The 69,699-nt window shown below is 45.2% G+C and overlaps 3 protein-coding genes and 4 long non-coding RNA genes across 37 annotated transcripts; 2 read left to right on the top strand and 5 right to left on the bottom strand.

Annotated features, from left to right (window-relative positions):
• Positions 1–4,684: 4,684 nt before the first annotated feature.
• Positions 4,685–7,331, bottom strand: rplp1 (ribosomal protein lateral stalk subunit P1). Its single transcript, XM_078955243.1, has 4 exons — positions 7,085–7,331; positions 5,908–5,982; positions 4,898–5,009; positions 4,685–4,816 (listed from the first exon to the last, which is right to left on the bottom strand). Exons 1-4 carry the CDS (start codon positions 7,154–7,156, stop codon positions 4,734–4,736), a joined length of 342 nt encoding a protein of 113 aa, XP_078811369.1. The 5' UTR covers positions 7,157–7,331; the 3' UTR covers positions 4,685–4,733.
• A 10,913-nt stretch (positions 7,332–18,244) lies between these two features.
• Positions 18,245–26,565, bottom strand: clptm1l (CLPTM1 like). 2 transcript variants are annotated; one of them, XM_078955241.1, is made up of 18 exons: positions 26,337–26,565; positions 24,521–24,741; positions 24,325–24,419; positions 24,032–24,221; positions 23,631–23,812; positions 23,446–23,524; positions 23,200–23,317; positions 23,036–23,130; positions 22,402–22,486; positions 22,148–22,251; positions 21,864–21,929; positions 21,466–21,516; positions 21,292–21,374; positions 21,180–21,214; positions 21,052–21,107; positions 20,608–20,652; positions 20,348–20,463; positions 18,245–20,268 (listed from the first exon to the last, which is right to left on the bottom strand). In XM_078955241.1, exons 2-18 carry the CDS (start codon positions 24,683–24,685, stop codon positions 20,184–20,186), a joined length of 1,650 nt encoding a protein of 549 aa, XP_078811367.1. In that variant the 5' UTR covers positions 24,686–24,741; positions 26,337–26,565; the 3' UTR covers positions 18,245–20,183. The 2 variants fall into 2 exon arrangements, with proteins under 2 accessions (XP_078811367.1, XP_078811368.1); XM_078955242.1 differs by lacking the exon at positions 26,337–26,565 and adding an exon at positions 25,589–25,731.
• A 1,858-nt stretch (positions 26,566–28,423) lies between these two features.
• Positions 28,424–28,677, bottom strand: LOC144995099 (uncharacterized). The gene is made up of 2 exons (XR_013658737.1): positions 28,579–28,677; positions 28,424–28,473 (listed from the first exon to the last, which is right to left on the bottom strand). It is a non-coding gene; the product is annotated as an uncharacterized LOC144995099 (long non-coding RNA).
• Positions 28,678–31,089: 2,412 nt separating this feature from the next.
• LOC144995100 (uncharacterized) lies at positions 31,090–31,373 on the bottom strand. Its single transcript, XR_013658738.1, has 2 exons — positions 31,245–31,373; positions 31,090–31,139 (listed from the first exon to the last, which is right to left on the bottom strand). It is a non-coding gene; the product is annotated as an uncharacterized LOC144995100 (long non-coding RNA).
• Positions 31,374–38,865: 7,492 nt separating this feature from the next.
• On the top strand, positions 38,866–40,850 carry LOC144995491 (uncharacterized). Its single transcript, XM_078955245.1, has 4 exons — positions 38,866–39,443; positions 39,686–39,752; positions 39,942–40,041; positions 40,126–40,850. The coding sequence occupies exons 1-4, from the start codon at positions 39,380–39,382 to the stop codon at positions 40,285–40,287; spliced, it is 393 nt and encodes a 130-aa protein (XP_078811371.1). The 5' UTR covers positions 38,866–39,379; the 3' UTR covers positions 40,288–40,850.
• A 124-nt stretch (positions 40,851–40,974) lies between these two features.
• Positions 40,975–50,815, bottom strand: LOC144995492 (uncharacterized). 20 transcript variants are annotated; one of them, XR_013659022.1, is made up of 13 exons: positions 50,537–50,815; positions 49,630–50,212; positions 49,346–49,532; positions 48,355–49,154; positions 48,146–48,250; positions 47,753–47,893; positions 47,376–47,665; positions 43,476–47,075; positions 43,214–43,394; positions 42,772–42,963; positions 42,485–42,665; positions 41,886–42,408; positions 40,975–41,810 (listed from the first exon to the last, which is right to left on the bottom strand). It is a non-coding gene; the product is annotated as an uncharacterized LOC144995492 (long non-coding RNA). The 20 variants fall into 20 exon arrangements; XR_013659018.1 differs by having other exon boundaries at positions 48,355–49,181; XR_013659020.1 differs by lacking the exon at positions 50,537–50,815 and having other exon boundaries at positions 49,346–49,401; positions 49,475–49,532; positions 49,630–50,286.
• A 674-nt stretch (positions 50,816–51,489) lies between these two features.
• On the top strand, positions 51,490–58,632 carry LOC144995495 (uncharacterized). 11 transcript variants are annotated; one of them, XR_013659042.1, is made up of 12 exons: positions 51,490–51,772; positions 51,885–52,017; positions 52,188–52,273; positions 52,357–52,731; positions 52,830–53,819; positions 54,312–54,506; positions 54,590–54,964; positions 55,063–55,302; positions 55,421–55,515; positions 55,973–56,738; positions 56,822–57,196; positions 57,295–58,632. It is a non-coding gene; the product is annotated as an uncharacterized LOC144995495 (long non-coding RNA). The 11 variants fall into 11 exon arrangements; XR_013659038.1 differs by having other exon boundaries at positions 52,830–53,069; positions 53,188–53,282; positions 53,740–53,819; positions 55,063–56,738; positions 57,295–58,631; XR_013659041.1 differs by having other exon boundaries at positions 51,492–51,772; positions 55,063–55,515; positions 55,973–56,052; positions 56,544–56,738; positions 57,295–58,631.
• Positions 58,633–69,699: the final 11,067 nt, after the last annotated feature.

A 69,699-nucleotide genomic window follows, 5' to 3' on the forward strand; every position in this document is an offset into this window, starting at 1 on the left:
GGAAAGCCGTTGTGGTGGATGTGGCAGTGCCAAGCGATGGGAACATCAGGAAGAAGGAACATGAGAAACTGGAGAAATACCAGGGACTCAGAGAAGAACTGGAGAAAGCCTGGAAAGTGAAGGTGACAGTGGTGCCTGTGGTAATTGGAGCACTGGGGGCAGTAACCCCCAAGCTGGAGGAGTGGCTACAACAGATACCTGGAAAGACCTCAGACCTCTCAGTCCAGAAAAGAACAGGAACAGCTAAGATACTGCAGGACCCTCAAGCTCCCAGGCCTCTGGTAGAGGACCCCAGCTTGGAGGAGGAACCACCCGTGAGAGGGTGAGAGGGGCGTTTTATATATATATAGTTATATCTATATAGATATACATATATATCTATGTATATATATCTATGTATATATAGATAGATAGATAGATAGATAGATAGATAGATAGATAGATAGATAGATAGATAGATAGATAGATAGATAGATAGATAGATAGATAGATAGATAGATAGATAGGTATAACTTATCCAATTTTCCCAACTTAAATGAATTGCATATATTGGTAACAAGTAATTGAGTTAAATTTATTCAACCTAATTTCTTACGTCTATAAAACTCAATTATTGTTAATACAACTCAAATTTACATATTTATCTAACTGTCATATTAGTCCAATTCAAGTAATCTTTTTTTCCATCGTAATGAATTAAAATTCTTGAACTCTCATATGTCTAAGTTTGAGCCGGTAGATCCACATTTTTATAACAATAAAAATAACAAAAGAGTATGTGCTTAGTGCGTTCATTCAATTAGGAATTTTCCAACATTGTCAATATACATGTTGACCGTAGTGGTGCTATATAAACTCATCATCCTCTCACTCATGGTGCAGAGACTTGAGCAAAGTAGGACAAAATAACTCGGCAAAACACAGTAAAACAGCTACACAACTAAACACATTTTGTCAAAAACCCACACTTAAACCCAAATCCGTCCAGACAGGCAAAGGGAATGATCCCACAATCCCTTGCGGTGCCGATCTAAAAGCAGCACCAAAGTTACACCTACTTCATTTAATTATTTGAATGAAGGGTGAGGGGACATCACTGTGAGTAATCAGGAGATGTCCCCTTAGTGCCCTACTCGCCAATTTTAACTGCACCCCCCTTAGTACACACACCCCTCCCCCTTCAATATATACATTCAAACATAAACACACACACATGCACACATACACTCTCTCAAGCACCCATACACGCACACACATTTTACAAGGAGGGTGGGACCTGGGTCCATCTGTCCCCTACCCCTTCCCTGGTGGGGGGTGTGGGCCCCTTGGCGATGGCGGCCGTGTCCCTTGGGTGCCGGCTCCCTGGGCCCGGCGGTGCTCTCTCCGCGCGGTGGGGGGGTTCGTGTCCCTGGGGGGTGGGTCCTGGTCCTTGCCCCTGGGCGCTGGGCCCCGCCAAACTTCCAACATGGCCGAGCCTGGTCGGGCCATATTTATAACACCCCTTGTGGGCCGCCCTTTTTTCCCCGGGGTTCCCCCCTCCTGGGCAGGGGCGGCGGGCCCCTGCCTTGCTCCTACCTGGACCAACCGTGGGCCGGGTGGGTGGCTGCCTGGAGTGCGGAGCGGGTCTCCCTTGGGGGGTCCTGGCTCGTACCTGGGGTTGGGGCGGGGGGATGCCCGGAACTCCTGGTTGGTGGTGGGGTGCTCGTCTGGGGCTGTGGGCGTCCCTCTCCGGTGGGGCCCTGCGTTGGGCTCTTCCGGCGCGGCGGGGGGCTGCTTTCCTGGCTGGGCTGGGGCGGCGCTCTCTTTCCCTCTGCGCCTCCCTGCTCTCTGGCTCTGGGGGCCTCGCGGCGGTCCTGCTGGCCCTGGCCTGGGTGGCGGTCTTGGTCGCCCGGGGGGCGGTTGTTCCCTGCCTGTTCCCGTGTGGCGTTGGGGGGATTCCGGCTGCCGCTGCCGCTGCGGCGGGGGTATGGGTGTGGGGGTGGCTGGGCGCTCCTCCTCCTTCTTTTCACATTCCACCATCCATTTTAGAAGAAAATAAACACTCACCTGAGCACAGGTGTTAGCTCACCTTTGCACTAATAGTTTGCATGATTGAATGAATGAAAGATCTCACACTAGTTGGTTTAAAGGCATAGGTATGCGTTCGTGAACACTATCTGTTTTGTGTGCATGTTGACATGTGGACATTTTTGCGGCTAGCAGGTGTGTTGATAATATTTGAGTGTGTGTGAACAGGCCCCGCCCTTTTTGTACTACATTTGAACCGTACCGTAACGATAAACAACCAGGAAACCTGTCTGCTCTATGCTGCTTCATGGTCTTACCCCCTTCCCCTCCTATTATCACCCTCCTACCCCCCCCCTCTCTCTAACGTCCCTCTCTCTTCTTCCCCTCTTTCCTTTTCCGTCCGGTCCAACACCAAAGATTTTCAAACATGATTGAAATTAATAAATTTTGGCCTCAATTACAAAAGGGGTTTATTCAGACATACCTTTGGTTTGTCTGAAGATGAATAACCCCTCTTGTTAAAATAAAATATGTCCAACACAAGAGGCCCTCAGCTCTCATCTGTTTGCCCAGCTGTTGGACAGGACAAGTTAAAAAAAAAAAAAAAAAAAAAAAAAGTATAAAGTTTCTCTTTCCAACATCCATATGTGGTCTTATCACCCTCTCACGGTGGTAAAAGTATTATCTGAGCTTCTTCATCCACTAAATCATCTTCAAATGGACACGCCATGCTGCTTCACCTCTCTGAAAACAAACTAACCTTCAACTAAACCTGCTCCAGACCAGGTTATGTTCAGAGCATGAGTTGCTATGGCAACTTGACCTACCCTGAAATATACCTCTGTTTTTGGAACCCAAAGCTGAGGTTATCAACTTCCTTAGCCTCAAACTTACCGTGGGAGCTAGCAGAACCTGCTTTCTGGAATACCCCCCTGCGATCTACCGTCATGTCCTCGAAGATCGATGTAATGAGCAGCCCTGAAGACTGATGTACCAGAGAATCGGGCAATTTTTCAAAATAAAACATTTCAGATTCCGAAATAAATAAAACTGAAGTAATGCGTTATTCTGTGCGGCCCGGTACCAAATGACCCACCGGTACCGGACGGTGGGTTGGGGACCACTGGTGCACATCACTGAAAGGTCCCATCTGCGCTTTTCTCTTCTTTCCTTCCTTTATAACCCTTGTGCTATCTTAGATGACCCCCCCCCCTTCCATTGAGGTGTTCTCCCTACCATGACAAAGGTGGATAAAGGTGGAAAGATTTCATGTAATCCATGGACACCAGTGAAGATCACAAATCATTGAAGAAAAAAGGTTCAGAGCTCTGTCTAGTGGGTCTAGATGACCCAACTCCCAATGGTAAAGTGCCTAGGATAGAACAAGGGTTAATCAATTTTCAAATTTATTTTCTTTTAAAGTAAATTTTACGTTGATTATTTCTATCATGTATTGTGATTTTAATGCATTTTTCTGTTTTGTGAAGCACCTTGAATTACTTTGTGTACGAATTGTGCTATACTGATAAACCTGCCTTGCCTCCTCTGATGAAAATCGTTTATTAAATTCTGTACTTAAAAAAAAAAATCCTTTTTTGCATTTCTCTTTTTGGAAACAGGCTTCAGATTAACATGATCCAAGTCTTTTGAAGACATTTAAACTGTAGGACTTTAACAGTTCATAAGTCAAACCCCACTGGGGACATCTAGGTTACTAAAATGGTCATTTCAGATCTTTAAATGGACCGTACCATCTAGGCCAGTGTTTGAGCGTGTGTGAGTGTGCCGTGGGAAATCACCCTCTTTCACTGATCTAAAAACATTTTCCATCTCCAGGATTTCAGCTCTTTGTTCATCCAAACAGGCCCTGATAAAACACTGAGTAGTAAGGAATATAAAAGATCTTAAAATTACTTTTTCTTTGTGTTTATTTAATTCTATAAAAGACATTTTGATAAGAATGACGTTACCGCGATTTACCTGCAGCTATGACAGTTTGCGGAAAAGTCCCGCCCCTTTAACTGTCTCCACCAATCATTCTTGGAGGCTTAATCACATGTCATCAGTCTGACCAATCAGAAGTGGTTAAAGTCTTCACTTCCTTGTTCTGATTCTGCTCATAAAGTCTCTCAGTTCCAACAGAAATACCAGCTAAAGCTCGTCTTTAGCGGTGTAGCTTTCCACAGAATCCGGTATCAGACCGTGGAACAAGTGAACAAAACAATGAAGCTCAGAGAAAGGAGTCTTTCTGCAATTTTTCGGCAGTTTTCACACTACATCTCCCATGATGCATTGGCTTAAAGGGCCAGTGTCCCAGCGCACAATGAGTTGTCCTTGTGAAACGTCTTGAAACCACAGTTTAATTTTCTGATTTAACTTTCATTTCATCTCTTAGAAAAAAACAGCCGCAACTTCCTGCTTTTCCGGCCACAATTATCACCAAAATGCACGTGAGATTGCAGGCGGGGGGGGGGGGGGGGGGGGCTGTCGATCAATGCAGACCATGAATTTCTGCTTTTTTTTTGGATACTGGTGTGCCGTGGCTCAAAAAAGGTTGAAAAACACTGGTCTAGGCTACCACAGCTTATTGAACACTGGCAAAGGAAACTAAATGTGCACCTACTAATGCATCTTAATATTTCATATACATTTTCCTGCCAAACAAATCAACCCAAACTCATTTTTTAAAACTTTATTGTGTTTTTTTTCTTGAAAAAGAAACCACATTAGTCAAAGAGCCCAAATCCCATGTCATCATCAGACTCCTCAGATTCTTCCTTCTTTTCTTCTTTCTTTTCTTCCTCTTTAGCTGTTGGGTTGAAAACAAGAAAGGTTTAATTTTGGCGTTCTTCTGGACCACAGCTCGCCATGGTAACGTCTGAGGCCTTACCTGGGGCGTCTGCAGCAGCAGCAGCAGCTCCAGCAGCAGGAGCTCCAGCTGGAGCTGCACCTCCAGCTCCAACGTTGCAGATCAGACTGCCGATGTCGATGCTGGACAGAGCCTGCAAGGAACAAGTCAACCCTGAGACCCTCACCAAAATAACCAGCAGCAGCATGAAGACAAACATCCACTGTCCCTGGGGGGGTGATCAGTCTTAAGGCCCGTTCACACCGGGACGAATTTCGCCGGCAATTTTCACCGACGTTTAACGCCTCGTGACTAAACAAAGGGCACCAATGAGAGTGTGCACACCGACGCGAAAAAACGCCACATGTCAAAGCGTCAAAAAAAAAAAACGCCTCAGGTTTGTTTTGTTTTTTTGACGCGTCGCGTCGAAATCTATTCGACCAATGAGAACGGCGCTTTTGCACACGTGTGTGGAGCTTCTGAAGTTACAGTAAAACACAACTTGGGGGCGCTCAAACACAAAACTGCCTTGCTGAGCACACATACCAGCGAAGAAGATAGACGCCAAGTAGCGTCTACACTGCCGCGAAGAAATAATGACGGACATTCTAAAATATCCCCGAACCAAGCACCAGTTGGAGCTACTGGTGCTTGAAATATTCATGTTTTCTTTGTTTGATTCTGACAAGCGTGTAAATACCTGCTCTCTTCTTCTGAGTGAAAAGCGACTTTAAGAAGCGTAAAGTTGCACAGCGCCACCTTGGGTACAGGAGTATTTCTGTTTACATTAAGCGCCATCTAATGTCAGGGAATTTGATTTGATTTGAAATGGTTTATTTCAAGCAATCAAATAGAAATAATACACAAAAACAATATAATCATCAGTTATAAGCAGCTATGCTACCACTATAATGGAAATGAAATTGCATGTTCGCTCGGCTCATCGTCAGCGAAAATCGCCTGGGTGTGAACACAAAAAACGTGGCGAATAACGCCTGGCGAATATTCGTCCCGGTGTGTACGGGCCTTTATAGCGTGTTGAATTATCTCACCTTGGCAAACAGTGTCGGCCAGAAAGGCTCCACTGTGACTCCAGCTGCCTTGATCAGAGCGTTCAGCTTGTCAGCCTAAAAATGTAGAACATCGTTAGTTAAGACAAAGTTTGCATTCAAGTTTATTTTTAATTCTGCATAGAAGGCCGGGGGTCACAACAGTGTAGCCTAATCCAACATGAAGATTCACTTCACTGATTGTGTGAGTGTACTTAATACTACACAGCATTTTTCATAATTGTAACTGATGTCTTTACACCCATTTGACATTTCATTTATCTTCCAAACAGATTGTTCCCCTTTGCGGTCACAGGGCTGCTGGAGCCTATCCCCACCACTTGTGGGTGAGGGTTGGGGACGTCCTGGACAGGTAACCAGTCACAATCTCAGCTAGGGACAATATAGAGTAACCACCAATTAAGCTATGAAGCATGTTTTTGGACAGTGGAGGAAGCCAGTTTGCCCATAGAAAACCCACAAATGCAGGGAGACAGGAACACAGAACGGTGTTCTGGTTCGGGGTCCCCCAGCCGGGACTTGAACCAGGGACCTTCTTGCTTTGAGGCACTGCATAAAATAATTTTTACTGCACACACAGGTCATACAACTATGCCTCATTCCTATTAGAGAGAGATGACAGATCACGTGATCATAATGTAAATGGACAGAAAGAGTTAAGTGTAATTAAGACTACCATAATGTCCTAAAAGTAGAGGCCGACATTTGACACACTTCGATTGTAAATACAGTGAGTGTAGCAGGCATCCTCAGACTGTCGTTTCTTCGTAGGATTTTACCGGATTGTTGTGAAGAACACGTGAAACCTAAAGAACAATTACATCCATTTGACCCAAAAGACACTACAGACGCGGGTTTGGATGTATAGTAGCCGTTTCTTGCTTCCGGGTCTCAGGATAAACCATTTGAGCGGTAAAGCCGGCTAGCATAAAATCATAGTTAGCATAAGAAGGGAAATCATGGCATAGCATCTATGCTAATGCTAACTATGATCTTATGCTAGCCGGCTTTACGCGGGAGCAGCGCCTCACTTTACGGTTTTGGACGTAAATGTGCGCATTTCATGTTCAGGTGGTGAGTCCGGGTTTATGCTGATGACAGTTTAATCCAACTAAAAGAGTCTCGTGAAAACAGGCTTGGTATCGGCGTCAACACTTACGGTCACAGTCACTTCGTCATCGTGGAGGATGAGAGCGGAGTAAATACAGGCCAGCTCGGACACGGACGCCATTGTAGATGAGAGTTTGAATCTCGCTGCGATCGGATGCCTAAATTTGACGGTGCTAGTCGCCGGATTGGGGCCTTAGCTTCGGATGAAGGACCAAACACCTTAGGCACGCAGGATTCCTACAGCGGAAGAGGAAGGATGGAGGCGGAACTTCCTTTATATAGTGTACGTAAAGGGGTGCGTGACGTCATTACGCACTGACTTCAAACCAGCTCTGCGGAGTTTGTAAAGAGTAAAATGTGATTTTGACGATAGAAAACGTCTTATTAAACTTTCTACTGCGGTGACGGAGAACTCTACGTATCATCACCAATTTTCTTTTAATTTGGCAGGAGTACCCAAGTCACGTTGTTTCCCACATGCTTACACCACGAGAAATAGCAAAGTTCTCGTGGGAATAGTAGTTCTCCCCACCCCCCTTTTATGCATCAACTCAAAAGTATCAACTCTGGACCGGGGGGGTATGCTAGCTCCCACGGTAAATTTGAGGCTAAGGAAGTTGATAACCTCAGCTTTCGGTTCCAGAAATGGAGGTATGTTTCAGATGAAGGAATAAAGAAGGACATTATTTTATTATTATCATCGTTTATATGTATTTGTCTAGAAAGAATGTTTAAATGGTAACACAGATTGACCATTTTTAAATTTTTAGAGCGTTGTGTCTGTTCATCTGCTTCTCTCATCCACAGCAAGGATGAGTGGGTTTTACAACACTGTCCTGGGGTGATAAGGAATACTGGTGGAGTTAGAATCCACCAAATGGGTTTTGTCTTTTTCTTGAATTTGTGTCCCTCATTTGTGTTCTTCATAAAACAGCACGAGGGGAAGCAGACCTTGGAGAAGAGAAACGTGGTGGACCTTTTCCATCATATTTGCTCTTCACCTGCGCATAAATTGATTCTTGTCTCATTGTCTTTTGTGTTTTGTTACTGTTTTTTATTTTTTTTTAAGTTCCTGACCCTAACACTAATCAGTATTTAGACCCACAGGAGAATCATCTTGGCAGAACAGTATCTATACGTGGACACCCCAAGTTCTTTTGCAGACATTCTTTTTTTTTTTTTTTTTTTTTTTTTTTTTTAACTTGTCCTGTCCAACAGCTGGGCAGACAGAGCTGAGGGCCTCTTGTGTTGGACATATTTTACTTTAACAAGAGGGGTTATTAATCTTCAGACAAACCAGAGGTATGTCTGAATAAACCCCTTTTGTAATTGAGGCCAAACTTTATTAATTTCAATCATGTCTGAAAATCTTTGGTGTTGGACCGGACGGAAAAGGAAAGAAGGGAAGAGAGAGGGACGTTAGAGAGAGGGGGGGGTAGGAGGGTGATAATAGGAGGGGAAGGGGGTAAGACCATGAAGCAGCATAAAGCAACAAGTTTACTGGTTGTTAATCATTATGGTAAGGTTCAAATGTAGTAAAAAAAAAAAAAAAAAAAAAAAAAAAGGGGGCGGAGCCTGTCCACACACACACTCAAATGTATTGAACACACCTGCTAGCTGCAAAAATGTCCACCTGTCGACATGTACACAAAACAGATAGTGTTTACACGCATACTTATGCCTTAAAACCAACTAGTGTGAAATCTTTCAGTCATTCAATCATGCAAACTGTTAGTGCAAAGGTGAGCTAACACCAGTGCTCAGGTGAGTGTTTATGTTCTTCTAAAATGGGTGGTGGAATGTGAAAAGAAGGAGGGAGAGCGCCCAGCCATCCCCACCCCAAGACCCCCACCGCAGCAGCAGCGGCAGCCGGAATCCCCCCAACGCCACACGGGAACCGGCAGGGAACAACCGCCGCCCGGGCGACCAAGCCCGCCACCCAGGCCAGGGCCAGCAGGGCCGCCGCAAGGCCCCCAGAGCCAGAGGCCAGGGAGGCACGGAGGGAAAGAGAGCGCCGCCCCAGCCCAACCAGGAAAGCAGCCCCCCCGCCGCGCCGGGAGAACCCAACGCAGGGCCTCACCGGATAAGGACGCCCACAGCCCCAAGCGAGCACCCCACCACCACCCAGGAGTTCCGGGCATCCCCCCGCCCCAACCCCAGATATGAGCCAGGACCCCCCAAGGGAGACCCGCTCCGCACTCCAGGCAGCCATCCGCCCGGCCCACGGTTGGTCCAGGGAGGAGCGAGGCAGGGGCCCGCCGCCCCCGCCCAGGAGGGGGGAACCCCAGGGAAAAAAGAGGGCCCACAAGGGGTGTTGTAAATATGGCCCGACCAGGCTCGGCCACAGTTGGAAATTTGGCGGGGCCCAGCACTCAGGAGCGAGGACCAGAACCCACCCCCCAGGGACCAGACACCCCCGGCTCAGATGTAATGTGAACCCCCCCACCGTGCGGAGAGAGCACCGCCGGGCCCAGGAAGCCGGCACCCCGGGGACACGGCCGCCGTTGCAAAGGGGCCCGTACCCACCACCAGGGAAGAGGCAGGGGACAGACGGTCCTAGGTCCCACCTTCCTTGCAAAATGTGTGTGCGTGTATGTGTGTTTGAGAGGGTGTGTGTGTGCATGTGTGTGTGTTTATGTTGGGATGTATATATTGAGGGGGGAGGGGTGTGTGTACTAAGGGGGGTGCAGTTAAAATTGGCGGGTAGGGCACTAAGGGGACATCTCCTGATTACTAACAGTGACGTCCCCTCACCCTCCCCACCAAGGGGCCCTAAATGTCTAAAGTGTGGTTAAAATTGGCGGGTAGGGGGCTAGGAGGACATCCGCTGCTTGCTGGCAGTGATGTCCAAGCACCCCCCCTACCAAGGGCCCTACATGTCTAAGGTGCAAATAAAACCGAAAGAGGGGGGGCCCACTCCATACGGCAACCATAGGAGGGGGGCCACTGCCTAGTAAACCCCCCCCCCCCCAAGGCTCATCGCAGGCTAAGCCCCCCACCCCCTCACCCTATTATGAGGTTATATGAGGAAGGGGGTAAGTTGGGGACAGCTGGTAGACTGTCCCCCGGTGGTCAAACAGCTGCCCCCCCCCCCCCCCCCCCAGCAAGGGGGCCAGGCCCACCCAGCCCAGGGGCCCCACCCCCGGAGGCGCCGACACCCCAGGCCCAGCACCACCCCTCCCACACAGAGAGAGAGGAGCCAGAAAGCGTTGCCCCCCCCCCGGAGCAAGCCCAGGCCCCCACCCCCAAACGCCGGCCCTAGAAGAGCTCTGGTCAGGCCTCGACGGGACCGAGGCAGCCGACCGGCCGGGGAAACCGCCGATGGCCTCAGCGGAGACCCCGACCCGTCAACCCCCCCTGCCCCGTACCAATAGTGCCCCCCCCTCCCCCAGAATGCCCCCCCACAAGGCAGGTCCGACAAGACCCCCCCCCCCCACTTTTCTTTACCTAAATACCGCTAGCCTTAGCTTAGAACCTAGCATGGCCACCACTCCTTCCGCCTCTCCTCCTCTCTCCTGCCCCATGTGCCATATGTTTAGTGATGATCCTGCCTCCTTTAGTGAAAATAGCGGTAGGTGTGTTAAGTTTAGTCTTGTGTTAGACTTGGAGGCCAGGCTGAAGCAGTTAGAAGCGCGGCTCCGCATAGTGGAAGCTAAGCCGGCTAGCCAGGTCGTTACTCGTAGCGCGGGCCGCTCTACCAGCACCCCAGCGACCTCCCGACAGCCGGGAAACAGAGGGGTTTGTACCGGTTGGGAGGAAACATACTGCTAAACGCAAAAACTTAGAGCACCCGAGACTCCACGTTAATAATAAGTTCTCCCCCCATGCATTTCAAAGTTGTTGATGATCCATTTATGAGTTTGCCTTCAAGTCGGGCCCATGTCCAGCTGCTGCTGGGGGTGGGTCCCCTGGGTGGGTCACTGATGTCTGACAGGATACCCGCCTTTTTTCCTGTCCCGGCCTCCGATACCTGAACATTGCTGCAGGTCCTGAGGGTATTTAAACTCATCATGTTATTTGCTTAGTTTTAATTTGTAACACCTTTATTATCCCGAGTGGATTTTTCAGTTGTTCAACTTCTCCCTATGCCCTGTAATGTGCTCTGCAGTGATGAATCAGATGCATGTTAAAATCGACTCTTATCACCTGCCAGACGCTCCACTGCATTCTTCATGTGTAAATTCATGCCTTCAATTGAGTAGGAGCTGACCTGAGGGTCAGTCATTCCTGACTCAGCCCCCTCCTGTGAAGGTAGTGAGCTGCGGAGGATGGTAAACTACTGCGCCTTTTGTCACTCACCCACGAAGCAGGGAGGGGTTTGAAGCAGCGGGATTTTTTCTGTGTAAAGATTTATGAGGTCTGCCTTCTGCTTGGAAAGAGATTTAGAAATTTATTAGTCATGTTCAGTCTTCACCGTCTCCAACACCGTAAGTTGATCAGTTATGAAAGCCAGCAAAGGGAAAAATCCTTAAAATTTTCTTTGTCCGAAATGAAGGACCTGGAGCAAAATCTTTGAAAAATATATTGTATTACATGCATTCTGGCAGCTTTTCATTCACTTTTAATCAAGAAACAAAGACAAATTGTTTTTACTTACCATTAAGGACTTGCTGCCCTACAAAAGAATTTGGAGAAGTGCTAAAAGCAACAAAATCCCACAATTTAAGCTTTTCCTTATTTAACCAAAAACACAATTCACACTCTAAAATACAGACAATAACTTTTAACCATTTTTGCAAAAGACATAACACAACAAATTAGGTACCTTACACAAACAAAAATAAACCATTTCACTGAAATGAATCGTTCATAACTAGCGTTTTAACATTCATGTTCCCTCTTGTCCTGTTCTACCAGACCCTGCTCCTCCTTACCACACCTGTCCATGTCCACAGACCCTCAATAATTTCACTTACAATGCCTTTCATTTCTCCTGCTTTTCACCTTACATTTCTTGTCTCTACATTGCCACATCCTTCCAAATCCTCAAAAACCATGTTTCCCTTTTTCTTTACCTCGTCCTTTTCCCTATTCTGATAACAATTTTCAAATACTATTGATTATGATTCAAACAAACAAATCTCATTCAAACAGCAGTGCACAAGATTAAAACAAACAGAAAACGGAATTAAACAAATTAAAAATGTCAATAATACTTCTTCGAACAAAGCTGAACTTAATCGCGGTTATTAGGACATACAAACAAATTAGAGACATGTATTCACAATAAGAAAACCGAAATAATTACAAAATTATTTTACCCCAAATGTATTAGACCGATACTACCTTACCATGTTTTTTGAAAAGCTTTGGGGAACCTCCCGAGAAAGTTGTTTTTGTTCGAACAGAGACGGGTTGCAGCAGTCATGCATGCAGCCATCTCACCGTTGCGGCAGAGGCTCCCGTCGGAGGCGCTGCGCTACATAAAAACCTTTTTCGGTGAACCGAAAACTCACTGAAATTTGTTTTTAAACCACAACCGAAGTCATTACCACGCTCGATAACGACTATCCCCACCATGATTTTACCGCAAATTACATCCCAAACTCTTGAAATTTTCATCGTGAAAAAGTTCAGCACGTTCCGTCATATTTGGTCGTCAGGGACGCGTCTCGCCGACCACATGGTACAAACAAAGCCAATCACAGTCGACGACGCCATTTTGGCTAGGACTCCGTCATGTTGTAAAATATAATCTGTCGCTTTGAGATTACTTTCCTTGTTGCATGTTCAATAAAGTCGAGAAGGAGAAAACCACGGGATTCGGCCGGATTAAGTTTAACAAATTTATTCCCTAACAATATTTCTAAAAAGTAAAAGATAATCTTACAGAATAAAACAGAATAAAACAGATCGATCTGGGTGTCCAAAATCAAGGCCTGCAATACGCAAGAGGTTACATTCCGAATTCACATGCAGCTTGTCTGGAGACATAGGAAAGTTCCTTGAGTTCAGACTTTTAAGCATGTGGTCAGAACATCCTCCCCCGGGAGCAAGATGGCCGCCGAATCTCCGCCTCTGGTCGCTAGAGATTGGCTGACAGAGGAGCCCGCCTACTTCCTTCAGCCCATCCTTAGAATCACGCATCTGGTCTCTGGGGGGAAACCTCACAGATAGACACGGTACGGAATCCCCATGGGTGGCAGGAACTGTCACCGCAGGAAGTCGATCCTAGAGCTTTGTTCTTCACACGTGAACGGACGCCTGGAGTGGTTCCCACAGCTGGCGTGTCAGAGATAGTTAATTTATGGCCCATGTCAGACCTACAACCAAATGGCCTTAGAAGATCAAAGACTGTTTTCTCCTGAAGGGATGAGTTCGAAACTCCAGCGTCACAACCTCTTTACATATGCAATGTTCAGGAAGCTCACACAGTAAACCTGAAGGAAACCTTCAATGAAATAAAGATAAGATAAAAGCCTAGGAGAAATGAGAACCACAAAAAATAAATTCCTTCACCCCTCAGCAACACACCCGCTGAACCCTCAACTCTGGTTATAGGCTCTTCTGAAGTTAGAAACGTGGAGCTCCCAGCGGCTACAGTCAGGTGTTATCCGGGGGCCAGAGTTGGTGACATCGAGGGGAACCTTAGGATGTTAGCTCAGAGTAAGTCCAGGTTCCGTCGAGTCGTGATTCACGCAGGCGTTAATGATGCCCGACGGAGACAATCGGAGGTGGTTAAGTTAAACGTAGCTTCGGTGTGTAAACTGGCTAAGACGATGTCCGACACTGTAATTTTCTCTGGTCCCCTGCCGAACTTAGTCAGTGATGAAATGTACAGCCGCTTTTCATCATTTAACCCCTGGCTTTCTAGATGGTGCCCAGAAAACGGCGTTGGTTTTGTGGATAACTGGAGCGCGTTTTGGGGGAAGCCCGGTCTCATGCGGAGAGACGGCGTCCATCCCACTCGGGACGGTGCCGCTCTTCTTTCTAGAAACATTTCTGCTAGCCTTAGTCTGTTAACCTGACAATCCAGAGACGAGACCCGGGCGCAGAGCAGCAGTGTAAAACGCTCCTCTGAGCCTCCCTTAGGGTTAGTGCCGGTGCAAAACCCATGCAGGGAAAGTCAAGCAGGTCCTAGCTTTAGCTTATGTGCTGAAAGACAAATCAAAGGAGTGCGTCATAGAAACCTTAAAGTGACAGACAGCAGTACTCACAAGCAGAATTATGATGTAATTAAATGCGGTTTATTAAACATTCGATCCATTTCCTCCAAGTCCCTCTTAGTCAATGAGTTAATCATTGATAACAACCTCAGTCTTTTAGCCTTAACAGAAACTTGGCTCCATCAGGATGACTATGTTAGATTGAATGAAGCAACCCCCCCCCCCACTTATGCTAACTATCAGAAATCCAGGATTTCAGGGAAAGGAGGGGGTTTGGCAGTAATATCACAGTCTAGCTTACTTCTCAGCCCTAAAGTTAAAAATGCTTAGAATTCATTTGAAAACATCATATTGTCTTTAAGTCACCCAAACAGGAAAACTCCAAAACCTGTTTTACTCATAATTATTTATCGCCCCCCCGGCCCATATTCAGAATTTCTAACTGAGTTTTCCGACTTCCTATCGACTATTGTCTTAGATTCTGATCAAACTATAATATTAGGGGATTTTAATATTCATGTTGATGACCCCAGTGACTGTCTAGGAAAGGCTTTTGCAGCTTTATTAGATGATGTTGGTTTCACCCAAAGTGTGAATGAACCCACTCACTGTCATAAGCACACCCTGGACCTTGTTCTAACCCATGGGATAGAGATCAGCATTATAAAAAAGCTCTGCGTAGAGCTAGAAGCCAGTACTATTCAACCTTAATATCAGAGAATGGAAACAATCCAAGATTTCTTTTTAGCACTATTGCTAGATTAACTCGCGGTCAGAGCTCAGTAGAACCACATGTTCCTGTTTCTCTCAACTCTGATGATTTTCTTACATTTTTCGATAATAAAATCTCAAATATTAGACATAAGTTAAATCAAGTTATTCCTACTATCAGCCCAGAACAGGCTGAAGCGGTAGAAATGGAGGCATCCATAGAAACCTCTGTAACAGACTGCTTCACTGCTGTGGATCAAGCGGAAATAACATCAATTATTACGTCCTCCAAATCCTCAACGTGTCTGTTAGACCCAATTCCCACTAGACTTTTTAAAGAAACTTTTCCCCTAATTAATGATCCCATATTAACAATGATAAATGCCTCTCTGGAAACGGGTTACGTGCCACAGTCTTTTAAATATGCAGTTGTTAAACCTCTTCTGAAAAAGCCCAGTTTGGATCCTAGCATCTTGGCCAACTATAGACCGATATCAAACCTGCCCTTTATTTCTAAAATCCTAGAAAGAGTTGTAGTTAAGCAGCTTTACTGCCACCTACAGGACAACAGCCACTTTGAAGACTTTCAGTCGGGGTTTAGACCTCACCACAGTACGGAAACTGCACTAGTTAGAGTCTCTAATGACTTGTTATTGGCCTCAGAAAAGGGACTACTTTCTATTCTGGTCCTGTTGGACCTCAGTGCAGCCTTTGACACTATCGACCACGGTATTTTACTCCATAGATTAGAGCAGGACACAGGGATCAGAGGATCTGCTCTCCAGTGGTTTAAATCCTATCTGTCCGATAGGTATCAGTTCGTTAATGTAAATGGCCATTCCTCTCAGTGCACTCGAGTCAACTATGGAGTCCCACAGGGCTCAGTCTTGGGACCGATCCTGTTTACGCTTTATATGCTACCCCTAGGAAACATAATCAGGAACCACAGCATTAATTTTCATTGTTATGCCGACGATACGCAGTTGTATTTATCCATGAAGCCTGACCAGAATGACCAGATAGAGAAACTGAACGCCTGCATCAGAGACATCAAGACCTGGATGACAATTAATTACCTCCTCTTGAACCCAGAAAAAACTGAGGTCATTATACTTGGTCCTAAAAACCTCAGAGATGCTCTGTCTGCTCAGATAGTCTCCCTGGATGGTATAAGTATAGCCCCTAATTCCACAGTTAGAAACCTTGGGGTTTTACTTGACCAGGATTTATCATTTAAGGCTCACATATCTCAGGCGTGCAGAACTGCCTTTTTTCACCTGTGGAATATTGCTAAGATCAGAAATATACTTTCTAAGAGTGATGCTGAAAAACTCATCCATGCATTTGTTACGTCGAGGCTGGATTACTGTAACTCCTTGTTAGCAGCGTGTCCTAAGAGTTCCTTAAGAAGTCTCCAGCTTGTTCAGAACGCAGCAGCTAGATTGTTAGCAGGAACTAGCAGAAGAGATCACATCACTCCTGTGTTGGTTTCACTTCACTGGATCCCAGTTGATTCTAGAATCCAGTTCAAGATCCTCCTGTTAACCTATAAGGCCTTACATGGAATGGCCCCGTCCTATATTAAGGACCTCATAGTCCCTTACCATCCAATCAGAACACTTCACTCACTAAATGCAGGACTGCTTGTGGTTCCTAGAATTAGTCAAAGTACGGTTGGAGGTAGAGCGTTTAGCCACCAAGCCCCTGTCTTATGGAATAAACTCCCAGCTCATGGAAGAGAGGCCGACTCAGTTTCTACATTCAAAGTTAGACTGAAAACATTCCTCTGTGGACAGGATTATTGTCAGACTAGTTAGTATTCAGAGATTATTTAACTTAATGTTAATTTGTTTAAATTAAACTTAATAACTATTTCTTTTAAAAGGCTGCTAGAAGTTGAAGCTGGGGTAACTATGGTGCTCTGGGGTTCTGTCCTCTTTCCTGTTTTTACTTCTACCTTTCCTCTCCTCTATTCTTGATCATTATTCATCATTTAGTTCTCCATGCCTCTGTTTGGTGCAGTGATTCATGTATTGTCCCTCTTTCCCCTCCTGGGGAGTGGGAGTGCTTCCAGACTCCAGTTTGCTCATCCGTGCTCCAGTTCCTGACCGTTTACCTCGTCTCTGCTCCTGCTCCTACACCTGGCTGTGGTTCCTGTCTCCGGCTCGACTCGCGCCTCTGACTGTCCCCCCAACCACGGCTGGATGAAGCTCGTCTGCTGGACTTTTATATAAGTAGTCGTAGATTTAGTGATAAGTTCATGTGGGCACCCCTGAGGTTTCCACGTTTTTTCCGGAATCCGTTTTTTTTAGGAGTTTTTCCTTATAAAAAGGGGGGTCTAAGGGCAGGGATGCCAGTATATCTTAGTCAGTTTGTTAATTCATTTTAGTATTTTCCTATTGAACTCTTTGTATTCATGATCCTTTTGAGTTCATGTTTTACTTCGAAGCCCATCGAGACGACTGTTGTTGTGATTTGGGCTATACAAATAAAATTGAATTGAATCCTAGGCACTTTAACATTGGGAGTTGGGTCATCTAGACCCACTAGACAGTGCTCTGAACCTTTTTTCTTCAATGATTTGTGATCTTCACTGGTGTCCATGGATTACATGAAATCTTTCCACCTTTATCCACCTTTGTCATGGTGGGGGGGACACCTCAATGGAAGGGGGGTCATCTAAGATAGCACAAGGGTTAAACACGCTTCCTAGATTCCCCCCCAGGTGTGGGGATGTTAGGACACGCACACAGACAGACAAGTTTTACACAGCTAAAACAGCCTGGGTCAAATTGACCCAGAGGAACAGTGATGTATGTAATATGTGTTTAGCACATTGAAAAGAATATCACGATAATTTATGCTTAATCAGTTGGCCCCATCAAGTTAGCAAAAGTCATGAAATATGAAGTAAAAAAGAAAAAGGTTAAGTATTATTTTTTGAATGACAAACATTGAATTGGGGTCAACTAGACCCCAGGGATAATAGGAGGGTTAACTGCCTGTCTACCAGTGGGATGTGGGTTCAAAGTCCAGGCCCATCAGTTTTTGTCTATGTGCAACATAGTTGTAGCTGCCATTATGAGTTCACGGGATAAGTAGAGACGTCACATGTGGACCTGTCACCCGTTTTAGCTGGGGTGTTCGGTTCAGAGGGTGCACAGGCCCGGTGTCTTTTTTTTGTATTTGTTTTGAAGGAAATCTCTGCCTTTGATCGTTTGCATCTTATGTGTCATTGAGGAAGAACAATAAACCAAAACACAGCCAGTGGACTTTTTTTCGTCATGTTTTTTTTGTCGCAGCTTCTCTAGCAGCTCATGAGCCAGCATCCGCTGCTATATTTTATTATTTAACTCCATTTTATCATCCAGATAGAGAAAACGGTCAATTGCTTTAAATAAGGATACCAGTTTAATCTTAAACATTACTCAATGCCAATGTAGACAGACAGAATTCAATTTAACCCTAACCACAGTAAATTCCAGAGCTCTGTCTATAAGAAGCAGCTAAACACTTCCATGAACCTGGTAACAATAGATTTTCTGAGGGTTACATAACAATTTTACCAGCTTTGCTAGCAGAAAAGTGAATGGAAAGGATGACTACTGTTGACAGATTTGAACCTGAACAAAAAATAATCTCCACTTTGGGAAGAATGTAAAGCATGTGCATGAACAGCTGAGCAAAGTTTGTCAAGTCACTGCTAAAATTAATCTTATATATATCTACAAAAAAGAATGAATGCAAATATTTTACTATCAATTTCATCTGGTCTAAAAAAAAACCAATTAATAAAGAAAACAAAATTCTGGGTAATCTCAAATTACTTTGCAACTAACAAGACTTGAAAAGACATTTAACATTTGTGGAAACATTTTTGATATCTAAACAATAGGTAAGTTAAAGCATTTTTAAGTAAATAGAGAAAAAAAAAAACCTAAATGTGACTCTAATACTTTCCTTCAATTGCAAATCACTTAAAAAACCATTTTCATGTAAAACAATCTGTGGACCTTTGATGCAAATGCAATCAAAACAAAAACTAGTCACATTTGGCACTACAGGGTTTTCTTGGCCATATTGGAAAATACTTAATGGGAGAAGAGAAACAAAACACACACAAACAAAAGAAAAACTCACAATATGCCTTTGCTTGTGAAAAGTATAGCACAGTTTAAGTCATTGAAGGAATAAAAAAAACAAACCAAATTTACAGGATTCTGAACTTTTCACAAATTTTCAGAAATTTTTTCAAGACATTTTCAAAAGTTTATAAAAAAAAACACCTCAACATTTGTCATCCTCCACCTACAAAGAACTTGATATTAATCAACTTCAGATTACTGACATATTTTATCTAAAAAAAAAAACTCGTGGATTGATTTTAGCTGAATTTCTTTTGGAAAATCTGATGAGATTTTATCATTTGTTTGAGTTCTTACACAATAATGGAAACTTTGATGACACCTTCACAGTTTTCACTAAGACTTAGTACCACATTTGATGAGATGTTTTTCAATAGCCTAATATTGGTAAAAATGTATTCATTTAAGTGAGGCTGCCATCCATATACGTGGCCTTAATACATCGATCTCAGTTTGGTGGCAAAGACTTGTGTTTGCTGAAGTCTCATCATCTATGAATAAATCCAAAAACGTCTGAACGGCATTAATTAAACTGTTGCTATGCTCAGCAAATGAAGCTTCTTCCCAACATCATTAGATGTCAAGAAAACTTTAAATATTTGCTTATTGGAAAGTGTAAATACAGTTCACATTCATATAAAAGAAAAGAATTTTTTTTTACAAAATGGAATTGCAGCTCTTTTAACTTAAGAAGATGAAATCGTAAAGTCACATGGGAATTGAGCAGTAATCACTTTAAGTCATGAGCAGAACGGAGAACTGATGTCAAAAAGGGTGTCACCCCCCCATTGTTTCCATTTCATAAAGACCTTGATCATAAAGACCTTTGAAAACCTCTAGGCAGGTGAGGAAGTCAGACATTTTCATGATGGTTTTGGCAGCTAACTTGGTCAAATCAAACCTTTACAGGATTCACTTCTGCTGATACGACAGGTTTTGTGCTACACTTTAAAGGAGAATTTGATGTGTTTGCTCTTTACCCTCAAAACCTCGTTTTACTGCATTAAAATGTTTCCCGTCTAGACTGGACAAAGTCAAACTGGAATGTTCTATTCTTCTCATTAAATGCTGTGATGGAGGTTGGTCAACACTGAGAAATGGAGGATGTTCAGCTGGTTGCAAAGTGCGATTCTGCCTTCAGATGTCCTGATCCTTTGACTTCCTCATGAGAAGATGAACACTTCTACTAGTCCTTATGAGTCTTCCCTTTGGGTTTTTCATCGTATGAAACTCCGTATTCATTTACTCTGGTTTTGTCCACTGGGTAGAGCCTGGAAAAAAATAGAAAAAAGTTTTTTTTTTTAATCAATTAAGATGTATGTGCTGAATGATGTGAGTCTGAGTGAGTACCATCGTTGGTAGAGGTAAATCAGAAAGACCACGTCGTCCCTAAAACAGGCCAGTCTGTGTGACGTCGGCATAGTGATGATGAAGGCGAACACATCATCAATGAAGGTGTTGAACGCCTGGGAAAAATCAGACACAACCTTGACTCTCAATATATGCAAAAAATATTCCTAACCAAAAAGAAGACAGCAATTCTAATGAAATACCCATAAACAGAGAAGCATTCATGTTCCAGGCGTGTAAATCACAGGTTCAGCTCTCACCTTATACATGAAAGCCTTCCAAGGTAAATGAGCCACAGATTTAAGCTGTTCAGGGAAAGAAGAGCAGATGATTTCGATCAAAGAACATCCAGTCGTTTCATGTCAAGTTTCTTTAGCAGGAGTTTGAGAAATTCAAGCCCCCGTCTCTGCTTCTAAAAGTAGCAACTTCCCTCCAATGTTAATTTGTCCAAATTTGAATGAAAAATAATTTTTATGACAGCATTTTTCATGTTTACCATTTTGTTCCGTTTTGTGACAAATACTATTTAGATATTGTTTAGGCTGAAATTGCTGCAGAATTGGGTCATTTTTGATTGGCAGGTGGGTGGACTCAGTAAAGCTCTCACTTTTCCCAATAATGGATTTGAGCAGAACAAACTCTGGTCTGTAAGATCAGACACCTTCATTTTTGGGTAACGAATGAACGTCTATGAAGAAGCTGACCTTATAGTTGACGAACAGCTGGGGAAGCATGAAGAGAAATCCAAAGGCATAAACACCTGAAAGGATGACAGTTCATGAAGGAAAGAACCAGGAGGCTGATTTGTTATCAGAATAGAAAAACTGCTTACCATTCACCAAGCTGTTGATCAACCAGGAGTACCAGCTAAAAGGGAGACGCACACTTTAACATTACTACCACATGACTGCTGACAAACCAACCACAGTTTTTGTTTCTGCTACCTTTTATATCTAAGAAATATCAAAGCATAGATTGCCCCTCCAATACACAGCGGGTACAACAGGTATGAGAGATATTTCATGGCCTGTGAAGAGGAGGAAATAAAAAAGTACAAAAGGTTCAAACAGTACAATAGTACCTAAATAAATGCATAAAAATGTCAAAATGAAACTGACCAGAGTATCATATTCTTCAGTTCTTCTCTCCGATTCATCCAATTTTCCAAACTGTAATAAAAAATATAAAGGAATTTCACAAAACAACCATTCTGTAAACAAAATAAAGGTTCCGAATAAAAAATGCCTTCCTTGATTCTGATCAGATTTATTGACGAGCACTATGGTCCAATGCCAATGTGCCTCTGATCTTTGTAGATTTTCATCCTAATTTTATTGCATTACATTTTGGAACCTGCTGTAAAAGACGGCTTCAAAGTTTGGAAGCATAGAACTGTGACAGTCAAATTATGGGCTGTAGTTTGTTTCCCTTGTACTGCTTCTGCCAGATTCCTGATATGTACCATAAAAGAGCAGACAGAAAAGAACGAGATCAAGGAATAAGATCATTTACACACCAGGAATGTTGGTTTGCCTCCTTTCCAGAAAACCTGAATTTTTAGAGCCTTCTTCACCTTCCACACCTTTAAAAATGCACGAGACTGTTTTTAGACACTGATCAAGCAAAGACAAAACAACAGAGCAAAAAGTATTTGGTAGTCATGCATTCTGTCACACTTAAATGTGTGTATTTCAATACGTTTTGGGTATTTTGGTACAGAAAAGAGTTTGCCAACTTGAAGAATCAAATACTTTTTGCTCCAGCTGCAGATGCTGGTTGGTTTGCACCGAGAAGGCTTACTTCAATGATGGAGCCGATACCAGCAGGTATGAGGACAAGGAGGCTGGTCTGCTCATCAAACAAATAGAGAAAAATCACGATGGTACTGAAGCATCTCCACAAGACTGTAGGACAAACAAAGGCCATCAGTGACTTGGATTTCTGCAACTCAGGAACAGTTTGGAAAAGAGATTCTTTTCTTCTGAGATAGAAGGAAACGAGTTCCTGATGCCCGGCAGAAAAGAACCACATCACCATGAGGAACTGCTGCGTACCTGCTTTGCTGGACATTCCCACCATGCTTTTCTTCTGCTTCCAGAAGCTGATGTCATTTTTGAAAGCCAGAAAATCAAAGAGAAGCTAAAATAATATAGAAACAGCGTTACCCTCACAGGAAAACAAACAGTTGACATGCTTCATCTTTTTACAATGCAATTACTAAGGAACATGTTCAGGTATCTCATAAGATCTTGTATCTTAACTTCTGTAGCTGCATCAAGAATCTTTTTTGGTTTTCAGCAGTCCACTCCAACCCATTTTAGCAGAAAACACAGCCCAGCACCATGTGCTGCATCCTGTCTGACTGCAGTATGAACAAAACAGAGCCTGACTTTTTCCAAACCAACCCTCTTTGTGGCCAAACATTCTGATTTCTGCCTGAAAACTAGGGATTTTTTACCCAAAAAAAGAGCTTTTTTTCTATAAAAAAGACTTCCATCCATCCATTTTCAGAAGCTGCTGAATCTCTTTGGGGTCTCGGGATGCTGGAGCTACTGTTGGCTGAAGGCCTTTTTATTACCGGATCCTTGAATTATTTTTCCCCCAACGATAATTTGTTTTCTATTTTCAAGGAGAAGAGAGACTGAGGAAGACACTTCAGTCGAGGTTATCCCATAAGCTCTCACTCACATGGAATGCAGCCACAAAAAAGGTCAGAGCCAGGAAGTAGAGATTGGTATCCACAAAAATGCCTTTAATCTCATCTGCATCCTTCTCTGTAAAACCTGCAAAGCAAATGCACGTGTTCAGTCAGTGCATGTGAGGGTCTTTCTGTGACAGAACGGTTTACAGACCAAACTGCTGCAGGGAGTAGACTGCATCCTGCATGTGGATCCAGAACCGAAGCCGCCCCAGAGAGATGGAGTCATAGGAGACGGCCAGAGGAAGCTCTGTGGACGTGCTGTTGATCTCCTGCAGTCAGACACCAAACGCTCAGACACTACCATGCAGCAACATGAATGCATGTTAGCCCACACAGGGACACCAAGTCAGGATTGATTTCCTGTTCTCTAAAGGAAATATTTCAAGTTCCAACCTACCAGCAGGTCTTTGACCCGATTGCTGAGTTCATCAACAAACAGCAGAGGTAGATACACCATCTTTTTCCCATTCTGGAATCTGAAATACAGCCAGGATTCTATTCCAGTTACTTTTCAAGAGAAGGTGACTTATGCTTGATTCTCCACACCAGGATGGCGTTGACTTCATGCACTCTTCGTCTTACACTCTGAGGTATCTGTGAACGTCACTGGGAAGGTGACCTCTGTCAAACAGGAAGTGGTCACTGACAATGTTGAGTGTCAGGCGGGAACGCCAGTGAGACACCGGACGGTCTGGCGAGGAAGTGGCCTCGCCTTTAGGGGCGGCGCGGCCATCATACCGCTTCGCGTTCTGAGATTCTTGATCCTGTGTGACAGGAAAGACGGGCGGTGAAGTCTGAGTGCCATAACTCCAAAGACTGCTTTGATCTGTAACTAAACTCACTTTGTGTTCTTCTACAGAATTCCTTTGTTTAAATAAAAAAGGCTCAACACAATGAATGACGCCCCAACAGACACTACTCCGTTAAATAGAGTCAACGAGCCCACTTTTGTAGAGAAAAAGCCGCGTTTTGAAGTTCATCACCTGCAGTTCATCCTCTCTGGATATCAGCGATATTTCAGGAGGTTTTGGAACCATGTAGGTGGTGAGCTGAGCCACCAAGTGGACCTGCCGTGGATCTTCCCACGGACTCACACCAGCTTGATGGACAAAAACGAGAGCATAGAGGGTTCCGTTGTTGCGGGTCTTCTTAGGGAGGGATACATTGACGATCCTGGAAAGCAGGTTATAAAGCATGGTAAAGATTAGAACATGTGTTTCCATCAGAAATGTCTTCTTCAAAAGGCAGCAGCATTTCTTATCAAATGTGAACTCACCTCTCAAACTTGCCGTAGACATCAAAGTCGTCCTCCTTGAAGATCAGAGCGTGGCCCCCATTTGCATTGGACTGCAGAGCTGTGTAGATGCTCAGCTAAAAGATATTTTTCCAGATTTTAATGTAAGGCAATAATAATTTAGATTGCACCATTATGATGATAACTTAAATTCTGTCAGAGAGCCAAAGCGGCTGACCTGCAGCTTGGGCTTTCCTGCCAGGTAGGGTGTGATGCAGTTGTCTTTTTTGGGGCTGTCACAGGGTTTGGTATACACAATTCCATACATCACCCAGCAGGTGTGGAGGACGTAGACCACAAACACCCCCACAACCAGGGTGGTGAAGGACGTCTTCAGAAACATGATGCTTGTGCAGTGACTCCGTTTCCTTCAGCTAGCTGCACCGCTGAGCCAGACGTCTGCAAATGAGCATCATCCACAAAGAAGAAGCAAGAAAAACGCACATTTGACACCTTTCTGCCACTTTCATTCATGTTTTGATGTCTTTAACTCGTTTAAACTTTAAACAAAACCAAACCCAAAGGTGATGCTTTATTTTATTCTTACAAATGTCACACAACAAATGAACACCTTATCTAAGGTGTCGAACAAGAAAAACAAGTCCTGACAAATGACTAACCTACTGCTTAGATTAGCACAGTGGTCTGGCTGGTGCTGATGCATTTCAATCCTTTCTAGCCTTAAAGACAGGTAAAAAATACTTCAATCCTCGTTTACTCTTTAAAAAATGATAAATGTGTTTGCTTTTTTGAAAAAATAAATGTGGCTTTTTTCAGTTTGTCCCTGAATTTAATAGATAGCTAACTTTAAAAAAAACCTGAAGAGGGACAGAAAATGTAGAAAACAATTCATTAGAATAATTCTTTAACAATACAAATTCATTGTTTTTGAAAACATTTTGGATTTTTTCCATTTCTCAGGTCGATTGGGATCCCACATTAACAGATGTGTGTGTGTTTTTGTGTGGCAGTGTGCGTGTGTAACTAAGTAATCAATGAAATCAAGAGACTTCCCTTTTATATTTTGAAATTTGACAAATCTCTGTCTGCTTGTGATTCATACTGGATGACGGTGGCTTTGCAGGGATCATCTGGACTCACAGTCCTGAAAGTGGAATTAACTCTTAGCTATTAACGAATGTAATGATTAGCTAAATACAGTCACAAGTCTTCAGTTTGGACATTCTGCTCCAGAGCGTTTGCCCCTGACGGAGGGTTTGACTTCTGTTTCACACACAAAACTTACTTTCCCGCGTTTCCCCACACATTGTTGACCCAACGCACATTGGCATCAGCGATGCCAACAGCGCCGGCTGCACACAGAAAGGGGGGAATCACCTCTGGTTTCATTGGGTCAATCAGAAACCACTTCAACCATCACTGCAGTTCTGACAGAACCAACGAGAGCAGACATGGGAATGAAGAGAGGGAGCTTTGACAGAGACACCATGGTGGACATGGCGTGGAGACAAACTGACCATGCAAAACATGCTAATGCTGCCTTCAGGTGGAAAAACAGAACCAGAACCATCAGGAAGGAGAGTCTGCAGGTCTGCAGATGAACAGAACCAGAACCCGATCCTGAACAATGATGGACACTTTCATGGTCGAAGCTGAGTATAGGTTTGTGTTTGTTTGGTCTGAATGTCATCATTGTTGTTGTCATTTGGGTTTAGCTTCAGAATATTTTATGTATTTAGTGCTAGAATTAATCTTTGCTTGTCTTAGATTGAAACTTTTTTTAAAATAACCACTAGAAACTTTCGCTGCAATTTATTAATCTCCCTGGTGTTTGTGTTTTAAATGCTGAGGAGAATAATGAAAGCAAACAAAGACAAAGAAACGAAGATGAGACGAACGAGCCTTCTGATGTTGGCAAGAAAACAATGATTCAATTAACACTAAATTAAATGGTTTGAACCACGGTGCCAATTTCCTATCAAAAGCTACCCACGCTAACGTAACCGTGAACACAGAGAGGAGCGACCGTTTACCGTCAACTGGATCAGCGGCTGTCTGTCCGTCCGGTTATACGGTCCACATCTTCTCGATCAGCTCACAAACATCGTATCGTTCAGCCAAATCCTTCGGATGTCTATATGGAAATATTCTGCCGCTGTGGCCCAAACAAAAAAGTCCAAAAGTAAAGTGAGAAGCGTGAGGTGGTCTACACATTTCCCACATTCGCTTCCGGGTTTAGAGATCTGTGGGAAACATCGCGAGATTTCACGTCAGGACCTGGAGCTAAATAAACTAAAGAAAACGGACACATCTATCATACACAAATAGGATATATATTCATGTTTTGGGGATCAAATTAGAAAAAAATCAATAGATAGAGAAGATAAAGAGAAAGCTGGATGTATTGTTAGAGCATTCTTACCATTCTTTCATTGTTTTTCTGAAATATGTCATGGTAAATTCCAAAACAAGAATCTGTAAAATGTACTTAGCGTAGCATCAAATCTTTTCTGAGATGAGTTTAAATGTGTAGAAGTCCCTAAGTTATCAATCAAAATTGTATACAAATAATATATATTTATATTCGTACAAATACGCACACACACACATATATTTGAAATAAAAAATTTTAGGACATTAAGTGGGATTAAACTTTAGTCTGACAAACAGAAAAAAGTCTTCAAACCCAATGAAGTCCTCCTCTTTACCAGTCACAGGGATCAGTGGGTGAAGTCATATTGGACCATTTTTAGAATTATGAGTTCTTGAGCGTCCATGAGATTTTTGTCAAAGAAGTCCTACTTTACGGTGGCCCAGAAGGGTCACAACACAACACATTAACTTTATACACAACACACTAACTTTACACACAACACATTAACTTTACACACAACACAATAACTCACAACACAACACACTTACTTTACACACAACACATTAACTTTACACACAACACATTAACTTTACACACAACACATTAACTTAACACACAACACATTAACTCACAACACAACACAATAACTCACAACACAACACAATAACACACAACACAATAACTCACAACACAACACATTAACTCACAACACAACACATTAACTCATGGCCCAGAAGGGTCACAACACAACACATTAACTTACCTCACAACACATTAACTCACAACGGAAGTAAAGCAGCAATTGAAGTGCTTTTATTCTGAAATTTCTACTGGGCTGAGCAGCTAACTACCTAACAGAAAGTAACGTCACAGTGAGCTGTGGAGGGAGCGTGTTATTGCTACAAGAGAAGCTAGCAGCAGTGTTGCCAGAAACTTTGTCTGTACTACGGTTCTCCTTCCTCTAAACACACACAATATGAACGCACACTCCTCCCTCCGCTCTGACACCCCCCTCTGTCGCTGCACGCGCGCTCCTCTCCTCTCCTTTTTTCCGCTCTGTCCTGTATGTGCGTGTGTGTTGGGGACTGCAGGTGCCTGTGTGAGAAGACGAGCGGAAAAAAGGAGAGGAGAGGAGCGCACGTGCAGCTCCCTCCACAGCTCACTGTGACGTTACTTTCTGTTAGGTAGTTAGCTGCTCAGCCCAGTAGAAATTTCAGAATAAAAGCACTTCAATTGCTGCTTTACTTCCGTTGTGAGTTAATGTGTTGTGAGGTAAGTTAATGTGTTGTGTTGTGACCCTTCTGGGCCATGAGTTAATGTGTTGTGTTGTGAGTTAATGTGTTGTGTTGTGAGTTATTGTGTTGTGTTGTGAGTTAATGTGTTGTGTTGTGAGTTAATGTGTTGTGTTGGGAGTTATTGTGTTGTGAGTTAATGTGTTGTGAGTTATTGTGTTGTGTTGTGAGTTAATGTGTTGTGTTGTGAGTTAATGTGTTGTGTTGTGAGCTATTGTGTTGTGTTGTGAGTTATTGTGTTGTGTGTTAAGTTAATGTGTTGTGTGTAAAGTTAATGTGTTGTGTGTAAAGTTAGTGTGTTGTGTGTAAAGTTAGTTTGTTGTGTATAAAGTTAATGTGTTGTGTGTAAAGTTAATGTGTTGTGTGTAAAGTTAGTGTGTTGTGTATAAAGTTAATGTAGCCGGTTCCTCCGCAGGTGCGTGCCACGACGGCAGAAACAAGAGCGAAGACAATAGAAAGGTTCAAGCCCTTTTATTTTTATATTGTCAAACCAAAGCAGCGGCACTGCAACCAAAAGATGATGACATACAATAATGTGACATACACAAAGAAAGAAACAGGTGAAACGTTAAACACACTAAATATATGAATGTGAGAACAAACACATACCAGAGACAGCAACTCCACGACACGACACACCGCAAAACCGGAAACGGCCAAGTGTTACATCCCACACACACACCTGCTCTCCTTATATATTGTATCACGCCCCCCGAGCCAAATCCCCATTGGTCACACTTATGCCCCCCAAGAAAAGATCAGTGCCCCACTGATCTGCCATCAGATGGTAACACCGACTTGGGCAAACGAAAAGGGTTAGAGTGTAACCCTGCAGTGGAACGAGTCGTCCGGCGAGGCCCAACAGGCCCAGACACTATGGGTGCCAACTGTGTGTCATCTGCTCCCCCTTCAACCCCACATGCTGAGGGAAGCACTGTGGGAACTGGCACACATGGTGTGGAAGTGTCAAGAGAAGTAGCTGAAGCCTCAGCCCCACCCCTACAAGAACTAGGCCCACGAACCTCAAGACTGGACCCAGTGATAGGCACAAGGACACCAATCACGGAGTCATCAGCCTCCCCATTGGCATCTAACTCACCATCCACCTCTGCCACAGGGGGCACTATCACAGCCCCACTCTGTACAGTGGGACCACAAAGTCGTAGTTCATTACGGTGAACATTGCGGATTGGCCCAGAGGAGTCGACAGGCGCAACCGAGTACACAGGCGAATCCCCACCCAGACGCTCCAACACTTTATGGGGGACAGGAAACCACACATCCTGAATTTTATGCCTCCCGGGAAACCGCCTGTTTCTTACGTACACCAGCTGGCCCGGCAGCAGGGATGCATCACCCCCTACATGGCCTGCATAAGCACGACGAGCTTCTGCCGCTTGGTCCAGATTCTGGCCCGCCTGCTGATAAGCCCAACGCAGTCGCTCCTGATGTTCCACCACCCAAGCATGCTCGTCACCCTCAAAGTTTTCCCTATCCTGACCCAGCCAAATATCGAAAGGCCTAATGGGGGCCCTCCCAAAAAATCAGGAAATATGGTGAGTAACCTGTGCTATGGTGTTCGGTGGTGTTATACACATACAGCAGCTCAGGAAGGTATTCAACCCATCGTCTCTTCTGATGTGGATGCAGTGTTCTCAACAGGTCATGTAGAGTCCTGTTAAAGCGCTCACACTGCCCGTTTCCCTGAGCATGATAGGGGGTCGTTCGGCTTTTCCTGATCCCGTATACTTTACATAAACCCTGCACCACATCTGCTTCAAAACACCTACCCTGGTCAGAGTGTATCCTAGAGGGGACACCATAGGGCTGGATCCAGTGCTTTACTAGAGCCTTAACAACAGTTACTGCACGCTGATCACGGGTTGGTACTGCGACAGTAAACTTGGAGAAGACATCAGTCATGATAAGGACATTCTCACGCCGGTCTGATGAGGGCTCCAACACTGTGAAGTCCATAGCCACAACCTCCAATGGCCGGTAAGCCAGCAAATGTCCTTGAGGTGCAACTACCTGTGGGTGAGGGTTCTTAGAAACAATGCACCGCTCACAAGTCTTGCAAAAAGCCTCCACGTCTCTGTACATCCCAGGCCAGTAAGCCCGACAACGGACCAGCTTAAAGGTTCGCTCTACTCCCTGATGTCCAGCTACGGTGTGCATCTGATTGAGTATCTCATCCTTCAAAATGGCTGGCAGTATGATCTGCCAGCCATTTTGTATCATCATCCTGGCGGATGATGCGCTTTAACTCCCGTCTCAGAACCGAATCCCGCACATTCTCAGCAAACTGATCCCGCAAGGCAAAATCACTACACCAAGTGTAATTTACTTCACAGCGGTCGATTTCATCAATGATTGCCATGAGCGCGTGTGAGTATTCACGGATCGTTTCCCCGTCACGTTGTTTTCTATCAAAGAAAAGCTTCTGCAGGCGAGTCAACGAAGACGGCTGTCCATAAATTTCTTTTAATATCGCCAGCACACAATCCGGGTCGGCCCTTTCTGCAGAAGACCGGTATTTTATTTCCTGCTTGGCCTCGCCCCCAAGATGGTCATATATATACATTGCCTTCTCGCTCTGCTGAAAATGACGGAAACTTAACACCGAGTTAATCTCATCCAGCCATTCGTAAAAGTCCGCACACGAACCCCCGGAAAAAGTGCGGCATTTCTTCTCCTTAGGGAGGTAAATGACACAGTCCTTCGGCCCAGTGGATGACGAACCACCTGCTGCTCCGTCCAATTGGGACGCCGCCGCCGAACCAGACCCAGCGGGTGAAGCTTCCTGCTCCCGCAGCTTCTCAGTCAACGCGTCATTCATGTTCCGCAAGGCGTCCATGGTCGCTTTGTCCACAGCTATCCGGTCCTTCAAGGCCTGCAGCTCCGCTCGCAGCTCCTCCATGACGACAGCGGCAAAGGGAATCCCCGGAATCCCGTGATGACGTCAGCCACCGAACACCTGATCCAGCCGCTGCTTTGGTTTACGTGTCAGACTCCGGCCGCCTCCACTCCGTAACGCAACGATCCTGCTCACAGCGCCAAATGTAGCCGGTTCCTCCGCAGGTGCGTGCCACGACGGCAGAAACAAGAGCGAAGACAATAGAAAGGTTCAAGCCCTTTTATTTTTATATTGTCAAACCAAAGCAGCGGCACTGCAACCAAAAGATGATGACATACAATAATGTGACATACACAAAGAAAGAAACAGGTGAAACGTTAAACACACTAAATATATGAATGTGAAAACAAACACATACCAGAGACAGCAACTCCACGACACGACACACCGCAAAACCGGAAACGGCCAAGTGTTACATCCCACACACACACCTGCTCTCCTTATATATTGTATCACGCCCCCCGAACCAAATCCCCATTGGTCACATTAATGTGTTGTGTTGTGACCCTTCTGGGCCACCGTACTACTTTTATGTCTTCCACCAAGGTGATACATGCTTTAAAAAACACTCAAACTAATAAAAATGTTTTTAAACTGACTAAATAAATGCAAACACAGAGACTTAAAAACTTACATTTAGATAAAGATGTTTCCTGGTTTTCTGAATCAGGTCGGTCTTAAATGTTATTCTAAGGAATTAGAACCAATCAATAATGTAATAATTGTGGCAAACTGGGGGTCAGCCCCGCCTTCAGCCTCTAAGACTCATAGAAGTGGGGAATCTTGGGTCTAAAACCATGAGTGAGGGGGCTGTGAGCAGAATTGACATCCATAGTTAATTAGCAGCTTGGCTCTTCTTTCCCCTCTACAGTGACGTACCAGCAGGGTCATTACATTGGTATCAGAAGTGGGATCATTTAGCCCGTGCTGCAACGCAGTGGAGCAAGAGATGTCTGAGATGGAGCAAGAAATTTGCATCCTGGATGCAACTCGGGACAAGCGAGGAGCAAGGGCAAAATCATCTCCCTGATGGTATGAGCACCCACCGTCATCTGCAGCCTGTCCCTGCGAGTCCGTTTGCCACGCCAGTGATGAACCGTCCAGAGCAGTCTGCGATGACGGTGCGCAGCCCAGTTGCAATGCAATGGCTTAACACCGCTGGAACCATACCGGGCTCCGGTTAACTTGGCGGCTGGCTATGAGGGCTGGAGTCCTGAAGAGACTTGTTACACACCTAGGCCTGGCGTTGGAGGGCCCTACACTCCAGGACCTCTCTTCTGTGGACCTGTCAGCATTGACACCAGCATTGGAGCGATGCTTTGGACAGCAGGGTTTGACAGAACGGAACAAACAGCAGCTGGAGTCTTGTCTCTGTAGAGATGACGAACGCCTGGGGACCTTCGCCGCCAATGTGCAGCTCTTTGCTAGGCTGGATTATCCAACCGTTCCACCTGCAGCAGTGGAGGATCTGAGCCTCCATGGCTTTCTCAGAGGACTTGCTCTGAAACGTCTGCACAGCATGCACGGCTGGCGAGGCCATCTACCCTGGGGGCAGCCCTGCAGGATTCTGAGACTGCAGAGGAATGATTCCAGTCTCGGAAGTAGCAGTTAACCGGATAGAGTCTGCTCCCCCAAGGTAAAGTGCACCCAGAGGGTTGTGTTGCCACCGCTGTGGGGGCAGTGTTTGATTCTGCTGGCTGGGCACCTACTGGCATGGAACTGTGTCACTGACGGATGAACAAACCCAGCTAGCTGGGAGGAAGACTGTTACTGTGGTGGTTGTAACCTAGAATTGTGAGAATGAGTCTTTAGCCAGTGTGTTCATGTGTTTTGCTGCTTGTGTTGTATGGTTTTCAGCTATGTGAGGGTTGTGGGGACATTTAACCCTCTTAGGTGGGGGCAGTGTGGTGACCTGGGGGTTTCTTGGGTGTAAAACCATGAGTGAGGGGGCTGTAAGCAGAAGTCACGTCCATGCTGTTTGTGGGTGTGATTAAATAAATGAACGTTGATGCTTCTCTGCTTACTTCTTCCTCTCTGACTATCCGGAGCTGTGCGGTGAATGGAACATGGACAGCCCTCCAATGTAGCCAGTTAAGTAGCAGCTCGGCTCTCATTTCCTACTACGGTGATGTACCAGCAGGGTTGTTACAGTATATATTAAAATATGGCCAAAATTATGATTAAATATACTTTTTAAACTCAGTTTTTTCTATTAAAATATAGCATTAAGACTTGAAAATTAGTACAAATATAATTACAGAAACATCAAGTGTATATAGAAAGTAAGAGACATAAAGGGATCATATCTAATAATTCCTCCAAAAGCATCGAAGGATCATCTTACGTAACTTCTACAAACACTGTAGAAAGTTTGAACATGAGCTGAACTTTGTTGCCATCTGCTGGTGAAAAGAGCACATTACAAGAGCAGAAACTGCATCAAATCCTCGGTGTGCTTTTTGTTTTATTTATTTTATCAGCATCTTTATTTATACGTGAAATAAAAATGTACTCAGTTGTTATAAAGTCATCTGTCACATACAGAATAGAAGCCTTGAAGTTGTTTTGTGAGGACCGGTGTTGAACCAAAAAGAGCGGTCCTTTGCCGTAACACTGCGTCAAACAGTACTAACGTATAGTTGCCTGCATCTGTACTGTAAAAAAAAAGGATACGGGTTAGGGGTAAGAGGTAAGGAGAAGAAAATTAAGAACTCCATGCAGTATGCATGGAGTCCTGATGACCATCTCTGTCTCTACCATGGCTTCACCTTCATCCCCCCTTAGTTTTGTTTTATTCCTTTTGTTTCAGGGTTCTGTTGCTCATGAAGAGAGCTGTCTGATAATCCCAGCAGGTAGGTATGGGTAAAAATATACCATAGTTTTGGATCCAAATAATAAAGTGAGTAAATATAGGGCCTTATGAGTAGGGATGCGTATCGTTAAAGTTTTAACGGTACTATTACTCTTATTGATACTGCTTATCGATATGGTATTTTAATGATACTCTTATCAATACTTTGAGGACAAAAAATAAATAAATAATAAATTAAGAACATAAAGTGTTGTATGTCCTCATTATGGAACAACATTGCTTTTTTTTACAAAACATTTTACTTTATACATGAAAATGTTCCAATACAAACCTGGACTGCACGTGGATGTGTTAGACCAGGGGTCAGCAACCTGAACCTCTCAAAGAGACATTTGGATCACGGAGATGAAAGCTCAGGGAGCCTCAACCTAGATGTGTTAGAAAAAATGTTTTTGCCGATATATCATGATAGTTCATTGAATTCAAAATTCTGTCAGGATATACAGAATATTTAATTATTTATTGGAATTATTTTTATTCTTTATGAGTTTGATGTTTCCTTTGATCTTTTGTCCATTTTCCACAACCATAGACTTTTCTGTCTGTCAAACACTCAGTTGAGTGAGATGATGGAAACAAATTCACTTTGATGCAGACTCTATTTTCTTGACTTTATTTTCTTTCAATCCAGTAAACCCAATAAATAATATTAATTTTATTGATGACAACTATTTTTTATTAGGAAGCAGCTGTTGTTTGTTGCGGGTCTGGAATCATAGGTGGTGAGTCTAAAACGTTTATTGGGCGCTCACATGTCCCCTATGAGTCCCCTATGTCCCCCACTGATTGTCTTTCCAGAAAAACATTCCATCCCATAACAGACTCTGGTCAGTGTTCACAGCTGAAGACATGCCCCCTCCGCACGTTCACACTGCTCTCTTCCTCCTGCCCGTTCTGACGGTGTTAAAGGCACCATGGATATGTGGGGGGGGGGCACATTCTGTGTCCCCCATGTCTATGCCTTCGAGCATTGGTGACTGCTCCCCCTCTGTGTGTTTTCTCTCGGTCTTTCTTTGGAGATGAGTCACTAACCCATTGAGTTCAGTACCATGTGGAGCCACATTTTGCAGTGTTTACAGCTTCAACTCTTCCTGGAATGTTGTCCACAAGGTTGAGGAGGGTTTGTCGGAGTTTGTGACGTCACACACAGCCGCCCCCCTTCTGCTGGCTTTAAGCAGAGGGGGCGGGGGGGGGGGGGGACCAAACACAGCACACGTTATTAGAAAATGTTCTCCTGAAGCAGACGATCAGCTATCAGACAGACTGGACAGTCCTGCTGGATTAGCATTAGGAAGACTGACACTCATCTCAGAGTCTGACCCACTACACAACTTTTTCTAAACAGTATAAATACAGACACTTTGGTGGGATATGTATGTAGGGTGAACGTAGATTGAATGTGGCATTAAATGGGAAGAGGTAGAGTATTTGGGGTCGTGTGTCTGTGTGGATGGTGGAATGGGGGGAGAGGTAGAGTTTAGAATGAACGAAGTACAAAAGATATGGGGGGGGGATGAAGAGAGTGATTGAATGTAGATCACTGGGAAAGGATGTGAAAAGGAGATTGTATGAGGGTGTGGTGGTGCCTGCAGTGTTATATGGGGCTGAAACGGAGTCTGAAAGCGGTGGAAAAGAGGAAGCTGAATGTAGTTGAGATGAGATGTTTGAGGAGTATGTGTGGTGTGACGCGTATGGATCGTGTGAGAAATGAAGTTATCCGAGAGAGAACTGGTGTGACGCGAGAGTTGGCTGATAGAGCAGAGCAAAAGGCACTGGGATGGTTTGGACATGTTGAAAGAATGGAAAGGGAGCGATTGGTGAAAAAAGGTAATAATATAATAATAATAAACTTTATTTGTATAGCACCTTTCCAGATAAAAATCACAAAGTGCTTCACAGTACAACACGATAAAACAACAGTAAAACACAGTAAAAACACATGTTAAAAAGAAATTAAGAAAAAGCTATTTTAAAAAGATATGTTTTTAGCTGCTTTTTAAAAGAAAACACTGAGTCCACAGATCTGAGGCTGAGAGGAAGAGAGTTCCAGAGGGATGGGGCCACCGTGGCAAAGGCTCTGTCTCCTTTAGTAGGTTAGACTACTGTAACGGCCTGCTCACCGGCCTCTCCAAACGAGCTGTAAGACAGCTTCAGTACATCCAGAATGCTGCTGCTCGAGTCCTGACCAGAACCAGGAAGTATGATCACATTAGTCCTGTGCTCAGGTCTCTGCACTGGCTCCCTGTACCTCAAAGAATAGACTTCAAAGCAGCTCTGCTTGTGTACAAGTCTCTCCATGGCCGAGCACCAAAGTACATCTCTGACATGTTAGTGCCATATGAACCATCTCGTACTCTGAGGACCTCAGGGGCCGGCCTCCTGTTGATTCCCAGAGTCAGAACTAAACAAGGGGAATCAGCGTTTCAATATTCTGCAGCTAAAATCTGGAACAGCCTCCCTGAAGGCGTGAGACAGGCCTCTTCTGTGTTCATGTTCAAATCTAGACTTAAAACATTTCTGTTTAGCCGTGTATATGACTGAAAGGTCCTATCTGCACTTTTCTTTCCTTCCTTTCTTTTTAAATCTTTTTTTTCTTTCTTTTCTTTTAAAGTAAATTTTACGTTGATTATTTCTATGATGTATTGTGATTTTAATGCATTTTTCTGTTTTGTGAAGCACCTTGAATTACTTTGTGTACGAATTGTGCTATACTAATAAACTTGCCTTGCCTTGCCTAAACGGGTTCTCTTCACAGCCAGCAGACCCTGGTCACATGACCTCAGTGACCTGCTGGGAGTGTATGGCTGCACCAGGTCTTTTATGTAGACTGGTGCTTGGTCATTAAGAGCTCTGTAAGTTAAGACCAGGATTTTAAAATGCACTCTGTAGTGAATGGGGAGCAGGTGCAGCTGCATTAACAACGGGGTGATGTGTGAGAACTTGGATGAATTGGTTAAAAGCCTAGCAGCAGCGTTCTGGACAATCTGGAGCCGTTCTAGAGATTTTTTACTTAAACATGTGAAGATGGAGTTGCAATAGTCGAGACGGGAGGATATAAAACTGTGAATGAGCATCTCCATCTCAGAACGGGACACGACTGGACTCAATTTTGCAATGTTTTTTAGATGATAAAAACAAGAGCGAACGAGTGACCCGACATGAGAGTCCAGGGATAAAACCGGGTCTAAAGTTACACCTAGGTTCCTGACAGAGGACTTGATAAAAGAAGCAAGTGGACCGAGCTCATGGATTATCTGGGGGAGACAACTGTCAGGAGCACAAACTAGGACCTCAGTTTTGGCTTCATTGAGTTGGAGAAAGTTGTGATTCATCCAGCTCTTAACTGAATCCAGACACTTTTGTAAAGTCTGTATTTTAAAAACATCCTGGGGTTTAAAAGACACATAAAGCTGAATATCGTCAGCATAAAAGTGATAAGAAATGTCATTAAAAGAACTTAAAATATGCTGTAAAGGCAGCAGATATAAAATAAACAATAAAGGTCCCAAAACTGAGCCTTGGGGCACACCAGAAGTGTAGGGGAGCAGAGGAGGACTTAAACTTGGAGAAGACAACAGAGAAAGATCTGCCAGTCAAATATGATGAAAACCAGTTTAAGGCTGATCCGGAGACCCCAACCCAGTTTTTCAGCCTGTCCAAGGGGATGTTATGGTCCACAGTGTCAAAGGATGCGGTCAGGTCTAATAACAGTAACACAGAGCATTTTCCTGCATCACTCTGCATCAGGATGTCATTAGTGACTCTGAGAAGGGCTGTTTCAGTGGAGTGAGCTCTGCGAAAACCTGACTGAAAATGATCAAACATCCCATGACTGTCGAGAGCAGCTGTAAGTTGTTTGGCAACAACCGTTTCTAAAATTTTAGACATGAAAGGAAGGTTAGAAATGGGTCTAAAACTGCTCAAAAGGGAGGGGTCAAGCCCAGGTTTTTTAAGGAGAGGAAGTACAACAGCTTCCTTAAAGTGCTCAGGGACTTGACCAGACAGCAGAGACGAGTTCATTATTGACAGGACACAGGGACCAATGGACTGGAAGACATCTTTGAGCAGAGAAGTTGGCAACGTGTCGAGGGAGCAAGAGGATGACTTCATTGTGCCAACTAATCTGACTAGCTCAGGGAGGGAAACAGGCGAGAATGTGTCTAAAATCACAGGACAAAAAGGTATATGAATCTGATGTGAGTGGAATGAGAATGAAAGGAAGACTGCGAATGGGATGGACAGAGGGTGTAAGGAGAGCGTTGAATGCAAGAGGGATGACTGTGGTGCAGGGGAGAGAGGCTGCTCAGGACAGGGAGGGGTGGAGAGAGCTTGTGTATGAATGAATGGATGGGTGTGGTAGAGGTCTGGTCTTGGGATGAAGCGGCAAGGGGAAACCAGCCTTGGCTGAGGCCCTGCTGTGGAGGTGCCCACAGTGGAGTGTGCAGCTGACCCTGGTGCAGTGTGGCGTGGATTAGACCAGGCCTTAGACCAGCCACACACACACACACACGCACGCACGCACGCACACACGCGCACACACACACACACTGAAGGAAGGGGGTTTGGGGAAGAGAAGGAGGGAGTTAAGAATGTCAGCAGTAGATAGATTAACTGAAGCAAATAATGAAGTTAGATCAAAGTAATAAGTTTATCTTTCCAACATCCATATGTGGTCTTATCAGCCTCTCATGGTGGAAAAAGTATTATCTGAGCTTCTTCATCCACTAAATCATCTTCAAATGGACACGCCATGCTGCTTCACCTCTCTGAAAACAAACTAACCTTCAACTAAACCTGCTCCAGACCAGGTTATGTTCAGAGCATGAGTTGCCATGGCAACTTGACCTACCCTGAAACATACCTCCATTCCACTTCCTTAGCCTCAAACTTACCGTGGGAGCTAGCATAACCTGCTTTCTGGAATACCCCCAGGATTACAGGAACCAGATCCTCTCCACCTTTGGCACTGTGCTGAAAATGGATTCCACCAAAAAGGTATTTCAAAGTTTCACTGTATCACCATTTCAGACATACTGCAGTCATTTTCACCACTTAAGATGAAATCCACCTCATATTGCTGTGGTTGGATGACAAATGATGGCATGTTTCAGGTGGTTAAGAAGCTGTCTAGAGAGGCTCATGGCTCAGCTGAGTGGTTCACCAGTGTTGGGAACAAACACTCCCAAATTGTGACCTTCGTGCTGATTTGCGAGGAATCCACAGGCGAGCTTCGGCCCATGTGTCAAGGGCTTATGGAGAGGTTTCAACGGGCCAATCAACCGGCTCCGAAGATCCTGTTGTCGCACACAAAGCCCAACAGCAGTGGAGACTTTGTTCCAGCCTTGGGTTGACGGTGGGATGGTGGTTCGTCTGGACATCTTCCACTGGATCCACGCAGCCGTTCGGACCGACAGCCACTCCAAATGCGCTGCGTTCAAGTCTGCACTGGCTGGAGCTGTTCTGGCCTACAATAAAGGCGACCTGGATGTGCTGACAAAGGCTGTCAGGGCTAAAGGGGAAGCCTTGAAGTCTTTGTCGGGTGACTCCGGGGGCAGCAGAAGCACCACGTGCGGAGGGTGACTCTAGGACCACAGGAAACCGTCCAGCTCATCCAGGGGGCGATGGAGGAGCCGAAAGGTCCTGCTGGTCTGGATGAAAGTGGAGTGAGCCTCTTCAAGACGGCAGGTAAACAGAAAGCTTTCTTAGTGAATTACTATAGAGCTAAATGTTTGTTAGCAGTTAAAAGATTCTCTGAGAACCAAACAACTAAACACACCGGGGATCATTAACTCAAAGCAGCTGTTTTGACTGACAACCTGAAAACAGAACTAAAATGAAAAAAAACAACAGTTCACAATCGTCCCTGTTTGTGTTGAATGTGTTTTGACTGAACTGCCTTATTTCTGAATTCCTTTCTGCATTTGTAGAGGCCGTTGATGAGGTGTGGGCATGCCAGCAGCGGCATCTGGGCTGCATTCAGGATCCACCGGACATGTGCGTGTCTTGTGTTACCAACATCAGTGGTGTGGATGTGCCTTTTTACAAATGCCTTCCAGGAAGCAACAGCTTGGAGGGTTTCCACAAAGTGCTGCCACACATGATTCCAGGAAGAAAACTCTGGCATGCACAGAAGCAGCGCTTGAAATGTTATTAAAAATAACAATCTGCACCGCTGATTGACAGGAAGATGGAGCAGGAAGAGGAGAAGTGGAGGATGAGGCCTACCACAGTGACGTTCTCCACGCCACCCCTGCCCACATCAGCCACGACACCTCCAGCCTTTGTGAGTAGCTTTTTTTTAAATATTTGAACAGACTGCAAGTCTCTTTATTCTCTGAAAGGTTTTTAACTTTTGTTCTTTCAACAGGAGGATGTCTGCAGTGTGAATCTTCTTCCTGATTGGCATGACAGAGAACAAGCTGTCCCTCAGCACAGAGCAGAGGTTGTGGAAGCCTGGAACGCCGTGGAGGAACACGATAAGCAGCCGCAGAAGTTACACCAGCTGGACAGGACGGTACGCACCAGCTGAGCAAGACAGGCTGATGTACACACTGGTGAAAGTGTTGTGGCTGCAGACACCTCACGGCTAACCCTCAAAGCAGCCCGGAGAAGACCAACATCCTCAAAGCGTCTGACTGCATCCAGCACTGTCTCCTGGTGGAGGACCTAATCCTGTCCAGGGCGGGGATCCCTCTACCCAAGTTTGGATCACTAATAGGCCTGCACAATATAACGCAAATTTATCGTTATCGCAATATCCAATTGTAATAAATCGCAAACCCAAAATGTGTTAAAACAATCTTCAAGCAGCTTGAAGCATTTAAGGAATCAAATAAATCCCTTTATGCTTTGACCAATCAGATGGACACCTTCCCATTGTTGACCAATCAGATGGAGACCTATTATGGTAGATTTTTGGCCCCCATGTTGATGAGGGTCATTTGGAGTATATTTTTTAAACTGTTGCAATGAAATGGGAATGATGTTTTTGTTTATTTTTCAATTTGTTTATTTACCGCAAATTTATCGTTATCGCATTATTGATCACTAATATCGCATATCGCAAGTTTTCCTCATATCGCGCAGCCCTAATCACTAAGAATGCTGAGTTATTTTTCCAAAAAAAACAAGCCTTTGACATGTTTACTTTATCAAACATAACTTATTTAAAAACAAGTATTTTTTTCTTGACAACAAATTCTGGGAAACTGTAAGCTTATTTTTTTGATTTAATACATCAAATGTTATTAAAATGAACACAGTAAACTTCCATGAATCACACACGTTTCAAAAGTACAATTTAGAAAATAGAACTAAAGAATAGATGTACATCCAACAATAATGTAATATCTACATGACGATGGTATTACTGAAGAGGAGGAGCTGATCTGCCTTTGTGCTGTTCTGCCAACCATCCAAATGATCGTCCATTTGAAGCCTTGGAGCTAAATGTGGCATTTTTGGAGCGACTATTCTTTTCTTTTGGGCTGTCCACATTTGCTGCCGGTATTATAGTTCACTCCTCGTATGCATTTCCTTTTGTGGAGGCCGCTGTCTTCCTCTCAGGCCCGTCTTTGCCTGTTCCTTTGTGTGGAGCGTGACGCAGGGACAGCAGGTGAAGTCGGGGGAATGAAGCCGCCACTGCATGTTGTGGCTCCAGGAAATGCATAAGCGGTGGGCACCTGGGTTTAGAATGATGGCCCCAACAGTAAGCCAGGTGCTGACACAGGTGGAATCATTCCAGTTACACTGCTGGCAGGTGTGATGGGGCACTTCATCCTGTCAGCAGCAGCAGCAGCAGCAGCAGCAGCAGCAGCAGCAGCAGCAGCAGCAGCAGCAGCAGCAGCAGCAGCAGCAGGTCTCAGAACAGGAGCCTGTCCTGCTCTATTTAGAGGGAGAATCCATTTGAAGTTTGGCCCAGATGTGGACGTGGTGCCTCATCCATTTTTTCCCTTGGAGCTGGAAGGTCGCTTGCAGCTACAGCAACTGGCTCGGGTGGAGTCAATGAGTGTCCTTGGCCTCATTTCTTGGTTTTTCTGCCCCCGCTGAAACCTGAAATGAATCAAAGGTATTATGATAATGTTGGAAAAGTCTGTGAAATAGAAGAAAATAACGAGCTGTGCTCACCACTGAAGGAGTTTCCTCTGATTGAGCTCAAACAGCTGGATCATGGATCCATCAGCCTCTGCACTAAATCCTGGGTATGGTAGTAATCCGTGAGGGTTTTGGACCACCTCCAACCTTTTTGGTGGGAGTCTTATGTAAACTGCTAAGCTTGATGCATACAGCCTCAACATGTTGTTGTGAATTTGGGCTATACAAATAAAACTGAATTGAACCAAGCGGCTGGTGCTTGGCCACTGAGCTGGAACCCAGGATGTCCACTGAGACACCTTGTGACACTTTCCACTCCTGGTGTCACCCCGGAGCGTTTTGGTGCCTTAAAGCGGCCGTGTGCAAGTTGAGGCTGGTGCCGGGGCTGGTAGTTGACCCGCTCTTTATCCACATCCAGGAGAGCCGTCCATGATCCAATGACCTCTGTAACTTGTGGGTCAGTGAGGTAAGGAGCCTCACAGAGTCCCACCGAGTAAGAAGCCAGATCCTGGACTTTGTCCCAGCCAGCTATGCCATCGGGTCCAACAACAGCCCACTAATAAATGCAAAAGAATGTTAGGAATGAGACTGAAATGAAAGGACGGTCCTATAAACAGATTAAAACGTTTCACCTCTGCCTCGTCTGAAGGGCTGCTTTCAGTCTCAGTTGGCTGTGACTCCAGGTGCGGTCGTGGCTGAGGTGAAGATGAGGGGCTGGCAACAACATCAAGGTGGGGGTCATCTAACACTGGGACAGTCTTGGAAGTCCTGCTCATCGACTCTCTCCAGCAGCCTGTCCTCCTCTTCAGGGGTCTGGAGCATGGAGCACCCACACAAAGTAAAAAAAGCTCTTAGTGCTGTCGTGACATTAGGAGCTAAATAGATCAATTGCAGAATAACTAATGTATATATTTCTTACCCGTTTATGCTCCAGGAGGACGATAACTCTCATCCCAGGGCTTCCAAGCTCTGCTTGGCTGAGTTGCTCCACGGCCTCTCTCATTGTAGTTTCAAATAAGTGGAAGGAAGAATTACCTTTGACAGCGTCCTCCATCCCTTCATCATTCCAGCGCATCGAACCCTCAAGGAGATGTGGCTGGAAATGTGCGTCCTGAGTGAAACAGGGTTTCATAAGTCATGTTCACACAGAAAGTGTTTTGAATTCTTACAAAAGGTGAAAATTGTCAATCACTATCACACAATTACATGTCAATCATTGCAGGTTATGGGAAGCATTCAGGCATCTTCACTCAGTGAGAAAATGACAAAATACCACGCTGACTTGATTTATTCATATCACAAAGAACACAGGTTTCAGTGACAGATAACTGCTTTGCCATCCCGTCTCTGCTGACGCTCACAGCATCTCCTCATCAGCTCAGTCATCTCCTGCTCCAGCTCCTTCTGAAGACCTAAGACCCGCCTCGCTTCAGTTAGCTGTTGGAATCTGATCTTGTTCTTTACTTCACCTCTTCTCTTCTGGAGGAGACGGATCATCTCAGTGAAGATCTCTTCACTCTCCTCCACCTGCTGTTGAAGCAGCTGTGAGATGAGACGGTGTTATGTTCTTCCACAGAGCAGAGAGAACAGATTGTGATCAGTGTGACAGAACATCCTCATCACCTCATCATGACTGGAGGAGCAGATGTTCTCCTGCAGGTTCTTGGAGGGTCCCACCAGCTTGTGTTTCTTCAATGCAGCTGCTTTCAAATGAGGCTGAAGGTGTTCCTCCCAGGAAGGAGAAAGGCAGGTCAGACAGGACTTCAGGGCGTGTCGTATTTTCCAGTGCAGACGTCACAGGCCACATCTGCTCCGCATCTCTAAGCAGCTTGAAGTTCCTGTGACAACAGTGGCACATATTAGTCAGAAGTTTAAGACCCACGGGACAGTAGCCAACCTCCCTGGATGAAGACGAACATTGATGAAAAACTGAGGAGACAGATAGTTGTAACTGTATCCAAAGAACCCAGAACGACCTCCAAAGACATTAGAGGTGAACTCCTAGATCAAGGTACATCAGTGTCAGATCGCACCATTCGTGGTTGTTTGAGCCAGAGTGGACTTCATGGGAGACGACCAAAGAGGACACCACTGTTGAAAGGAAATCAGAAAAAAGCCAGACTGGAATCTGCAACAATCCATGTTGACAAGCCACAAAGCTTCTGGGAAAATGATGAGACCAAACTGGAGCTTTTTGGTAAGGCACATCAGCTCTATGTTGGTAGACTCTCCAACCAAAAGAACACTGTCTCTACTATGAAACATGGAGGGGGCTCAGTTCTGTTTGGGGCTGCTTTGCTGCATCTGGAATAGGCTGTCTGGAAGTTATGAAGGTCAAATGAAATCTCCAGATGATCAAGGCATTGTGGGTAGAAATGTGCTGCCTAGTGTCAGAAAGCTTGGTCTCAGTCTCAGGTCATGGGTCTTCCAACAGGACAACCATCCAAAACACAGCCAAAAAACCCCAAGAGTGGCTCAGAGAAAAGTGTTGGACTATTCTGAAGTGGCATTTTATGAGTTCAGATCTGAATCCCATTGAACATCAGTGGAAGGAGCTGAAACATGCCATTTGGAGAAGACACCATCAAACCTGAGACAACTGGAGCGGTTTGCTGATGAGGAGGGGGCCAAAATACCTGTGGTCAGGTGTAGAGGGCTCATTGACAAATACAGAAACCGTTTCATTGCAGTGATTGTCTCAAACGGTTGTGGGTACCATCATTTTGGTCCAGCCCTATTTCATTAGTTTGTTTTTCAAATAATTCTGTTAATCAACTCAAAATTAATGGCTGATTGTGATTATTTAACTTTCAATACATTTTAATTTATTGTTACTTTTGAACGTTTCAAGTCATTTCAATGAGCATTGAGGACTTTCTTTAACTGGGGGGAACCAGCTATTTTGTTCACCACTTTTGGCACCATCTAGTGGACAAAAAATGTACTACACTCAGAGTGAACAAAGCGAATAAATATGTAAATCTTTAAATTACGGAGCCCGTGTCCTGACATTAAGATATAAAAATATATCTTGTTCACACAGATTAATATCTTGTTCCCACAGATTAATATCTTGTTCCCACAGATTATTATCTCGTTCGCACGAAATACTATTCCGTTCCCACTAGGGTTGTGCCGATGGACGATATCATCGTCCATCGGCATCGTGATGGGTGACTGACATCCCGATGGAGAGACCACCATCGTGATGCCACGCCCCCGCCACGTTGCGCGTCGACACCATAAGCCGCGGTTACATGTACAAAATATCCTGATGGGATCAATGGTCGGATTAGAATCCAACCGTGTACATGGGCCCAGAAAAACGTTTTCAGAATATAACAAACGTTCACTAAGGTCACAATTTCGGTCGGAATAAATCATTCACACACGCGCAGAATTCGCACATGCGCAGTTTGAAAACCGGAAGAGGATACAACTTCCGCCGAGCGGCTTTTTTTCCAAACTTTATTGAAGGTAACAATTCAATACAAAACGATAACAGCGCCGAGCGGCTATATACATTGACATGTCAGCTCGGTAAAATACGAGACGATCTTCTAAACGTGCTTTTAATAATGTTACGGTTATTATGAAACACCTGTTCGCTCATCATTTGAATTTTAATCCGTGTGGTCAGTGCTTTTTCTGAACGTAGCCAGGATTAGCAGTATGCCAACACACGGGCTAACAACATTAGCTTTGGAGCTGCGGGACGGATCGCAGTCTTAAATCTCCCACACATACCGCTCATGTACCCCCCCCCCCCCCCCCTTCCCATCAAACACAAAGCTGTAAATCCGCACTCCGCCGGTCCACTTCGCTAGTTAAGTGCGGGAGCGGACTACTTCTTTTCTATTTTGCTTGTTACTTTTTCTGTTAAAGTCACTTCCCTCAGTTTATACTGGATCATCGCGGATTAACCATTAGTTGGGAAATAAAATGAAAAAAGCAAAATAACGAATAGCAGTTATATAAGAACGAAAAATGTAAAAATACCCCCCCCCCTCCCGACGATGTCATCGTCCATCCCGATGGTTGACAGCAAACATCGTCAACGGCCAAATTAGGGGACATCGCCCAACCCTAGTTCCCACAAGATACTATTCCGTTCCCTCGAAATGATTAACTCGTGCGAACGCAATAATTATGTCGTTCGAACGCAATAATTAATCCGTTCGAATGCAATAATTATTCGGGCGGCCGTGGTGCAGCGGTAGGGCGGTCGACCCATGATCATAAGATTACAGGTTCGATTCCCGCCTTGCACGCCCATGAGTCGAAGTGTCCTTGGGCAAGACACTGAACCCCACCTTGCCTCTGGTGGTAGGCGGGCGCCTGTGTTTGGCAGCGGAGCGACCACCAGTGTGTGAATGTGAACTACAATATCAGCTGTCTGTCAACCGACCAGCCAGTTGCCCAAATGCCGGCATACATCAAAGAGCTCTGCGGCGGCGCTAGTAGTAGCCTAGCAGGAGCTATCGAATGACAAAGCAGCCTAGTTATCATAAATCTATTGATATTTTTCTTATATTCATTGAGACGGTAATAAAGTGATCATTTTTGTTTTTCATGTTCCTTTTTTGAACGAATATGGGTCACAGAGACACAGAAGTTACCGCTGAAAGCGGCTTTTGCTGGCGTACAGAGAGCATATCCGCGTGAATGACTTATGACGTGAATAATTATTGCGTTCGAACGACAATTATTGCGTTCGCACGAGTTAATCATTTCGAGGGAACGGAATAGTATTTTGATGGAACGCAATAGTATTTGTGCGAACGAGATAATCTGTGGGAACAAGATATATTTTTATATCTTAATGTCAGGACACGGGCTCCGTATTAAATATATCTGTTAATATAAATGTATTTGTAAATACTTGTAAATAAAAATTGTTAAAATTATTTCTGGAAGATCCTGCTACTTTGTTCTCCTCAGAACAAGGACAGAACTTTAGACAAGAAAGCATCCACAAAGACCTTCATGCAGCAACAAACTACATCAGGTTTCTCACTCCAGGCCACTGCAGAGCAGGAAACCTGCAGCATCAGAATTTATCTGCCACCAGCTGCTGAGGAACTTTGCAGAGTATCTCTGTGATGTACTCACATGTACACTATAGTACCAAAAGTATACGCTCACGTGTCGTCCCCCACTAACCCATCCAGTTCAGACTGTGTGCAGGTCAGTCCAGGTCATCCACCAGACTGTCCTCCATGTCTTCATGGACCGTGTTGGAAGAGGCAAGGCAAGGCAAGTTTATTAGTATAGCACAATTCATACACAAAGTAATTCAAGGTGCTTCACAAAACAGAAGAATGCATTAAAATCACAATACATCATAGAAATAATCAACATAAAATTTACTTTAAAAGAAAAGAAAAAATTTGAAAAGTGATTTAAAAATAAAGGAAGGAAAGGAAAGAAAAGTGCAGATAGGACCTTTCAGTCATATACACGGCTAAACAGAAATGTTTTAAGTCTAGATTTGAACATGAACACAGAAGAGGCCTGTCTTACGCCTTCAGGGAGGCTGTTCCAGATTTTAGCTGCAGAATATTGAAACGCTGATTCCCCTTGTTTAGTTCTGACTCTGGGCATCAACAGGAGGCCGGCCCCTGAGGTCCTCAGAGTACGAGATGGTTCATATGGCACTAACATGTCAGAGATGTACTTTGGTGCTCGGCCATGGAGAGACTTGTACACAAGCAGAGCTGCTTTGAAGTCTATTCTTTGAGGTACAGACGTGAAGAGGAAGGGATGCAGTCCAAACTGCAGCACCTAGCAGATGGAGCCCCCCCTTGAAGATTCTTAGAGACAGAAACACACATCATGAAAAACAGAAACCTCCTCCAAATATCATTTCCTATCGATGAACAGAGAACAGCAGAGTGTACCTGTCCTCTGGAGCTGGAACAATGTTTGCTGAGGATGGAGCTGAATCTCTGTGTGTAGCGTCTAGACCAAATGTTCAAATCCTGCATCCTCAGTCTGGAAAAGTCGACTGAGAGAATCCAGCAGCTGCAGGTTCATGATGACTGGAAAAGACAAACACATTTATCAAATACTCACATTTCAGGTGTGTCTAAACATTTTTCTGTCACTGATTCCTGCTAAAAAACACAACAAGAATGTTAGAACTACATTAGGTATTTAAAAAAAGTAAATGTACTTTGAACCTAAAGTGGGATTTTTTGATTCAGGAAAAAACTTTTTTGTAACATGTTACAAATGTAAATTATCAACTTTACAAAGGAAGTTTCTTCAGTCTGAATCTTCTGATCAGTCACCTCAGACTCAGCCGTGTGTTTGATGAGGAGCTCAGCAGACACATCCAGAGATTTCAGGCATCAAACTCTGAAGGAGATATGGCTGGAAATGTGCGTCACTGGCTCCTGAGTGAAACAAACAGGGTTTCAAAAGTCTCTGAACCATATGAAAGGAAATGTTAGAAATGTTTACAGAAAGGTTAGGAATCCAGATGTTCAGCACACATTACCTGGTAGAAAACGGTTCAGGTGGAGGTCGACCCACGGGGACAGCTGTAGTGAGACAGCTCCACCCCTCCTCTCTTTAGTGTTCCCGTCTTCACGTAGAGTGGGACGTCCTCGGATGGTGGTTTGGCTGTTCCTTCCAAATCTGTTGGATCCGTTCGTGGTCCAAGGGTGTCCTTCCCATCTGCACCGTCGATGGATGAGTGCTCCAATCAATGCTGCAGTCTCCTCCACTCCCCTGGTCCTCCTCCCACAGTGGAGTGGAGCACTGACTGTCCTTCTAGAAACATGGCCACTTTTCTTTGAGGCCAGCTCAGCCTCCTTGGCACAGCAAAGAGCAGCCACATCTTCTGGATCCCACTCAAAAATGCACGCAGACAGACCCGTAGAGCGGATGAGCCTCTGTCGTGACACCTGCAGCAAATTGCCGCATGAAATGCCAGATGTCCAGGCGCACCTCAAGCTCATCCCACTCTGAAAATGGGGTCTTCACCAGAGACTGGCCGCATCTGCTGCAGCACTCTCTGTCCACGTACATCACTTTTGGGGACAAAAAGAAATGACCACATTTTCTGTGGCGTCCACAAGAAGATGTCTGGTGAGGCGGGAGGCTGAGTGTGAACCAGAGCGGGCTGAGGAGGATGCCACCAAAGCTTTAGCCGCGACACAAGTTCTTCCTTGCCGGTTCTTTCCATCTTTGCAATCCACTGGTGCTGGAAGCGAGGCAGTTGTTCTTTCCAGTGGACTGGAAGCTCCAGCGCTGACTTTGCTGCTGCCACAGATGGAGAGGGACCAGGACAGGCCTCTGAGGAAACAAGAATGACTCTTCCAGCTGCCATTTCATAAATGACAGTGGAGAACAGAGAGAGGATCAAAGAAATGAGACTCTAAACTAGGCTTTTTGGCAAACAAACTGTTTTGTTAAAATGCTTCTAAATGTGTTTTTGATTCAAAAAAACTGTCTCCTATATTACCCAGACTACAACACACATGCACTTAGCTGTGCTTCACATTGTGCTGCAGCAAGAAGCAGCTCCTCGTCATGGAAGTGTCTAAAAAATGATAGAACATATTACTCTAAGAAACACACACAGACAAACTTAATCACCAGCAGTCAAAAGCTGCCTTTGGGCCAAAGGTTTGGCTGGAGGTTCTCCTCCTCTGGGAGGAGGCACTACAGGATCTAAAAAAAGAGCAAATGGACATTTTTAGCATATTGCTGAATGGATGGATGCACGTGGAATTGCTCTGAGAACAAATAAATATGCATGTATACTCACGGTGCTTAGCTGGTGATGTGAGTTTTTTAATAAGCTAAGAAGTAGGGATATTTTTGCCAAGTCCTAAGAGTGCCTTCACAGCTGCAGTCTGCTGGACGCCGGTCCGGATCTGATTGGTCTTTTCCTTTATTGTGGATCTGTAGCGCCTTGCGGCCGTCGTCTGCTGCCTCACGCATCACCAGCGACAGGCTCTTGTCATCCAGAAACTGGATCAGTTCAGCACATGCCTCCGCATTTGTAGCTGGATCCTCATCGTCAGGGTCATTCAGAATGGCGTCTTTCCATCCCTGTAGTCAAAGGTGATCCAACAACTTGGTTTCCCATAGTTCATCTCATCTCCATGGAACAGAAGCGGGGACCAGCGGCTTGTATCAGCTGTTCGTCTGCTCATGGTGTCAACTTCCTCACTAAAGTGGAAAACACACTTCATGGTCTCAGGCGTCTCCTGGGCCCAGAACCTGTTAGCAGGTTGGTAGCTGCACTGCGGTGCTGTGATGCTGGAACTGGCTGGAGTTTTCTGCTCTGCGTTGTGTTCCAGTGAATAGAAGACCACGCTTGGATGCTGAGTCAATGTCTTTCAATCCTGGTTAACAGAAAACAAAATTCACAATGCTGTCCAGAGTTTCTTCTGTGTTTTTCCCCCTTAACAATTGAAAAATGCACAAAAAGAAATAAAGAAGAGTTAACTTAAACATCAAAGAAAAATGTCACGAACCTCAACTAGCTCCCACGAAACAGTGCAAATGTGCAAATATAGAGCGACAAAAAATAAATAAAACCACACAAACTACGTGAAATTGACACCACAAAATTCCCAACTTTGTGAGTTATGATTGCAACAAACTAACAAACAATTGACAGAAAACTAAAACTAGTTAGGGCGAACACACGCAGATTCACGTCTTACCTCGGACACAGCTTGCAGCAGTCTGAGCGCGCATGCGCATTAGCACCAGCTAGCGTGCTTGTGGTGAGTTCAAGTACCCTCAGACCGATTAATACTCTGGTGCAAACTTACGATGGATTTGGCGAAATTAAACGTATACTAACCTAACACTTGTTACACTGCGTGGCACCTGGACTACCGTGTCAACTTTTAACTTTGATAAATTTCTCCAAATTCAAACAATTCCTCTTTCTCTGACTTCACGCTCAGCCAACAACGCAGCTGGGAGTGATTGCCTCATTTGTTTAGACACTCCCATAATGAATAATAAAGAGGGCGCCCGCAGCTCTGTCCAAACTCTGGGTCCTTACAATATAAAATAAACGTCTTAATGCCAATGAATAAAAAGTTCGGTCTGCAAAAACCGTTTTTTTTAACAAACTTTATTGCATATCTTGCCGTTTTACAAATATACAGTTTCAGGCTTCCATTAAGAAACTGTTCCACACGGGATTCGATCCCCAAACCTCTGTATTCGCAGACCAATGCTTTTATCGCTAGACCATCACATCTACACGCTGACGCTGTGGAATATTTTTCAGTAAAGACAACGTTGTTACAGGGTGGAACCACTGGGACGAACTGTGTAGCGGAAATGCACTAAATAATACTAATAAGAGCACGTTTAGAAGACAATCTAGCTCCACGTCGGAGCTCTGTTTGTTTACAAAGGACCACATAAAATATTTTTCAATGGTAGTATCATAATTTGTCCAGATCACTGACACGTCATCTGACCAACGGACATTACATAATGTGATTTATACCGGAACTTCTTTTTTGGCGAGTATTTTTGCGCAAGAAGGCGTGGCTATCTAAACTTCAAACGGATTGGTCCCCGAAGAGCGCAAGGTCACGTGCTCAACACACCTGCTCATAAATTTGTTTGGGTGCAGGTGCACTGGTTTGGACTCAGTTCATTTTTGATTTGTTTGATGTGTGTTATTATTATTATTTATCTAATTATTTAGTCTTTGTTTAAACATACCAACTTATTCTTTTTATATTTCAGGTGTTTAGGCTTTTTATGCATTAACTTATCTTAAGTTTTTATATTTTAACAGTTTTTATATTTTAACGTTTGTTAAAAAGTGTTTGTGATGCACAAACATTTTCAATTGTTGAAAACAAAGGCTTCCAGAAAGCAAGAACTTGATGCTGCATTGGTGGATATTTCCTAATAATTCTCCTAAGAAGGTAATACACTATTAACGTTATTTTATTAGTAGCCATTGCTGATTGCATTAGATTTATAGGTATGTCTTTCAGTTTAAATGAATCATTTTTATTCTTTCCATTTCTTTTTTAGGTGCAATGTTTGATTCACAAACGTGAATTGGCATTTAATGACAGTACATCCTCCATGATGAAACCTCTCCGCTCCGTTCATCATTTTGAAACTCCGCAGTTGGCAAACCAAACCTTCAATCCTCCTCATGTCGGTAAGAATAATAATATACATATATAACAAATGGCACTTGTTACAGGGGGTTAAACAGATGGCTCAGTGGTACATTTAGAGGCATGTGCAACCTCAGTTCATGAGTTTGATGCTCAACTCGTATGATTTATTTTTTATTTTTTTAAACTTAATATGATGGATGTTTTTCAGTGTCCAGAATCCACCATTCTGCATTGGTGGATATGATTGTAATGGATGCACACCCATTTTCAATGGTTGGAGACAAGGGCTTCAAGGTAAGGTGGCTAATGTTATATAGCATTTACCTTATTTATGCTTTTGTGTACATAATAAGCTGTATTTTATTTGTCACCATTAGGCTCTTGTCAACCTTTTGGACCACTCCTACATAATTCCTAATAGGAAGGCCTTGAGGACAATGGTGGAGGAAAAGTACAAAGCCTAAAAGGAGAAGGCCTTAGCTGTGGTCAGCAGGACCTCTGCTGTCAGCCTGAGAGCAGACATGTGGACATCAATTAACATGGATGCTTACTTGGCTGTAACATGCCATTTTATCACCGAGGAGGTAGGTATCCCCTGCTTTAATTTATGTATCTCAGTTTGGTTTTGTTCATTCTAGGTGGAGCTGGCCTCTTTGGTCTTGGGGGTTCTTAAGTTTCTCCAAACCCACACTGCAGCTCACTTGACTTAGGCCAAAAATCTCCTCATGGAAGAATGGGGATTTAAAGGAAAGGTGCGTGCCAGTTCAATAAAGTACAAGATCATTCATCAATATGGCCTCCCACTACCTAATGTACACGATTTGTGAACATGTTGTAATCTTTCTTCCAGGTGACAGGCCTTGTTACAGACTGTGCTCCCAACATGGTTGCATGTGCTTATATACATTACTACTTCGGCACATAATGTGTTTTGCACATATGCTTCATTTGGTGGTGAAAAACCCCTGAACTAGAGGACATCCAAAGTAAGGGGCGTAGGATTGTTGGTCTTGCTAAATCCAGCACCACAGCGAAGGAGAAGCTGTCAGAGATACAGCTGGCCAGACCAGAGCACAAATTGATTCAAGAGGTGATTACTATTTTTCTTTTTCTTTTAACTAAGATTTTACATTTGTTTGCAGTGATGGTTGTTGTGTTTTCTTCTCTCCTTAAAACGTGCTTGTCGTCTTGTCTATGGTGGAAATGAGATGGAACAGCACATTTAATGTTAGGGGGCAGCTCTGGCCACACTCAATACGGACCTTCCTCCTCTTGTTGGATCTTCTCCAAAGCTGGCGAAATAGTAAGCAAAAAATACAAAACGGGATGAAGCCCAGCACAGTGGAGAAAATACAGTTTTAAATAAAACATCTATCCCACCCAGTCATTTTAGATAGACCCCGGTTCACAAGCACTCATTCTCACTTTATAGTTGGCAGTCACAATGTAACACAAGCACTTCTCACAAATCTTCAAACATTATCTTTATATTTTAATTCCGCACTGAAGTGTTACAAGGGCAACAGGCTTAGTGGAGTAGATGATATACGTCCAGTCCGCCACCAGATGCCGCTGTTCTGTGTGGTTTCAAATCCCCAAATGCTTCATCCATTTTTCTGGCACATTTACATGAAGCCCCATGAGCGCTTCACAGGGCTTCGATTTTCTTCCCTAATTTTTATGCATTAATTTATCTGAAGTTTTTATATTTCAGCTGTTTTTCTATTTTCACTTTTTTAATGATCACGTTTACATTTCAGACTGTTTGAGAGTGTTTGTCACGCTTGGCAGGGTGTCTGTCTATGCTGACTTCCGGGCCAACAGGAGGTTCTCTCTTAAGGTTTTTTTTTTTTAAATCATTCCTCTTTTACTTGTGTTTGTTTTTGTGTATTTTATTAGGAGCTGCTTATTATTTTATTTAAACTTTTTTGCAATGGTGCATCCTTGTTTGTTTTTTATATACAGCACCTTGAGCTGTTTTCTTAACATGAAATGTGCTATATAAATAAAAGTATTTTGAATTTTGAAATTCTTTATGCAGTTATGATTTTTCTTGCTGGAGCACAGCTTAAATATGGGTGTATTCTAATTCTGCTTTACTTGTACAAAACCCACTAAATTTTTAGTGGGTTTTGCTCTAAATATTTCCGAAATTTGTTATGGAGTTATAACTTTTCTTGCTAAAGCAAAGGTTAAATGCAGTGAGTTGGAAATCCTGGTGACAGCGCCGTGGTGGATTGCCGGTCCGGATAGCCGCACATCGTCAATCTAGCAGATCCCCCTCCTGCGAGATGCGGGGCTGAGCTTACTGTAGTGTCCTTTTCATCCCCAGATCTCTGCTTCTCCACCTTTTGTGGCTGGCCATCTGCAATCCCAAATCTGACACCAGGCAGGTCCCTCGTGAAAAAAAGCAAGCATGCAAGGATGTTTTTCAATGTCCAGAAAGCAAGAACGTCATTCTGCATTGGTGGATATGATTGTAATGGATGCACACCCATTTTCAATGGTTGGAGACAAGGGCTTCAAGGTAAGGTGGCTAATGTTATATAGCATTTACCTTATTTATGCTTTTGTGTACATAATAAGCTGTATTTTATTTGTCACCATTAGGCTCTTGTCAACCTTTTGGACCACTCCTACATAATTCCTAATAGGAAGGCCTTGAGGACAATGGTGGAGGAAAAGTACAAAGCCTAAAAGGAGAAGGCCTTAGCTGTGGTCAGCAGGACCTCTGCTGTCAGCCTGAGAGCAGACATGTGGACATCAATTAACATGGATGCTTACTTGGCTGTAACATGCCATTTTATCACCGAGGAGGTAGGTATCCCCTGCTTTAATTTATGTATCTCAGTTTGGTTTTGTTCATTCTAGGTGGAGCTGGCCTCTTTGGTCTTGGGGGTTCTTAAGTTTCTCCAAACCCACACTGCAGCTCACTTGACTTAGGCCAAAAATCTCCTCATGGAAGAATGGGGATTTAAAGGAAAGGTGCGTGCCAGTTCAATAAAGTACAAGATCATTCATCAATATGGCCTCCCACTACCTAATGTACACGATTTGTGAACATGTTGTAATCTTTCTTCCAGGTGACAGGCCTTGTTACAGACTGTGCTCCCAACATGGTTGCATGTGCTTATATACATTACTACTTCGGCACATAATGTGTTTTGCACATATGCTTCATTTGGTGGTGAAAAACCCCTGAACTAGAGGACATCCAAAGTAAGGGGCGTAGGATTGTTGGTCTTGCTAAATCCAGCACCACAGCGAAGGAGAAGCTGTCAGAGATACAGCTGGCCAGACCAGAGCACAAATTGATTCAAGAGGTGATTACTATTTTTCTTTTTCTTTTAACTAAGATTTTACATTTGTTTGCAGTGATGGTTGTTGTGTTTTCTTCTCTCCTTAAAACGTGCTTGTCGTCTTGTCTATGGTGGAAATGAGATGGAACAGCACATTTAATGTTAGGGGGCAGCTCTGGCCACACTCAATACGGACCTTCCTCCTCTTGTTGGATCTTCTCCAAAGCTGGCGAAATAGTAAGCAAAAAATACAAAACGGGATGAAGCCCAGCACAGTGGAGAAAATACAGTTTTAAATAAAACATCTATCCCACCCAGTCATTTTAGATAGACCCCGGTTCACAAGCACTCATTCTCACTTTATAGTTGGCAGTCACAATGTAACACAAGCACTTCTCACAAATCTTCAAACATTATCTTTATATTTTAATTCCGCACTGAAGTGTTACAAGGGCAACAGGCTTAGTGGAGTAGATGATATACGTCCAGTCCGCCACCAGATGCCGCTGTTCTGTGTGGTTTCAAATCCCCAAATGCTTCATCCATTTTTCTGGCACATTTACATGAAGCCCCATGAGCGCTTCACAGGGCTTCGATTTTCTTCCCTAATTTTTATGCATTAATTTATCTGAAGTTTTTATATTTCAGCTGTTTTTCTATTTTCACTTTTTTAATGATCACGTTTACATTTCAGACTGTTTGAGAGTGTTTGTCACGCTTGGCAGGGTGTCTGTCTATGCTGACTTCCGGGCCAACAGGAGGTTCTCTCTTAAGGTTTTTTTTTTTAAATCATTCCTCTTTTACTTGTGTTTGTTTTTGTGTATTTTATTAGGAGCTGCTTATTATTTTATTTAAACTTTTTTGCAATGGTGCATCCTTGTTTGTTTTTTATATACAGCACCTTGAGCTGTTTTCTTAACATGAAATGTGCTATATAAATAAAAGTATTTTGAATTTTGAAATTCTTTATGCAGTTATGATTTTTCTTGCTGGAGCACAGCTTAAATATGGGTGTATTCTAATTCTGCTTTACTTGTACAAAACCCACTAAATTTTTAGTGGGTTTTGCTCTAAATATTTCCGAAATTTGTTATGGAGTTATAACTTTTCTTGCTAAAGCAAAGGTTAAATGCAGTGAGTTGGAAATCCTGGTGACAGCGCCGTGGTGGATTGCCGGTCCGGATAGCCGCACATCGTCAATCTAGCAGATCCCCCTCCTGCGAGATGCGGGGCTGAGCTTACTGTAGTGTCCTTTTCATCCCCAGATCTCTGCTTCTCCACCTTTTGTGGCTGGCCATCTGCAATCCCAAATCTGACACCAGGCAGGTCCCTCGTGAAAAAAAGCAAGCATGCAAGGATGTTTTTCAATGTCCAGAAAGCAAGAACGTCATTCTGCATTGGTGGATATGATTGTAATGGATGCACACCCATTTTCAATGGTTGGAGACAAGGGCTTCAAGGTAAGGTGGCTAATGTTATATAGCATTTACCTTATTTATGCTTTTGTGTACATAATAAGCTGTATTTTATTTGTCACCATTAGGCTCTTGTCAACCTTTTGGACCACTCCTACATAATTCCTAATAGGAAGGCCTTGAGGACAATGGTGGAGGAAAAGTACAAAGCCTAAAAGGAGAAGGCCTTAGCTGTGGTCAGCAGGACCTCTGCTGTCAGCCTGAGAGCAGACATGTGGACATCAATTAACATGGATGCTTACTTGGCTGTAACATGCCATTTTATCACCGAGGAGGTAGGTATCCCCTGCTTTAATTTATGTATCTCAGTTTGGTTTTGTTCATTCTAGGTGGAGCTGGCCTCTTTGGTCTTGGGGGTTCTTAAGTTTCTCCAAACCCACACTGCAGCTCACTTGACTTAGGCCAAAAATCTCCTCATGGAAGAATGGGGATTTAAAGGAAAGGTGCGTGCCAGTTCAATAAAGTACAAGATCATTCATCAATATGGCCTCCCACTACCTAATGTACACGATTTGTGAACATGTTGTAATCTTTCTTCCAGGTGACAGGCCTTGTTACAGACTGTGCTCCCAACATGGTTGCATGTGCTTATATACATTACTACTTCGGCACATAATGTGTTTTGCACATATGCTTCATTTGGTGGTGAAAAACCCCTGAACTAGAGGACATCCAAAGTAAGGGGCGTAGGATTGTTGGTCTTGCTAAATCCAGCACCACAGCGAAGGAGAAGCTGTCAGAGATACAGCTGGCCAGACCAGAGCACAAATTGATTCAAGAGGTGATTACTATTTTTCTTTTTCTTTTAACTAAGATTTTACATTTGTTTGCAGTGATGGTTGTTGTGTTTTCTTCTCTCCTTAAAACGTGCTTGTCGTCTTGTCTATGGTGGAAATGAGATGGAACAGCACATTTAATGTTAGGGGGCAGCTCTGGCCACACTCAATACGGACCTTCCTCCTCTTGTTGGATCTTCTCCAAAGCTGGCGAAATAGTAAGCAAAAAATACAAAACGGGATGAAGCCCAGCACAGTGGAGAAAATACAGTTTTAAATAAAACATCTATCCCACCCAGTCATTTTAGATAGACCCCGGTTCACAAGCACTCATTCTCACTTTATAGTTGGCAGTCACAATGTAACACAAGCACTTCTCACAAATCTTCAAACATTATCTTTATATTTTAATTCCGCACTGAAGTGTTACAAGGGCAACAGGCTTAGTGGAGTAGATGATATACGTCCAGTCCGCCACCAGATGCCGCTGTTCTGTGTGGTTTCCAATCCCCTAATGTTTCATCCATTTTTCTGGCACATTTACATGAAGCCCCATGAGCGCTTCACAGGGCTTCGATTTTCTTCCCTAATTTTTATGCATTAATTTATCTGAAGTTTTTATATTTCAGCTGTTTTTCTATTTTCACTTTTTTAATGATCACGTTTACATTTCAGACTGTTTGAGAGTGTTTGTCACGCTTGGCAGGGTGTCTGTCTATGCTGACTTCCGGGCCAACAGGAGGTTCTCTCTTAAGGTTTTTTTTTTTAAATCATTCCTCTTTTACTTGTGTTTGTTTTTGTGTATTTTATTAGGAGCTGCTTATTATTTTATTTAAACTTTTTTGCAACGGTGCATCCTTGTTTGTTTTTTATATACAGCACCTTGAGCTGTTTTCTTAACATGAAAGGTGCTATATAAATAAAAGTATTTTGAATTTTGAAATTCTTTATGCAGTTGTGATTTTTCTTGCTGGAGCACAGCTTAAATATGGGTGTATTCTAATTCTGCTTTACTTGTACAAAACCCACTAAATTTTTAGTGGCTTTCCCTCCCCATCACAGAGAGGGGAGGGCACTGAGAGGGTTGGGGAGGGGGGGACAGATATTATGGCGGGGGGGGGGGGGGGGTTGTAGTGCGTAGGGTTTTAGGGGGGGGGCTGTGGCTGTGGGTGCGTGGCGATCCCTGGGTTGCTAGGGTCGCATGCCTGGGCTGGCTTGCGGGGACGGGGCGCCGGTCGGGTGGTGGCCGGCTCATGGGTTCCGGGGGCCCTGGCTTCGTCCCAGGCCTTTGTCTCGGTGTCCGGCGCCCGGTGGCCCCCATGGCTGCCGCCTGGTACGGCTAAGCGCTCCTGTCTTGTGGCCTGGGGGCCGGACACTGGGTTCGCTTGTGCCTCTGGGCATTGGGGGGGCCCCTGTAGGGGGGCCCTCTCTGTGCCTGGCTGGTGGGGTGGGCGGTCCCCTCCTCCTCCCCTCCCGGGCTGCCTGGGTCCGGATGCTGGGGGGGCTTCTGGCCTGGGGGGCTCTCCTCCCCTCTCCTGGTCTGGCTGGTCTGGCTGGGTAGGATCTGGCTCCCTTTATGAACACACGGTTCACGTCGGCAGCATTCATGTATCTCCACCCCCACGTGCACGTGCACACTGCCACACTGCTCCCTGTCTGCTTCATCCCTCCTCCTTACCTACAGTGTATTGATGGACAGTTTTTTTTTCGCTCATCTTAGTGTCAGATTTTCACCTTTGATGTAACATTCGTCTTTCCAGCAGAACTGGTATAATTGTTACAGCTTAAATTAATAACTTAGTCAAATCAGTGCTTGTATCCCCCACCTTTTCACCTTTCTTCCTTTTACTCTCTTCCACCCTCCCCTCACATTCTTCCCCTCTCCCTCCCCACACACACTAAATGTAACAAATAAATAAAAAATAATACGACAAAAAGGGGTTTATACAAATCTACACTCTAGTTTCTTGAAGCTATATAACCTCTTTTTGTGATAGTAAAACCTGTCCAACACAAAAAGCCTTCAGCTCTAATCTGTTTGCTCAGCTGTTGGACAGAACAAGTTAAAAGAAAAAAAAAAAAAAAAAAAAAAAAAGGAAGTGCAGCTCCTTCAATGGGTCAACTTCTACACTACTTCAGGAAGATCTTCAACCTGTAAGTTCTATTTTTCTTGGTTTGGCCGCTGTGCCGATGTTTTCGTCTTACTACATAGTTTACTAAATGGTTTCCTAAAAATATTTGGGGCAAATAAGACTAAATTTTTATTCTGTTTTGCTCTAAATATTTCCAAAATTCGTTATGACTTTTCTTGCTGAAGCTTAAATGTGGCTGTATTCTAATTCCGCTTTACTTCCCAGAATTCCTTGCCTGAAATCCGGCACCTGTTCAGGAAAATGAACTTGACCTCAAGCACAAAAAGAACAGAACAAAGAGGTTACTGGTGTATCACTGCGTCCAATCAGGAACCTGAAAGATGGCAGAGCTTGGCGGTTTTGGAAGTGCAGCTCCTTCAATGGGTCAACTTCTACACTACTTCAGGACGATCTTCAACCTGTAAGTTCTCCATTTCTTGGTTTGGCCGTTGTGCCGAAGTTTTTGTCTTTCTCTTTAGTTGACTAAATGTTTTCCTAAACATATTTGGGGCAAAAAAGACTCAATTTTTAGTCTGTTTTGCACTAAATATTTCCAAAATTTGTTATGACTTTTTTCGCTGAAGCAGAGTTTCTAATCTACTCTATTCTATTCAGCCAGTGCATCAAGCCTGGACTGGGACCTGGGAAGTGACTTTTTGGCATCCGATTCGCCGTCCATGATGAGCAGCAGACTACGTGGACAGCAAGAGCGGGAGGACAGAATGGTTTCTGCGGTGAGTCGGAAATCAAAGCTTTTCCCTTTCCCACTCACTCAGGCTCGGGTCGTCCGTCGTGCGGTTTATCCTCCAAGGAAGAGGGGGTGGAATCGGGTGCCCCCCCAGTGCAGCAGACCTGGCCAAGGGCCTGGGAAGTGACTTTTCGGTGTCTGATTCGGCCTCCATGATGTGCAGCAGATTTCGTCGACAGCAAGAGCGGAAGGATGGCATCGTTTCAGCGGTTCAACGTCTGGAAGCCTCTATCCCCAACTTGCAGCACCTTTCTGGTTGGCGGCGGACTGCCAGAACACTGAGATGGGCGGAGGCTGGATGGGCATGCCGCCCGGTCCCACTGCCGCCTACCCAGGCCTTGGAAGCCTGCACGACAATGGACAGGGCGCGGTCCAACCTCTACGAACGGATGACTGGACCGCTCTGGCTGAGGCTTGACGTGTCTCCAGAGACTTGTTGTCGGCGATTCCGGTCTGTTGGGGTACCATCCGGGAAGAGGCTGGCGGGGGCGTATAGCCGACTGAAGGGCCTTTGCCCTTGCTGGATCCGACCAGAGTGACGCACCGAAGAGCAGTTCAGAAGGGTCGTCCTCATGGAGCAGCTGCCGTATGTGCTTTCATCCGACGTACGGACGTTGGTGGAGGAGCACGACCCAGAGGTAGGCCTTGCTGATTCCCGGCTTTCCCTCTAGAGCCTCAATGTCAGATGAGGGGCTTTTGTTGAGCTGTCTGGTGGGGATCGATGTGGTGACACCTCCGTGGTGGATTCCCCATCCGGATTGCCGCACATCCTCAATCTCGCAGATCCCCCTCCTGCGAGATTGACGATGTAGTGCGATCCAGACCGGCAATCTGCCACCGAGCTGGCACCACGTCCATCCCAACCAGACAGCTCCACAGAGGCATTTCGTCCAACGTTGATGCACTGCGGGGCCAGCCAAGCATCAGCGGGGCCACCATCTGGCTCGAGCTCCTCCACTAATGTCCCTACGTCGGATGAAAGTACATGCGGCAGCTGCTCCATGACGACGACCCTTCTGATCTACTCTTCGCTGCGTCGCTTCGGTCAGATCCAGCAACGGCAAAAACCCTAAAGTCGGCTACACGCTCTGGCCAGCCTCTCCCCAGATAGCACCCCAACAGAACAGAACCGTCGACAAGTCTCTGGCCACATGTCGAGCCTCACTCGGAGTGGTCCATTCATCCCTTCGCAGACGTGGGCCGGCCCCTTGTCCATTGTCGTGCAGATCTCCAATGCCCAGGTAGGCAGCATTGGGACTGGGCGGCATGCCCATCCAGCCTCCGGCCATTTTTGTGTTCTGGAAGTCCGCCGCCAACCAGAGAGAAGCTGTAAGTTGGGGATAGATGCTTCCAAACCTTGAACCGCTGAAACGATGCTGTCCTCTCGCTCTTGCTGTCATTGAAATCTGCTGCTCATCATGGACGCCGAATCGGACCTGGAAAATCACTTCCCGGGCCCTTGGCCACGTCTGCTGCACTGGGGGGGGTACCCGGATCCAACTTGGAGGATGAACCTAACAACGGAGCGGCTGAGCCTGATGTAGTGTCTTTGTCCTTCTCATCCCCAGACGTCTGCTTCTCCACCTTTTTTGTGGCTGGTCCTCTGCAATCCTAGTTTTGACACAATGCTGGTCCTTCAGGGAAATGAAGCAAGCAGAGGAGCCAAGGTGAGAGCGTTTCCTTTTTTATTCAAAAACGAGAGCATTTTGATTGCGAATTTCATTATCAATGCAATTTCTTAGCGAATTTCCTTTTCATCGCATTTTCATTGTGAATTTCCTTTTCATCGCATTATATTTTCATATTCAATTCGTTTTTATTATGAATTTTTTTCAATGTATTTTCAGTGCAAATTTAATGTTTAATGCATGTTCAGGGCGAATATCATTTTCGTTGCATTTTAATTGCGGATGTCATTTGTAAAGTGGTTGCATTGAAAATCTTATTTGCATCGCGTTTGCTGGCAAATTTCATTTGCGTTGAAATGCCTAAATGTGGCTGTATTCTAATTCTGCTTTACTTCCCAGAATTCCTTGGCTGAAATCCAGCACCTGTTAAGGAAAATGAACTGGACCTCAAGCACACAAAGAACAGAACACAGAGGTTACTGGTGTATCACTGCGTCCAATCAGGAACCTGAAAGATGGCAGAGCTTGGCGGTTTTGGAAGTGCAGCTCCTTCAATGGGTCAACTTCTACACTACTTCAGGACGATCTTAAACCTGTAAGTTCTCCATTTCTTGGTTTGGCCACTGTGCCGAAGTTTTCGTCTTTCTCTTTAGTTCACTAAATGTTTTCCTAAAAATATTTGGGGCAAAAAAGACTAAATTTTTAGTCTGTTTTGCACTAAATATTTCCAAAATTTGTTATGACTATTTTCGCTGAAGCAGAGTTTCTAATCTACTCTATTCTATTCAGCCAGTGCATCAAGCCTGGACTGGGACCTGGGAAGTGACTTTTTGGCATCCGATTCGCCGTCCATGATGAGCAGCAGACTACGTGGACAGCAAGAGCGGGAGGACAGAATGGTTTCTGCGGTGAGTCGGAAATCGAAGCTTTTCCCTTTCCCACTCACTCAGGCTCGGGTCGTCCGTCGTGCGGTTTATCCTCCAAGGAAGAGGGGGTGGAATCGGGTGCCCCCCCAGTGCAGCAGACCTGGCCAAGGGCCTGGGAAGTGACTTTTCGGTGTCTGATTCGGCCTCCATGATGTGCAGCAGATTTCGTCGACAGCAAGAGCGGAAGGATGGCATCGTTTCAACGGTTCAACGTCTGGAAGCCTCTATCCCCAACTTGCAGCACCTTTCTGGTTGGCAGCGGACTGCCAGAACACTGAGATGGACGGAGGCTGGATGGGCATGCCGCCCGGTCCCACTGCCGCCTACCCAGGCGTTGGATGCCTGCACGACAATGGACAAGGCGCGGTCCAACCTCTACGAACGGATGACTGGACCGCTCTGGCTGAGGCTTGACGTGTCTCCAGAGACTTGTTGTCGGCGATTCCGGTCTGTTGGGGTGCCATCCGGGAGAGGCTGGCGGGGGCGGGGCGTATAGCCGACTGAAGGGCCTTTGCCCTTGCTGGATCCGACCAGAGTGACGCACCGAAGAGCAGTTCAGAAGGGTCGTCCTCATGGAGCAGCTGCCGTATGTGCATTCATCCGACGTACGGACGTTGGTGGAGGAGCACGACCCAGAGGTAGGCCTTGCTGATTCCCGGCTTTCCCTCTAGAGCCTCAATGTCAGATGAGGGGCTTTTGTTGAGCTGTCTGGTGGGGATCGATGTGGTGACACCTCCGTGGTGGATTCCCCATCCGGATTGCCGCACATCCTCAATCTCGCAGATCCCCCTCCTGCGAGATTGACGATGTAGTGCGATCCAGACCGGCAATCTGCCACCGAGCTGGCACCACGTCCATCCCAACCAGACAGCTCCACAGAGGCATTTCGTCCAACGTTGATGCACTGCGGGGCCAGCCAGGCATCAGCGGGGCCACCATCTGGCTCGAGCTCCTCCACTAATGTCCCTACGTCGGATGAAAGTACATGCGGCAGCTGCTCCATGACGACGACCCTTCTGATCTACTCTTCGCTGCGTCGCTTCGGTCAGATCCAGCAACGGCAAAAACCCTAAAGTCGGCTACACGCTCTGGCCAGCCTCTCCCCAGATAGCACCCCAACAGAACAGAACCGTCGACAAGTCTCTGGCCACATGTCGAGCCTCACTCGGAGTGGTCCATTCATCCCTTCGCAGACGTGGGCCGGCCCCTTGTCCATTGTCGTGCAGATCTCCAATGCCCAGGTAGGCAGCATTGGGACTGGGCGGCATGCCCATCCAGCCTCCGGCCATTTTTGTGTTCTGGAAGTCCGCCGCCAACCAGAGAGAAGCTGTAAGTTGGGGATAGATGCTTCCAAACCTTGAACCGCTGAAACGATGCTGTCCTCTCGCTCTTGCTGTCATTGAAATCTGCTGCTCATCATGGACGCCGAATCGGACCTGGAAAATCACTTCCCGGGCCCTTGGCCACGTCTGCTGCACTGGGGGGGGTACCCGGATCCAACTTGGAGGATGAACCTAACAACGGAGCGGCTGAGCCTGATGTAGTGTCTTTGTCCTTCTCATCCCCAGACGTCTGCTTCTCCACCTTTTTTGTGGCTGGTCCTCTGCAATCCTAGTTTTGACACAATGCTGGTCCTTCAGGGAAATGAAGCAAGCAGAGGAGCCAAGGTGAGAGCGTTTCCTTTTTTATTCAAAAACGAGAGCATTTTGATTGCGAATTTCATTATCAATGCAATTTCTTAGCGAATTTCCTTTTCATCGCATTTTCATTGTGAATTTCCTTTTCATCGCATTATATTTTCATATTCAATTCGTTTTTATTATGAATTTTTTTCAATGTATTTTCAGTGCAAATTTAATGTTTAATGCATGTTCAGGGCGAATATCATTTTCGTTGCATTTTAATTGCGGATGTCATTTGTAAAGTGGTTGCATTGAAAATCTTATTTGCATCGCGTTTGCTGGCAAATTTCATTTGCGTTGAAATGCCTAAATGTGGCTGTATTCTAATTCTGCTTTACTTCCCAGAATTCCTTGCCTGAAATCCAGCACCTGTTAAGGAAAATGAACTGGACCTCAAGCACACAAAGAACAGAACACAGAGGTTACTGGTGTATCACTGCGTCAAGCACACAAAGAACAGAACACAGAGGTTACTGGTGTATCACTGCGTCCAATCAGGAACCTGAAAGATGGCAGAGCTTGGCGGTTTTGGAAGTGCAGCTCCTTCAATGGGTCAACTTCTACACTACTTCAGGACGATCTTCAACCTGTAAGTTCTCCATTTCTTGGTTTGGCCGCTGTGCCGAAGTTTTCGTCTTTCTCTTTAGTTCACTAAATGTTTTCCTAAAAATATTTGGGGCAAAAAAGACTAAATTTTTAGTCTGTTTTGCACTAAATATTTCCAAAATTTGTTATGACTATTTTCGCTGAAGCAGAGTTTCTAATCTACTCTATTCTATTCAGCCAGTGCATCAAGCCTGGACTGGGACCTGGGAAGTGACTTTTTGGCATCCGATTCGCCGTCCATGATGAGCAGCAGACTACGTGGACAGCAAGAGCGGGAGGACAGAATGGTTTCTGCGGTGAGTCGGAAATCGAAGCTTTTCCCTTTCCCACTCACTCAGGCTCGGGTCGTCCGTCGTGCGGTTTATCCTCCAAGGAAGAGGGGGTGGAATCGGGTGCCCCCCCAGTGCAGCAGACCTGGCCAAGGGCCTGGGAAGTGACTTTTCGGTGTCTGATTCGGCCTCCATGATGTGCAGCAGATTTCGTCGACAGCAAGAGCGGAAGGATGGCATCGTTTCAGCGGTTCAACGTCTGGAAGCCTCTATCCCCAACTTGCAGCACCTTTCTGGTTGGCAGCGGACTGCCAGAACACTGAGATGGGCGGAGGCTGGATGGGCATGCCGCCCGGTCCCACTGCCGCCTACCCAGGCGTTGGATGCCTGCACGACAATGGACAAGGCGCGGTCCAACCTCTACGAACGGATGACTGGACCGCTCTGGCTGAGGCTTGACGTGTCTCCAGAGACTTGTTGTCGGCGATTCCGGTCTGTTGGGGTGCCATCCGGGAGAGGCTGGCGGGGGCGGGGCGTATAGCCGACTGAAGGGCCTTTGCCCTTGCTGGATCCGACCAGAGTGACGCACCGAAGAGCAGTTCAGAAGGGTCGTCCTCATGGAGCAGCTGCCGTATGTGCATTCATCCGACGTACGGACGTTGGTGGAGGAGCACGACCCAGAGGTAGGCCTTGCTGATTCCCGGCTTTCCCTCTAGAGCCTCAATGTCAGATGAGGGGCTTTTGTTGAGCTGTCTGGTGGGGATCGATGTGGTGACACCTCCGTGGTGGATTCCCCATCCGGATTGCCGCACATCCTCAATCTCGCAGATCCCCCTCCTGCGAGATTGACGATGTAGTGCGATCCAGACCGGCAATCTGCCACCGAGCTGGCACCACGTCCATCCCAACCAGACAGCTCCACAGAGGCCTTTCGTCCAACGTTGATGCACTGCGGGGCCAGCCAGGCATCAGCGGGGCCACCATCTGGCTCGAGCTCCTCCACTAATGTCCCTACGTCGGATGAAAGTACATGCGGCAGCTGCTCCATGACGACGACCCTTCTGATCTACTCTTCGCTGCGTCGCTTCGGTCAGATCCAGCAACGGCAAAAACCCTTCAGTCGGCTACACGCTCTGGCCAGCCTCTCCCCAGATAGCACCCCAACAGAACAGAACCGTCGACAACAAGTCTCTGGCCACATGTCGAGCCTCACTCGGAGTGGTCCATTCATCCCTTCGCAGACGTGGGCCGGCCCCTTGTCCATTGTCGTGCAGATCTCCAATGCCCAGGTAGGCAGCATTGGGACTGGGCGGCATGCCCATCCAGCCTCCGGCCATTTTTGTGTTCTGGAAGTCCGCCGCCAACCAGAGAGAAGCTGTAAGTTGGGGATAGATGCTTCCAAACCTTGAACCGCTGAAACGATGCTGTCCTCTCGCTCTTGCTGTCATTGAAATCTGCTGCTCATCATGGACGCCGAATCGGACTTGGAAAATCACTTCCCGGGCCCTTGGCCACGTCTGCTGCACTGGGGGGGGTACCCGGATCCAACTTGGAGGATGAACCTAACAACGGAGCGGCTGAGCCTGATGTAGTGTCTTTGTCCTTCTCATCCCCAGACGTCTGCTTCTCCACCTTTTTTGTGGCTGGTCCTCTGCAATCCTAGTTTTGACACAATGCTGGTCCTTCAGGGAAATGAAGCAAGCAGAGGAGCCAAGGTGAGAGCGTTTCCTTTTTTATTCAAAAACGAGAGCATTTTGATTGCGAATTTCATTATCAATGCAATTTCTTAGCGAATTTCCTTTTCATCGCATTTTCATTGTGAATTTCCTTTTCATCGCATTATATTTTCATATTCAATTCGTTTTTATTATGAATTTTTTTCAATGTATTTTCAGTGCAAATTTAATGTTTAATGCATGTTCAGGGCGAATATCATTTTCGTTGCATTTTAATTGCGGATGTCATTTGTAAAGTGGTTGCATTGAAAATCTTATTTGCATCGCGTTTGCTGGCAAATTTCATTTGCGTTGAAATGCCTAAATGTGGCTGTATTCTAATTCTGCTTTACTTCCCAGAATTCCTTGCCTGAAATCCAGCACCTGTTAAGGAAAATGAACTGGACCTCAAGCACACAAAGAACAGAACACAGAGGTTACTGGTGTATCACTGCGTCCAATCAGGAACCTGAAAGATGGCAGAGCTTGGCGGTTTTGGAAGTGCAGCTCCTTCAATGGGTCAACTTCTACACTACTTCAGGACGATCTTCAACCTGTAAGTTCTCCATTTCTTGGTTTGGCCGCTGTGCCGAAGTTTTCGTCTTTCTCTTTAGTTGACTAAATGTTTTCCTAAACATATTTGGGGCAAAAAAGACTAAATTTTTAGTCTGTTTTGCACTAAATATTTCCAAAATTTGTTATGACTATTTTCGCTGAAGCAGAGTTTCTAATCTACTCTATTCTATTCAGCCAGTGCATCAAGCCTGGACTGGGACCTGGGAAGTGACTTTTTGGCATCCGATTCGCCGTCCATGATGAGCAGCAGACTACGTGGACAGCAAGAGCGGGAGGACATAATGGTTTCTGCGGTGAGTCGGAAATCGAAGCTTTTCCCTTTCCCACTCACTCAGGCTCGGGTCGTCCGTCGTGCGGTTTATCCTCCAAGGAAGAGGGGGTGGAATCGGGTGCCCCCCCAGTGCAGCAGACCTGGCCAAGGGCCTGGGAAGTGACTTTTCGGTGTCTGATTCGGCCTCCATGATGTGCAGCAGATTTCGTCGACAGCAAGAGCGGAAGGATGGCATCGTTTCAGCGGTTCAACGTCTGGAAGCCTCTATCCCCAACTTGCAGCACCTTTCTGGTTGGCAGCGGACTGCCAGAACACTGAGATGGGCGGAGGCTGGATGGGCATGCCGCCCGGTCCCACTGCCGCCTACCCAGGCGTTGGATGCCTGCACGACAATGGACAAGGCGCGGTCCAACCTCTACGAACGGATGACTGGACCGCTCTGGCTGAGGCTTGACGTGTCTCCAGAGACTTGTTGTCGGCGATTCCGGTCTGTTGGGGTGCCATCCGGGAGAGGCTGGCGGGGGCGGGGCGTATAGCCGACTGAAGGGCCTTTGCCCTTGCTGGATCCGACCAGAGTGACGCACCGAAGAGCAGTTCAGAAGGGTCGTCCTCATGGAGCAGCTGCCGTATGTGCTTTCATCCGACGTACGGACGTTGGTGGAGGAGCACGACCCAGAGGTAGGCCTTGCTGATTCCCGGCTTTCCCTCTAGAGCCTCAATGTCAGATGAGGGGCTTTTGTTGAGCTGTCTGGTGGGGATCGATGTGGTGACACCTCCGTGGTGGATTCCCCATCCGGATTGCCGCACATCCTCAATCTCGCAGATCCCCCTCCTGCGAGATTGACGATGTAGTGCGATCCAGACCGGCAATCTGCCACCGAGCTGGCACCACGTCCATCCCAACCAGACAGCTCCACAGAGGCCTTTCGTCCAACGTTGATGCACTGCGGGGCCAGCCAGGCATCAGCGGGGCCACCATCTGGCTCGAGCTCCTCCACTAATGTCCCTACGTCGGATGAAAGTACATGCGGCAGCTGCTCCATGACGACGACCCTTCTGATCTACTCTTCGCTGCGTCGCTTCGGTCAGATCCAGCAACGGCAAAAACCCTTCAGTCGGCTACACGCTCTGGCCAGCCTCTCCCCAGATAGCACCCCAACAGAACAGAACCGTCGACAACAAGTCTCTGGCCACATGTCGAGCCTCACTCGGAGTGGTCCATTCATCCCTTCGCAGACGTGGGCCGGCCCCTTGTCCATTGTCGTGCAGATCTCCAATGCCCAGGTAGGCAGCATTGGGACTGGGCGGCATGCCCATCCAGCCTCCGGCCATTTTTGTGTTCTGGAAGTCCGCCGCCAACCAGAGAGAAGCTGTAAGTTGGGGATAGATGCTTCCAAACCTTGAACCGCTGAAACGATGCTGTCCTCTCGCTCTTGCTGTCATTGAAATCTGCTGCTCATCATGGACGCCGAATCGGACCTGGAAAATCACTTCCCGGGCCCTTGGCCACGTCTGCTGCACTGGGGGGGGTACCCGGATCCAACTTGGAGGATGAACCTAACAACGGAGCGGCTGAGCCTGATGTAGTGTCTTTGTCCTTCTCATCCCCAGACGTCT

This window comes from Oryzias latipes, chromosome 11 (genome assembly GCF_053564925.1).
Source record: "Oryzias latipes strain Hd-rR chromosome 11, Olatipes_Hd-rR_3.1".
Taxonomy (NCBI): domain Eukaryota; kingdom Metazoa; phylum Chordata; class Actinopteri; order Beloniformes; family Adrianichthyidae; genus Oryzias; species Oryzias latipes.

Excerpts from the sequence above, each read along its gene's own strand:
- rplp1 (XM_078955243.1), bottom strand. The coding sequence starts at position 7,156 with ATGGCGTCCGTGTCCGAGCTGGCCTGTATTTACTCCGCTCTCATCCTC. Across the intron at positions 5,983-7,084 it reads ATGACGAAGTGACTGTGACC|GCTGACAAGCTGAACGCTCT; the intron begins GTAAGTGTTGAC and ends CTACATTTTTAG. Across the intron at positions 4,817-4,897 it reads TGCTGCTGCAGACGCCCCAG|CTAAAGAGGAAGAAAAGAAA; the intron begins GTAAGGCCTCAG and ends TCAACCCAACAG.
- clptm1l (XM_078955241.1), bottom strand. The coding sequence starts at position 24,685 with ATGTTTCTGAAGACGTCCTTCACCACCCTGGTTGTGGGGGTGTTTGTG. Across the intron at positions 24,420-24,520 it reads CAGGAAAGCCCAAGCTGCAG|CTGAGCATCTACACAGCTCT; the intron begins GTCAGCCGCTTT and ends AATATCTTTTAG. Across the intron at positions 20,269-20,347 it reads ATTTACCTCTACCAACGATG|GCTCTACCCAGTGGACAAAA; the intron begins GTACTCACTCAG and ends ATTTTTTTCCAG.
- LOC144995491 (XM_078955245.1), top strand. The coding sequence starts at position 39,380 with ATGGAGGAGCCGAAAGGTCCTGCTGGTCTGGATGAAAGTGGAGTGAGC. Across the intron at positions 39,444-39,685 it reads GAGCCTCTTCAAGACGGCAG|AGGCCGTTGATGAGGTGTGG; the intron begins GTAAACAGAAAG and ends CTGCATTTGTAG. Across the intron at positions 39,753-39,941 it reads ATTCAGGATCCACCGGACAT|GAAGATGGAGCAGGAAGAGG; the intron begins GTGCGTGTCTTG and ends GCTGATTGACAG.